At 48.7% G+C, this 72,089-nt stretch overlaps 1 protein-coding gene across 1 annotated transcript; it reads left to right on the top strand.

Moving 5' to 3' along the window:
• Positions 1-27,776: 27,776 nt before the first annotated feature.
• LOC137335361 (uncharacterized) lies at positions 27,777-55,217 on the top strand. Its single transcript, XM_068000694.1, has 4 exons — positions 27,777-28,317; positions 46,522-46,644; positions 52,043-52,183; positions 52,628-55,217. Exons 1-4 carry the CDS (start codon positions 27,777-27,779, stop codon positions 53,056-53,058), a joined length of 1,236 nt encoding a protein of 411 aa, XP_067856795.1. The 3' UTR covers positions 53,059-55,217.
• Positions 55,218-72,089: the final 16,872 nt, after the last annotated feature.

Genomic DNA, 72,089 nt, shown 5'->3' with positions numbered 1-72,089 from the left:
GTTATATTATAATTGGACTCTAACTGTTACTGATATAAACTGTAATTGGACTCAGACTGTCACTGTGTTATACTGTAATTGGACTCTGACTGTCACTGTGTTATACTGCAGTTGGATTCAGACTGTCACTGTATTATACTGTAATTGGACTCAGACTGTCACTGTGTTATACTGTAATTGGACTCTGACTGTCACTGTGTTATACTGCAGTTGGATTCAGACTGTCACTGTGTTATACTGCAGTTGGATTCAGACTGTCACTGTATTATACTGTAATTGGACTCAGACTGTCACTGTGTTATACTGTAATTGGACTCAGACTGTCACTGTGTTATACTGCAGTTGGATTCAGACTGTCACTGTGTTATACTGCAATTGGACTCAGACTGTCACTGTGTTATACTGCTATTGGACTCTGACTGTCACTGCGTTATACTGCAATTGGATTCTTACTGTCATTCTGTTATACTGTAATTGGACTCCAACTCTCACCTTATTATACTATAACTGTTCTCCGACTGATACATTATTATTCTGTAATTGGACTCTGACGTTCACTGTATCATTAAGTATTTGAACATTGACTGTCATTGTGTTATACTGTAATTGGACTCAGACTGTCATTGTGTTATACTGTAATTGCACTCAGACAGTCATTGTGTTATACTGTAATTGCACTCAGACAGTCATTGTGTTATACTGTAATTGCACTCAGACTGTCATTACGTTATACTGTAATTGCACTCAGACTGTCATTACGTTATACTGTAATTGCACTCAGACTGTCATTACGTTATACTGTAATTGCACTCAGACTGTCATTGTGTTATACTGTAATTGCACTCAGACAGTCATTGTGTTATACTGTAATTGCACTCAGACTGTCATTGCGTTATACTGTAATTGCACTCAGACTGTCATTGTGTTATACTGTAATTGCACTCAGACTGTCATTACGTTATACTGTAATTGCACTCAGACAGTCATTGTGTTATATTGTAATTGCACTCAGACTGTCATTGTGTTATACTGTAATTGCACTCAGACTGTCATTGTGTTATACTGTAATTGCACTCAGACTGTCATTGCGTTATACTGTAATTGCACTCAGACGGTCATTGTGTTATACTGTAATTGCACTCAGACTGTCATTGTGTTATACTGTAATTGCACTCAGACTGTCATTGTGTTATACTGTAATTGCACTCAGACTGTCATTGCGTTATACTGTAATTGCACTCAGACTGTCATTGCGTTATACTGTAACTGGTGTCCTTATGTCACTGTGTTATCCTGCAATTGGATTCTGACTGCCACGGCATTAAAATGTAATTGGACCCTGACTGTGACTGTATTATACTGTAATTGATTTCTATGATTCTATGATTGTATGTATTGGACTCTGACTATCACTGTATTATTCTGTAATTGGACTCTGACTGTCACTGTATTATACTGCAATCGGACTCCCACTGTCACAGTTTTATATAGTAATTTCACTCTGACTGTGACTGTGCTACACTGTAAATGAACTCTGACTGTCACTGTGTTATACTGTAATTGGACTCCGACTGTCACTGCGTTACATTTTAATTTGACTCCGACTGTCACTGTATTATACTATAATTTGACTCCGACTGTCACTGTCTCATACTGTAATTGGACTCTTACTGTCACTGTATTATTTTATAATTGTCTCCGATTGTCACTGTATTATATTGTAATTTGAATCCGAGTGTCACTGTATTATACTGTAATTTGACTCCGACTGTCAAAGTGTTATTCCGTAGTTTTACTCTGACTGTTACTACATTATAAAGTAATTGGACTCAGACTGTCACTGCGTTATACTGTTATTGGACTCTGACTGTTACTCTGCTATACTCTAATTGGACTGCGACTGTCACTGTGTTACACTGAAATAGGACTCTGACTGTCATGGTGTTATACTATAATTGGATTCTGACAGTTACTGTGTTATATGGAAATTGGACTCTGAATGAAGTGTGTTATACTGTAATTGGACTCTGACTGTTACTGAGTTAAACTGTAATTGGAATCTGACTGTCACGGAGTTATACTGTAATTGGACTCTGACAGTTACTGTGCTCTACTGTAAAGGGGCTCTGACTGTCACTGTATTTTATTCTAATTGGAATCTGACTGCCACTGAGTTACACTGTAATTGGACTCTGAATGTCACTGTGCTATATTGTAATTGAACTCTGACTGTCACTGTATTGTACTGTAATTTGACTCTGACCGTCTTTGTGTTAAACTATAATTGGACTCTGACTGTTACTGTGTTATATTGCAATTGAACTCTGACTGTCACTGTGTTATACAGTAATTTTATCCTGTCACTATTTTATACTGTAATTGTATTCTGAGTGCCACTGCGTTATACTCTAATTGGAGTCTGGCTGTCACTGTGTTATACTGTATTGGACTCTGACTGTCACTGTATTATGCTCTAATTCTATTCTGATTGTCACTGTGTTACACTGTAATTGGAGTCTGGCTGTCACTGTGTTATACTGTATTGGACTCTGACTGTCACTGTATTATGCTCTAATTCTATTCTGATTGTCACTGTGTTACACTGTAATTGGAGTCTGGCTGTCACTGTGTTATACTGTATTGGACTCTGACTGTCACTGTATTATACTGTGATTAGATTCTGACTAAGATACACAAGATACACAAAGCCAACACACCCGGACGTCCAATCGTATCAGGCAACGGAACCCTGTGTGAGAACCTCTCTGGATACGTCGAGGGCATCCTGAAACCCATCGTACAGGGAACCCCCAGCTTCTGTCGCGACACTACAGACTTCCTACAAAAACTCAGCACCCACGGACCAGTTGAACCAGGAACACTTCTCACCACGATGGACGTCTCGGCACTCTACACCAGTATCCCCCACGATGACGGCATCGCTGCAACAGCCTCAGTACTCAACACCAACAACAGCCAATCTCCAGACGCCATCCTACAACTCATCCGCTTCATCCTGGATCACAATGTCTTCACCTTCGATAACCAGTTCTTTACCCAAACACACGGAACAGCCATGGGGACCAAATTCGCACCCCAATACGCCAACATTTTCATGCACAAGTTCGAGCACGACTTCTTCACTGCACAGGACCTCCAACCAACGCTATACTCCAGATACATCGATGACATTTTCTTTCTATGGACCCACGGCGAAGAATCACTGAAGAGACTACACGATAACATCAACAAGTTCCATCCCACCATCAAACTCACCATGGACTACTCCTCAGAATCGGTTTCTTTCTTAGACACACGAATCTCCATCAAAGACGGGCACCTCAGCACCTCACTCTACCGCAAGCCCACGGACAACCTCACGATGCTGCACTTTTCCAGCTTCCACCCTAACCACGTCAAAGAGGCCATCCCCTATGGACAGGCCCTGCGAATACACAGGATCTGTTCAGATGAGGAGGAACGCAATGGACACCTACAGACGCTGAAAGACGCCCTCGTACGAACGGGATATGCGCTCGACTCATCGATCGACAGTTCTGACGGGCCACAGCGAAGAATCGCATAGACCTCCTCAGAAGACAAACACGGGACGCAACCAACAGAGTACCCTTCATCGTTCAGTACTTCCCCGGAGTGGAGAAACTACGCCATGTTCTCCGCAGCCTTCAACATGTCATCGACGACGACGAACACCTCGCTAAGGCCATCCCCACGCCTCCACTACTCGCCTTCAAACAGCCACCCAACCTCAAACAGACCATCGTTCGCAGCAAATTACCCAGCTTTCAGGAGAACAGCGTCCACGACACCACACAACCCTGCCACAGCAACCTCTGCAAGACATGCCAGATCATCGACACAGATACCACCATCACACGAGAGGACACCACCCACCAGGTACATGGTTCATACTCCTGTGACTCGGCCAACGTTGTCTACCTCATACGTTGCAGGAAAGGATGCCCCGGAGCATGGTACATCGGCGAGACCATGCAGACACTGCGACAACGGATGAACGGACACCGCGCAACAATCGCCAGACAGGAGGGTTCCCTCCCAGTCAGGGAACACTTTAGCAGTCAAGGACATTCAGCCACCAATCTTCGGGTAAGCGTTCTCCAAGGCGGCCTTCGAGACACACGACAACGCAAAATCGTCGAGCAGAAATTGATAGCCAAGTTCCGCACCCATGAGGACGGCCTCAACCGGGATCTTGGGTTCATGTCACGCTACACGTAACCCCACCAGCAGGGGAAAAAAAAGTTATCTGTTTTTAATACAGCTGGACATTCTCTCTCTCTCTCTCTCTGCCTTTCGGGTCTCTTTCTCTCTCTGGCTTTGTGGTCTGGCCCATTGTGTATTCAGAGCTGTTTTCCATTGCTGACCTGTCTGAACACCAACGACACCTTTGATTGGTGTGAGCGTGTCCCAGCCTAATATAAGATATGCGATTTGAGAACCTTTCACTCACTCACTCACCTGATGAAGGTGATAATCTCCGAAAGCTTGTGATTTTAAAATAAAATTGTTGGACTATAACCTGGTGTTGTAATATTCCTTACATAGATTCTGACTGCCACTGTAATATACTGTAATTGGAAACTGACTGTCGCTGTGCTATATGGTTATTGGACTTCGACTGTCACTGTATTGCGCTGAAATTGGACACTGACTGTCACTGTATTATACTGTAATTGGACTTTGACTGTGTCTCTTTTATACTGTAATTGGACTCTGACTGTCATTGTGTTGTACAGTTATTGGACTCTGATTGGTACTGTGTTACACTGTAATTGCACGCTGACTGTCATTGTATCTGACTGTGACTGTGTTATTCTGTAAATGGACTCCGACTGTGACTGTGTTACACTGTAATTGGACTCTGACTGTTACTGTTTTATACTGTAATGGTAATCCGACTGTTGCTGTATTATGCTGTAATTTTATTCTGACTGTCGCTGTAATACAATATAATTGGAGCCTGGTGGACACTATTATAATGTATTTGAACTCTGTGTTCTGTGCAATAGTGTAATTGGAATTTTACTGTTACTGTGTTATACTGTAATTGGACTCTGTGTTCTGTGATATACTGTAATTGGACTCTGACTGTTACTGCATTAAACTGTAATTGGAACCCAACTGTCACTGTATTATGCTGTAATTGGACTCTGACTGTCACTATATTATTTTATAATTGGTCTCCAATTGTCACTATTATACCATAATTTGAATCCGAATGTCACTGTGTCATACTGTAATTTGACCCCGACTGTTACTGCACTATAAAGTAATTGGATTCTGACTGTCACTGTGTTGTACTGTAATTGGACTCTGAAAATTACTGTGTTATACCGAAATTGGCCCCTAACTGTTACTGTGCTCTACTGTAATTGGCCTCTGACTGTCACTGTGATATACTTTGATTTGACTCTGCCTGTCACTGTGTTGTACTGTAATTGGACTCTCACTGTCACTATTATACTGTAATTGGACTTTGACTGTCACTGTATTATACTGTAATTGGACTCTCACTGTCACTATATTATACTGTAATTGTACTCTGACTGTCACTGTGCTATACAGTAATTTTATCCTGTCACTATTTTATACTGTGATTGTATTCTGTGTTATATTTTAATTGGGCTCTGACTATCACTGTATTATGCTATAATTCTATTCTCACTGTACTGTGTTACACTGTAATTGGAATCTGGCTGTCACTGTATTATACTGTAATTGGACTCCCACTGTCACTGTGTTATACTGTATTGACCTCTGACTGTCATGATATTATACTGTAATTAGATTCAGACTGCCACTGCAATATACTGTAATTGGACTCTGCCTGTCATTGTGTTATACTGCAATCTGACGCCCACTGTCACCGTATTATACAATAGTTTGACTCCGACTGTCACTGTGTTATACTGTAATTGGACTCTGACTGTTACTGTGTTATACTGTAATATTATTTTAAAATTGGTCTCTGATTGTCACTGTATTATACTGTACTATGACTCCAACTGTCAAAGTGTTATACTGTAATTGTACTCTGACTGTTACTGTATTAAACTGTAATTGGAACCTGACTGTCACTGTGTTAGATTGCAATTGGACTCTGTCAGTGTATTATTCTGTAAATGGACTCTGACTTACACTGTCTTATACAGTAATTGGATACTGACTGTCACTGTCTTATACGGTAATTGGACACTGACTGTCACTGTTTTATACTGTAATTGAACTTTGACTGTCACTGTACTTAATGTAATTTCACTCGGACTCTCATTGTGTTATACTATAATTGGATTCTGACAGTTCCTGACATAAACTTTAATTGGAATCTGACTGTCATGGAGTTATACTGAAATTGGCCCCTGACTGTTACTGTGCTTTACTGTAATGTGACTCTGACTTTCACTGTGTTATACTGTAATTGTACTGTGACTGTCACTGTATTTTATTGTAACTTGACTCTGACCATCATTGTGTTATACTATAATTGGACTCTGACTGTCACTGTATTGTACTGTAATTGAGCTGTGACTGTCACTGTGTTATACTGTAATTGAGCTGTGACTGTCACTGTGTTATACTGTAATTGAGCTGTGACTGTCACTGTGTTATACTGTAATTGGACTCTGACTGTCACTGTGTTATACTGGAATTGAGCTGTGACTGTCACTGTGTTATACTGTAATTGAGCTGTGACTGTCACTGTGTTATACTGTAATTGAGCTGTGACTGTCACTGTGTTATACTGTAATTGGACTCTGACTGTCACTGTGTTATACTGTAATTGAGCTGTGACTGTCACTGTGTTATACTGTAATTGAGCTGTGACTGTCACTGTGTTATACTGTAATTGAGCTGTGACTGTCACTGTGTTATACTGTAATTGGACTCTGACTGTCACTGTGTTATACTATAATTGGACTCTGACTGTCACTGTGTTATACTGTAATTGAGCTGTGACTGTCACTGTGTTATACTGTAATTGAGCTGTGACTGTCACTGTGTTATACTGTAATTGAGCTGTGACTGTCACTGTGTTATACTGTAATTGGACTCTGACTGTCACTGTGTTATACTGTAATTGAGCTGTGACTGTCACTGTGTTATACTGTAATTGAGCTGTGACTGTCACTGTGTTATACTGTAATTGAGCTGTGACTGTCACTGTGTTATACTGTAATTGAGCTGTGACTGTCACTGTGTTATACTGTAATTGAGCTGTGACTGTCACTGTGTTATACTGTAATTGAGCTGTGACTGTCACTGTGTTATACTGTAATTGAGCTGTGACTGTCACTGTGTTATACTGTAATTGAGCTGTGACTGTCACTGTGTTATACTGTAATTGAGCTGTGACTGTCACTGTGTTATACTGTAATTGAGCTGTGACTGTCACTGTGTTATACTGTAATTGAGCTGTGACTGTCACTGTGTTGTACTGTAATTGAGCTGTGACTGTCACTGTGTTATACTGTAATTGAGCTGTGACTGTCACTGTGTTGTACTGTAATTGAGCTGTGACTGTCACTGTGTTGTACTGTAATTGAGCTGTGACTGTCACTGTGTTATACTGTAATTGAGCTGTGACTGTCACTGTGTTATACTGTAATTGAGCTGTGACTGTCACTGTGTTGTACTGTAATTGAGCTGTGACTGTCACTGTGTTATACTGTAATTGAGCTGTGACTGTCACTGTGTTATACTGTAATTGAGCTGTGACTGTCACTGTGTTATACTGTAATTGAGCTGTGACTGTCACTTTATTATACTGCTTTTGGACTCTGACTGAGGGAAAGGGAAAGAGAGCGAGATGTCATTCCGGCGCTGGAACGGAAGATCGGGGGGGGGGGGGAGTGGAAAATCGGGGGGGGGGGAGTGGAAAATCGGGGGGGGGGGAGAGTGGAAGATCGGGGGGAGGGGGGAGTGGAAGATCGGGGGGAGGGGGGAGTGGAAGATCGGGGGGAGGGGGGAGTGGAAGATCGGGGGGAGGGGGAGTGGAAGATCGGGGGGGGGGAGTGGAAGATCGGGGGGAGGGGGGAGTGGAAGATCGGGGGGGGGGAGTGGAAGATCGGGGGGAGGGGGGAGTGGAAGATCGGGGGGAAGGAGAGTGGAAGATCGGGGGGGGGGAGTGGAAGATCGGGGGGAGGGGGGAGTGGAAGATCGGGGGGAGGGGGGAGTGGAAGATCGGGGGGGGGAGTGGAAGATCGGGGGGGGAGTGGGAGAGTGGAAGATCGGGGGGGGGGGGGAGTGGAAGATCGGGGGGGGGGAGTGGAAGATCGGGGGGGGGGGGGGGAGTGGAAGATCGGGGGGGGGGAGTGGAAGATCGGGGGGGGGGGGAGTGGAAGATCGGGGGGGGGAGTGGAAGATCGGGGGGAGGGGGGAGTGGAAGATCGGGGGGAGGGGGGAGTGGAAGATCGGGGGGAGGGGGGAGTGGAAGATCGGGGGGGGGAGTGGAAGATCGGGGGGAGGGGGGAGTGGAAGATCGGGGGGAGGGGGGAGTGGAAGATCGGGGGGGGGAGTGGAAGATCGGGGGGAGGGGGGAGTGGAAGATCGGGGGGAGGGGGGAGTGGAAGATCGGGGGGGGGAGTGGAAGATCGGGGGGAGGGGGGAGTGGAAGATCGGGGGGAGGGGGGAGTGGAAGATCGGGGGGGGGAGTGGAAGATCGGGGGGGAGTGGGAGAGTGGAAGATCGGGGGGGAGTGGGAGAGTGGAAGATCGGGGGGGAGTGGGAGAGTGGAAGATCGGGGGGGGGGGAGTGGAAGATCGGGGGGGGGGGGGGAGTGGAAGATCGGGGGGGGGGAGTGGAAGATCGGGGGGGGGGGGAGTGGAAGATCGGGGGGGGGGGAGTGGAAGATCGGGGGGAAGGAGAGTGGAAGATCGGGGGGGGGGGAGTGGAAGATCGGGGGGAAGGAGAGTGGAAGATCGGGGGGGGGGAGTGGAAGATCGGGGGGAAGGAGAGTGGAAGATCGGGGGGGGGGGAGTGGAAGATCGGGGGGGGGGAGTGGAAGATCGGGGGGGAGTGGGAGAGTGGAAGATCGGGGGGAGGGGGGAGTGGAAGATCGGGGGGGGGAGTGGAAGATCGGGGGGGCGAGTGGGAGAGTGGAAGATCGGGGGGGGGAGTGGAAGATCGGGGGGAGGGGGGAGTGGAAGATCGGGGGGAAGGAGAGTGGAAGATCGGGGGGGGGGAGTGGAAGATCGGGGGGAAGGAGAGTGGAAGATCGGGGGGGGGGGAGTGGAAGATCGGGGGGGGAGTGGAAGATCGGGGGGAGAGTGGAAGATCGGGGGGGAGTGGAAGATCGGGGGGGGAGAGTGGAAGATCGGGGGGAAGGAGAGTGGAAGATCGGGGGGGGAGAGTGGAAGATCGGGGGGGGAGTGGAAGATCGGGGGGGAGTGGAAGATCGGGGGGGGAGTGGAAGATCGGGGGGGGAGTGGAAGATCGGGGGGGAGTGGAAGATCGGGGGGGGAGTGGAAGATCGGGGGGGGAGTGGAACATCGGGGGGGAGTGGAAGATCGGGGGGGGAGTGGAAGATCGGGGGGGGAGTGGAAGATCGGGGGGGGGAGTGGAAGATCGGGGGAAGGGGGAGTGGAAGATCGGGGGGGGAGTGGAAGATCGGGGGGAAGGAGAGTGGAAGATCGGGGGGGGAGAGTGGAAGATCGGGGGAAGGGGGGAGTGGAAGATCGGGGGGGGAGTGGAAGATCGGGGGGAAGGAGAGTGGAAGATCGGGGGGGGGAGAGAGTGGAAGATCGGGGGGGGAGAGTGGAAGATCGGGGGGGGAGTGGAAGATCGGGGGGGGAGTGGAAGATCGGGGTGGGAGAGTGGAAGATCGGGGGGGGAGAGTGGAAGATCGGGGGGGGAGAGTGGAAGATCGGGGGGGGGAGAGAGTGGAAGATCGGGGGGGGAGAGTGGAAGATCGGGGGGGGAGAGTGGAAGATCGGGGGAAGGGGGAGAGTGGAAGATCGGGGGGAGTGGAAGATCGGGGGAAGGGGGAGAGTGGAAGATCGGGGGGGGAGTGGAAGATCGGGGGGGGGAGAGTGGAAGATCGGGGGAAGGGGGAGAGTGGAAGATCGGGGGGGAGAGTGGAAGATCGGGGGGGAGAGTGGAAGATCGGGGGAAGGGGGAGGGTTGAAGATCGGGGGGGAGAGTTGAAGATCGGGGGGGGAGAGTTGAAGATCGGGGGGGAGAGTTGAAGATCGGGGGGGGGAGTGGAAGATCAGGGGGGGAGAGTTGAAGATCGGGGACGAGTGGAAAATCGGGGGGGGGAGAGTTGAAGATCGGGGGGGAGAGTTGAAGATCGGGGGGGAGAGTTGAAGATCGGGGGGGAGAGTTGAAGATCGGGGGGGAGAGTTGAAGATCGGGGGGGAGAGTGGAAGATCGGGGGAAGGGGGAGGGTTGAAGATCGGGGGGGAGAGTTGAAGATCGGGGGGGGAGAGTTGAAGATCGGGGGGGAGAGTTGAAGATCGGGGGGGGGAGTGGAAGATCAGGGGGGGAGAGTTGAAGATCGGGGACGAGTGGAAAATCGGGGGGGGGGAGAGTTGAAGATCGGGGGGGAGAGTTGAAGATCGGGGGGGGGAGTTGAAGATCGGGGGGACGGGAGTGGAAGATCGGGGGGAGAGTGGAAGATCGGGGGGAGAGTGGAAGATCGGGGGGAGAGTGGAAGATCGGGGGGGGAGAGTGGAAGATCAGGGGGGGAGAGTGGAAGATCGGGGGGAAGTGGAAGATCAGGGGAGGAGAGTGGAAGAGGGGGGAGAGTGGAAGATCGGGGGGGAAAGGGGAAGATCGGGGATAGAGGGAAGATCGGGGGAGGGGAAGATCGGGGGGAGAGAGGGTAAGATCGGGAGGGAGAGGGAAGATCGGGGGGGGAGAGGGAAGATCGGGGGGGAGAAGGAAGATCGGGGTGTAGAGGGGAAGGTCAGGGGGTGGGGGAAGATCGGGGGGTAGGGGAAGATTGGGGGGAGTGGGGAAGATCGGGGAGGGAGAGGGGAAGATCGGGGGTAGGGGGAAGATTGGGGGTAGAGGGGAAGATCGGGGGGTAGAGAGGAAGATCGGGGGGAGTGGGGAAGATCGGGGGGAGAGGGGAAGATCGGGGGGGAGAGGGGAAGATCAGGGGTTAGGGGGGAAGATCGGGTGTAGAGGGGAAGATCGGGGGTAGAGGGGAAGATCGGGGGGGAGAGTGGAAGATCGGGGGGAGAGGGGAAGATCGGGGGGTAGAGAGGAAGATCGGGGGGAGTGGGGAAGATCAGGGGGGGAGAGGGGAAGATCGGGGGGGAGAGGGGAAGATCGGGGGGGAGAGGGGAAGATCAGGGGTTAGGGGGGAAGATCGGGGTAGAGGGCAAGATCGGGGGGTAGAGGGCAAGATCGGGGGGTAGAGGGGAAGATCGGGGGGGAGAGGGGAAGATCGGGGGGGAGAGGGGAAGATCAGGGGTTAGGGGGGAAGATCGGGGTAGAGGGCAAGATCGGGGGGTAGAGGGTGGAAGATCGGGGGGAGAGTGGAAGATCGGGGGGTAGAGGGGAAGATCGGGGGGTGAGTGGAAGGTTGGCGGGAGGAGGAAGATCGGGGGACTTCGGGGGTGTGAAAAAGGGGGGAGAGGTTGAAGCAGGGTGGAAAGGTAGGTTGACTTTGTGTTTTAACTTTCTTCAAGGGTTTTTATATGTAATTTACTTTGTTTCTTTTTGTCTGATCTAAAACACAAAGTCAAACAAAAAGGGAGCAGAGATATGGGCTTCACTGTGCAGTTATCTCTCGGGTCTGTTTTAACAAACTGCTGGAAAAGGAGGTGGGGTGGTGTTAGTAAAGGATGAAATCAGAGCAATAGTGAGAGAGGATATTGGTTCAGAAAATCAAGATGTAGAATCAGTCTGGGTGGAGTTAAGAAGCACCAAGGGGCAGAAATCACTGGTGGGAGTTGTCTATAGGCCTCCAAACAGTAGTGGTAATGTAGGGGATGGCACCAAACAGGAAATTGGAGATGCATGTAACAAGGGTACTACAGCAATCATGGGTGACTTTAATCGCATATAGACTGGCCAAACCAAATTGGCAATAATACTGTGGAGGATGAATTCCTGGAGTGTGTACGAGATGGTTTTTTAGACCAGTACGTTGAGGAGCCAACCAGGGAACAGGCTATCCTAGATTGGGTATTGTGCAATGAGAAGGGGTTAATTAATAATCTTGTTGTGCGGGGTCCTTTAGGGAAGAGTGACCATAACATGATAGAATTCTTCATTAAGATGGAAAGTGAAGTAGTCCAATCCAAAACTATAAATCTAAACAACGGAAACTATGAAGGTATGAGGAGTGAGTTGGCTATGATAGATTGGGAAGCTTCATTAAAAGGCATGATGGTGGATAGGCAACGACTGACATTTAAGGAACAAATGCATGAATTGCAATAATTATACATTCCTTTCTGGCGCAAAAACACAAAAGGAAAAGCGGCCCAACCATGGCTAACAAAAGAAATTAAGATCCAAAGAGGAGTCATATAAAGTTGCCAGAAAAATGAGCAAGCCTGAGGATTGGGAGCAGTTTAGAATTCAGCAAAAAAGGACCAAGTGATTGATTAAGAGGGAAAAATAGAGTATGAGAGTAAACTTGAAGTATGAGAGTAAACTTTGAGTATGAGAGTAAACTTAGAAGGAACATAAAAGTGTATGTAAAAAGAAAAAGATTAGTGAAGATAAATGCAGTTCCCTTACAATCAGAAACGGGAGAATTTATAATGGGGAACAAGGAAATGGCAGAGCAATTAAACAAATACTTTGGTTCTGTCTTCATGGAAGAGGACACAAATAACTTCCCAGAAATGCTAGGGAACCAAGGGACCAGTGAGAAGGAGGAATTAAAGGAAATTAGTATTAGTAAAAAAATAGTGCTGGAGAAATTAATGGGACTGAAAGCCGATAAATCCCCAGGGCCTGATAATCTGCATCCCAGAGTACTAAAAGAGGTAGCCATGGAAATAGTGGATGCATTAGTTATCATCTTCCAAAATTCTGTAGATTATGCAACAGTTCCTGCAGATTGGAGGGTGGCAAATGTAACCCCACTATTTAAAAAAGGAGAAAGAAAACAGGGAACTACAGACCGGTTAGCCTAACATCAGTAGTAGGGAAAATGCTAGAGTCTATTATAAAGGATGTGATAACAGGACACTTAGAAAATATCAACGGGATTAGACAAAGGCAACCTGGATTTATGAAAAGGAAATCATGTTTGACAAACCTACTGGAGTTTTTTGAGGATGTAACTGGTAGAATAGATAAGGGAGAACCAGTGGATGTGGTTCATTTGGATTTTCAGAAGGCCTTTGATCAAGTCCCACATAAGAGGTTAGTGTGCAAAATTAAAGCACATAGGATTGGTGGTAATATAGTGGCATGGATTGAAAATTGGTTAACAGACAGGAAACAGAGAGTAGGAATAAACGGGTCTTTTTCGGGGTGGCAGGCAGTGACTAGTGGGGTACCGCAGGGATCAGTGCTTGGGCCCCAGCTATTCACAATATATATCAATGATTTGGATAAGGGAACCAAATGTAATATTTCCAAGTTTGCTGACGACACAAAACTAGGTGGGATCGTGAGTTGTGAGGAGGATGTAAAGAGGCTTCAAGGAAATTTAGACAAGTTGAGTGAGTGGGCAAATACATGGCAGATGCAGAATTTTGTGGATAAATGTGAAGTTATTCACTTCGGAAGGAAAAACAGAAAGGCAGAGTATTATTTAAATGGTGATAGATTGGGAATATTGATTGTCAAAGGGACCTGGGTGGCCTTGTACACCAGTCACTGAAAGCAAACATGCAGGTGCAGCAAGCAGTTAAGAAGGCAAATGGTATGTTGGCCTTCATTGCAAGAGAATTTGAGTACAGGAGCAAGGATGTCTTACTGCAGTTATACAGGGCCTTGGTGAGACCACACCTGGAGTATTGTGTGCAGTTTTGATCTCCTTACCTGAGAAAGGATATACTTCCCATAGAGGGAGTGCAGCGAAGGTTCACCAGACTGATTCCTGGGATGGCAGGACTATCATATGAGGAGAGATTGGGTCGACTCGGCCTGTATTCACTCGAGTTTAAAAGAATGAGAGGGGATCTCATTGAAACATACAAAATTCTGACAGGGCTAGACAGACTGAATGCAGGGAGGATGTTTCCCCTGGCTGGGGGGTCCAGAACGAGGGGTCACAGTCTCAGGATACAGGGTAGGACATTTAGGACTGAGATGAGGAGAAATTTCTTCACTCAGAGGGTGGTGAACCTGTGGAATTCTCTACCACAGAAGGCAGTGGAGGCCAAGTCACTGAATATATTTAAGAAGGAGCTAGATAGATTTCTAGACACAAAAGGCATCAAGGGGTATGGGGAGAGAGTGGGAATATGGTATTGAGAGAGAGGATCAGCCATGATCATATTGAATGGCGGAGCAGGCTCGGAGGGCCGAATGGCCTACTCCTGCTCCTAGTTTCTATGTTCCTATGTCCATCTCATACAGGGGATTTGTTTACAACAATCTAATAACTGTCCTTGCACAATAGTGTTCATGGAGCCATTTAATCATTGACCCCTTTTAACTTTTATGTTAAATATAATGACCAATTTCCCTTTTGTTAGCCAGCTGCCAGGCCCCATCGCCACATCGTCTTCTCGATACGAGCAGGATCAAGAGGTACGAAGGCACTTGCTGTCGGACTGCGCATTGCTCAGGAGATGTATTCGGACATTTGTCCAGGTTAACCCTGAGGAGTGCTGACCATCCGACATTTATTAACCAACACAAACATCTGTTTATTCTCCTTCGCAAGGAAAAAGCACAATGGCTTGAACCATCCAATTCATTCAGGCCTGAGGCCTACAGTTTCCCCTCTTGCTGCCTTCATGACCGTAAATTGGCAGCACGAAGAAGATTCCGCTGTTGATTAGGGACAATGTAAGTGGTCATTCAAGCCGCCCATTTATGGCACATTGTACATTTAAACAAAGGTTCAATGTAACAAATTAGTATTATTTCTACTATCAAAAATCTCAAAACACAGAGCAAAACCTTACAATTGACTTCCATAAACCAAAAGGTCATCCCCAGGTCAACAAGGTTTCTCCAGTGTGTGACCTTAATGAGATGCCCTTTTTCCGGGTCAGTCACTCTTCCAATGTTCCTGATCCAACTGTCCCACCAGGTGGAGAGACTCGGAAATTCAGCATCTCTAGTCCGACATCATTCTCTACTTGGACATTGACCTCTCTGTTGGGGCCTAATGTACTTGACCATTTCTTGGTTATCTGGTTAAGCTGGATACAGAGGGTCGGTTTCTTGATAGATCATGTCAGGGCCAAGTTTTCAAATTGGTGGTTAGACAATAAGTCTTCTCATTCACCTGGGCACATTCACCATATCGTGTTGCATAGCAGCGAGTGTCAGGGATCCGTTCTTCAGTACATTCTCATCATGCACACCACATATTAGCTGTTTTGCTAGTAATATGTCATGTATGGTCACACAGGGGTATCGTATGACTGTACCAAGAGGTTGGGGAGATGGAGATGTTTAACCAGTTCATCCCCTCACATGATACCAACATTATGGGTGGAATAACTCCTCTCGTTCAAACACAGGGAGCGAGATGGTCATGTTGAGAAAGAAGCTATCATTTAAGTAATCTTTATCACATCTACCCTCCTTTCTGATATGTTCAAAACATGATTTTCCTTTCTCCTGGATGAGTCGTTACTACAGCCAAATTATACAGTGGCCCAGAAATTCGGGCCCACCCATTTTTGGGATCGCGGGGGACACAGGGTATATTCCCTTCACCAGAATGGTGAGGTCTGAGGCGCCCCAGATATTGGCTAGAGAAAAATCGGGCCGTTGCTAGTGTCGCAGAGGCCCTCAACTAAATGGGCCCAGGATCGGGTCAGGGACGGGGAGGGGGGGAGGGGCGAGGCTGGGGATCGGGGCCTAGGTCAAGGGTCCGGAGATTGGGAAAGGAGGTTGGGGGCGGGCAGCGATTGGGGGTCAGGAGTGGCAGCGATCGAGAGGAGGAGGATTGGGAGGAGCAGATGTGCTTACATCCAGGTAAGTTACTTATCTTCTTTGTTGCAGAGATCCCTAGAGCTGGTTTCTCTGAGTGCAGCCCACAAAGTTGGAGAGGGGACTTCAAGAAGGCATCAAGAAGGCTTCAGGCGTGGGTAAACAACGCCTCTTGTTTGCCCTGACACAATATGTTGGATGGCGCACTTCCTGCCCGCCATTTTGGGGACTTAGTAGGCCCCCATAGCGCCTGAAAAACAGGCACAACCCGGCCCAATTTCTAGGCCAGTGGCTCTACACTAGGATAATTCTCACACCTAAACTGTGATCCTTTCCTTAAGCCAGAAATGCACTTTCTTCCATCAATATTGCCCTGATTACATTCCAATTTATCCCATTCCGCGACTATAGTCTGGTAACACTTGAACGTGATGAGGACAGGGACTCTCTCACGTTCCTTGCCTATATAAACATCCTACAGACATGGGCTGAGTTAAATTACATAATATTTCCATATAATTTTGCCATCTCATCTGGGTTAGTGAGTCCCGGGGGAACTTTACTGCCCTACACACTGTCCTACGCACACAGCAGTTCCCATTTGCCCAATAATTATGTTGCCAGTTAGGCCACAAATCATTTCCCTCACCTTTTGGATCAAGGCGTCACTAACCTCTTTACCATATTGATCAAACCCTCTCTGAAATTACTGGCAATGTCATGCATATGATTGATGGTCAGTATTTCCCGAATTGTCACCTCTCAAATCCCGTCAGCATTTTTCTTCTTAAAAATTGCTTGATTTGCCTTCATCTGCTTGATATCGTATCTATTCCACAGAGCTGTTCCCATTCCCATTCCTCCCATTCTGCTCCCTGGGGTTCCCATGACATCTCTTCGAAGTCTCTGTTGTGAGGAGGTGGGGGGTGTGACCTGTGACCTGTGACCCTGCAAGGGATCTTGAGCATGTACTCTGCTAATAACTTTGCACATTCTTAGATACAGCAGTTTTCAAACAATATTCGTTGGAGTGAACGTCCCAGTCAGACGAATTGAATCTTATGGGAATGTACTACACGGGACATTGGCAACCAAACTGCTAGGGTTACTGATGTGATGATCCCACTGGGCAGTGGGTCTCTGTTAGATCACCGGTGATCAATATCATTACAATCAATGCGCTAAGGATTGTGGAGTTTGGCCTGTTCTGCAAAACAAGGCAACTTTGTCAGCTGTGGCTCAGTGGGTAGTACCCTCACCTCTGAGTCAGAAGATTGTGGGTTCAAGTCCCACTCCTGAAACATAATCCAGGCAGATACTTCAGTACAGCACTGAGGAAATATTGCACTGTCAGAGATGTTGTCTTTCGGATGAGACCTTAAACCCCATCTACCCTCTCAGGTGGATGTAAAAGGTTCCATGACACTATTTTGAAGAAGAGCATAGGAGTTCTCCCTGGTGTCCTGGCCAATATTTATCCCTCAGTCAACATCACTAAAACAGATTATCTGTTCATTATCACAGGTTATCTGCTCATTATCACATTGCTGTTTGTGGGATCTTGCTGTGTACAAATTGGCTGCCGTGTTTCCTATGTTACAACAATAACTACACGTCAAAAAGCACTTCATTGGCTGTAAAGCACTTTGAGATGTCCTGAGGTCATGAAAGGCATGATAGAAATGCAAGTTCATTCTTTCTATCAATATTTCTTAATTTTTTTGGGCAGCTTCGGCTGATTAGCAGGGACACAATATTAAATTGGAATGAACTCTTCAAAGGTAGAATTTCATTAATGTCCTGTATTTTAACTAGGTTTTTTAGATATCATCTGTATTCACGTTCTCCACTATTTAACACACCAACTCTGGTTACCTTAATTATACTCAATATTTTCTACTTATTCATTCTGATACAGTTTACATTGTTGATTCCCTGTTATGGGTGATGAACTCAGAAGTGCCAATTGTTGTGTGACAATCCCAGGGACAATCCGTGGGCCCAGGGAGTGTTCACACAATTTACAACCACTTTCCTGCAGTGGCCACCAAGAGAAAACCAGAATTCATAATTTAATAATTTGATGAGACACTCGGACTGTAAACTCAGGTTAGTTAGCATCAATTATTCCAATTCAGTTCAGGCCCACAGATGTAGGAAGCCAATATCTCAGATTAACAAATACATGTTTACCTATGTAGAGTAAAAAAGATTAACAAAAATTAAGACAGCATATACTAACAAATGTTCTTCAACATGCCTTGTAGATAAACTAAATCTAAAAGAAAGGCCTTTCATGACCTCAGGACGTCCCAAAGTGCTTTACAGCCAATGAAGTATTTTTGAAATGTAGTCACTGTTGTAATGTAGAAAATGCAGCAGCCAATTTGCGCACAGCAAGATCCCACAAACAGCAATGTGATAATGACCAGATAATCTGCTTTAGTGATGTTGGTTGAGGGATAAATATTGTCCAGGACACCAGGGAGAACTCCCCTGCTCTTCTTCAAATAATGGCCGTGGGGTCTTTTACACACCTGAGAGGGCAGACGGGGCCTCGGTTTAATGTCTCATCCGAAAGACGGCACCTGGGACAGTGCAGCACTCCCTCAGTACTGCACTGGAGTGTCAGCCTGGATTATGTGCTCAAGTCTATTGAATATAACTGAGGAAAAAAATAGCTCTTGCAGGAAAAATCAAAGATTGGAATATTTGTAACACTCTTAATGCTAATAAAGCTAAGGACTAAAAAGGGTTCACTTTACAGAGCAACTGTGAAAATGGCGGAGCCAGCCACAGCCTCAGAAACTGCAGTTTCACCCACATTTAAAGAGACAGTACACTAAAAATAAAAGGAATCCTGCAGCCTGTAACAGTAGAAAGGGGACATCTCCCTCCTCGCCTCCTTTACCTGTTTAAGATAACTCATCCTTTCTTTCTCATTTTGGTTTCATCTTTCAATCTCTGCTGTTTGCTGCACTCAGTCAGTATGATGGGATGGCTATCGGGTGATGGGGGGGGAGGGGGCTGGCTGGGGGGATCAGTAACACGGTACCAGGATAACTGAGATCAGGTCTCTCCGGAACTGTACCTGGATAGGTAAACGGATCCGGGGCTAGAGGAGGACCATCCTCCCCTATTAGGGCCCCCTAACATGAGATGCTTTGTCTGTCCGGACCTCCCAGCCAGAGTACCCTCGGTCCCCCAGGGCCAGGAGGTTCCCAACTGTCACCCTCATAATTGTGATACGGAGGGGAAAGATCAGCACTGTCACCCTAGGGAAGGACTCGGATTAGAGCCCAAGTGCATCATTGTAACATGTTCCCTGAACCTACGGACTTGTTCCCCCAAATCCTTACTGTTTACGGCAATTCCTGCGATCCACAGCTGTCCTTTTCTTCACTAGTGCTAACTGTTCTTGTAGAATATTCTACCTGCTCTTTACATCATCAGCTTTCCTCTCCCAATCACCTTTATCTACTTGCACATTTTTCAACTGTATCCGTGTCTCAGTTGTAGCACTCTCGCCTTGGAGTCCGAAGGTCGAGGATTTAAGTTCCATTTCGGCAATTTAAGCCCATAATCTAGGCTGAAACTCCAGTGTGGTACTGAGGGAGTGCTGCACTGTTGGAGGTGCCGTCTTTCAGATAAATGTTAAACCGAGGCCCCATCTGCCCTCTCAGGTGGGTGTAAAAGATCCCATGGCACTGTCTCTGCAAATTGGCTACTGCCTTTCCTACATTACAACAGTGACTACACTTCATTGGCTGTGCAGTGCTTTGGGATGCCCTGAGGTTGTGAAAGGTGCTATATAAATGCAAGTCTTTCTTTCACTATTTGTTCAAACAGTGAATGCACCTGGCCCTACGGGTCATGTTTATGTAATGTATCTAACACAAAGTCGGTTGCCCCATAGTCAGGAACATATTTCATGACGTTTTCCTATAATTTACCAGTAATCGATGTGCCTTTTCTTTTCTCTTTATGCCGGTGAGTTATATCAAAGTCTCACATTAGTGCTGGGTGCATTATATATAAAATTCTGACCTATCAACAGTCGGGTCCCTCACCTGCCTGTCTAAATTGAAAGAGAGAGTAAGGTCACGATCCTCGGTCTCTCTCTCAATAGGGGACTTGTTTACAACAATCTAGCAACTGTCCTTGCACGATAGTGGTCATGGAACGATTTAGGCATTGACCCCTTTTAGGTTTTATGTTAAATTTAATGACCAATTTCCCCTTTGTTAGCCAGCTACCAGACCCCATAACCACATCCTCTTCTCGATACAACAGGAGTCACAAGAAGACAATTGCTATCAGACTGCACAAGCAGACATTGCTCAAGAGATGTATTCGGACATGATCTCACTTGTCCAGGTTAACCCTGAGCGGTGCTGACCACCCGGCATTTATTAACCAGTACGCAACCTCCTTCACAAGGGGAAAGCACAGGGGATTGAAACATCCCATTCAACAGCATCTTGTCAGCCTGAGGCCTACACAGGGCGAGACTAAAACAAACTAATCTGTTGTCATCAAGTCCACTCTCTCCTTTGGAAGAGGGTGGGGCAGTTGGGACAACCTGATTGTCATCAATTACAATTCAGGGAATCTCCCATCTCAAGGCAAGTCTTTTCATACTGAATGGTGCCAGGTCACACATACTGACCCGTCACATCAATCTTCTGCTGACAGGAAACAATACTCTTAGAAAAGTAAAACTATTGTAGGCCAGAATAAATTAACATCATGTTGTCCTTCCCCCTTTCTTTCATCCATCTCTACTCCCAATTGCTGAACCCACTGCCCAGTCAAAAGTACCCACAACAGGGGCAAAGCTAAAGATGGTGATTTAAATCAATGCTGTGTAGAGCCCAGGATCTTCCTTTTTTAAGCCCATGCATTTCTTCTCAGCCAGTGTCTACTTGCTGACATTTGTGCTATCTTCTGGTAAAAGTATCACTGCTGGAAAGATGTCTATCAAATGGGCAATTCCAATTTAGTGTGAGAGTCTTGGAGCATTCCCTGACAGCAGAGTACCAGGGCATGGATAGGGTAACGATTAACAATAATTTTCCAATCCTCACTGGATACAGGCGTGGTGCCAGAGGATTGGAGGACTGCTAACGTTGTACTGTTGTTTAAAAAGGGAGAGAGGGGTAAACCGAGTAATTACAAGCCAGTCAGTCTAACCTCGGTGGTGGGCAAATTATTGGAATCCATTCTGAGGGACAACATAAACTGTCATTTAGAAAGGCACGGACTAATCAAGGACAGTCAGCATGGATTTGTTAAGGGAAGGTCGTGTCTGACTAACTTGATTGAATTTTTTGAGGAGGTGACAAGGAGGATCGAAGAGGGTAACGCGTTTGATGTAGTCTACATGGATTTTAGCAAGGCTTTTGACAAGGTCCCAAATGGCAAATTGGTCAAAAAAGTAAAGGCCCATGGGATCCAAGGGAAAGTGGCAAATTGGATCCAAAATTGGCTCAGTGACAGGAAGCAAAGGGTAATGGTCGAGGGATATTTTTGTGACTGGAAGGCTGTTTCCAGTGGGGTTCCACAGGGCTCAGTACTAGGTCTTTTGCTTTTTGTGGTATACATTAATGATTTGGACTTAAACGTAGGGGGCATGATTAAGAAATTTGCGGATGACATAAAGATAGGCCGTGTGGTTGATAGTGAGGAGGAAAGCTGTAGACTGCAGGAAGATATCAATGGACTGGTCAGGTGGGCAGAAAAGTGGCAAATGGAGTTCAATCCGGAGAAGTGTGAGGTGATGCATTTGGGGAGAGCAAACAAGGCAAGGGAATACACAATAAATGGGAGGATACTGAGAGGTATAGAGGAACAGAGGGACCTTGGAGTGCATGTCCACAGATCCTGAAGGTAGCAGGACAGGTAGATAAGATGGTTAAGAAGGCATATGGAATGCTTTCCTTTATTAGTCGAGGCATAGAATATAAAAGCAGGGAGGTTATGCTGGAACTGTATAAAACACTAATTAGGCCACAGCTTGAGTACTGCGCAGAGTTCTGGTCACCACAATACAGGAAGGATGTGATTGCACTAGAGAGGATTCAGAGGAGATTTTCGAGGATGTTGCCAGGACTGGAGAATTTTAGCTATGAGGAAAGATTGGATAGGCTGGGGTTGTTTTCCTTGGAACAGAGGAGGCTGAGGGGTGATTTGATTGAGGTGTACAAAATTATGAGGGGCCTAGATAGAGTGGATAGGAAGGACCTATTTCCCTTAGTGGAGGGGTCAATAACCAGGGGGCATAGATTTAAAGTGATTGGTAGAAGGATTAGAGCAGAAATGAGGAAATGTTTTTCACCCAGAGGGTGGTGGGGGTCTGGAACTCACTGCCTGAGAGGGTGGGAGAGGCAGAAACCCTCAACTCATTTAAAAAATACCTGGATGTGCACCTGAAGAGCCGTGACCTGCAGGGCTACGGACCAAATGCGGGAAAGTGGGATTAGGCTGGGTGGCTCGTTTCTCAGCCGGCGCTGCTGTCCCAACTGCCGAATGGCCTCCTCCTGTGCCGTAAATTTTCTATGATTCTATGATTTAACTTGGAGAGTTCACTTCCTTTCAGGGGGCGCCCAAACTTCTTTTGCCAGGGCTTTCTGACATCAGGGAGAGATTGCTGGCCCAACTCCACGGCTGCTGTTAGTGTTAAATTGCAAATATAAGTGTTCTGCCAGGAAAGGAAAGAATTTGCATTTATATAATGCCTTTCACAACCTCAGGATGTCCCAAAGCACTTTACAGCCAATGAAGTACTTTTGAAGTGTAGTCACTGTTGTAATGTAGGAAACGCGGCAGCCAATTTACACACAGCAAGATCCCACAAACAGCAATGTGATAAAGGCCAGATAATCTGTTTTAGTGATGTTGGCTGGAGGATAAATATTGGCCAGGACAGCGGAGAGAACTCCCCTATTCTTCTTCAAATAGTGCCTTGGGATCGTTTACGTCACCTGACAGGGCAGATGAGGTTTAATGTCTCATCCGAAAGACGGCACCTTCAACAGTGCTGCACTGAAGTGTGAGCCTAGATTATGTGCTCAAGTCTCTGGAGTGGGGCTTGAACCCATGACCTTCTGACCCAGAGGTGAGAGTGTCACAGCTCACAGGGAAGGCCTGCAGCAGCTTGTGAGGGATTCAGGCTGATCCATTTACCTCTGGGCCCTGAGTTCAAATCCAGCCCAGAGTGATGTGTTGAAAGTCTCTCCTGTCCGCCCACTGTAAGAGGTGGCAGGTGCTTAGTGTAAACCGGGCGGTAGCTGACTGGTCACCCGTTCTACACCTCTCCTGATTTTCCTTTCCATTGATCAATCCGATATTGGCCGTTTTACACTGTCGGTAAAAGTTAAAATGATCCCCATTCCGAGAGTCCACATGATGGCTCGTGTGGGGAATGGAGAAACATCACATTGGAGCAGTGGTAGCTTTACTCTCATGGGGAATTCACGTGGGCTGGGTGGGGGGTTGGGGGGTCTCCAGGGCAACCTTTGTAAATTTGGCGGAGGCCCCGGGTAAACCCCATCAACGGGATTTCTGCCGATCTTGCACCAAAGTTATGGTCACCGATCGGGAGATCCCTGGAGGTAATTCCTGGCGTCTGTTTCTAACCCGTGCTGTACCTGCCCTGGGAGTGTTTGATGGAACAGTGTAGAGGGAGCTTTACTCTGTATCTTTAATTTGTTCATGGGATGTGGGCATCGCTGGCGAGGCCAGCATTTATTGCCCATCCCTAATTGCCCTTGAGAAGGTGGTGGTGAGCCGCCTTCTTGAACCGCTGCAGTCCGTGTGGTGACGGTTCTCCCACAGTGCTGTTAGGAAGGGAGTTCCAGGATTTTGACCCAGCGACGATGAAGGAACGGCGATATATTTCCAGGATGTTGATGGTGGGGGATTCGGCGATGGTAATGCCGTTGAATGTCAAGGGGAGGTGCTTAGACTCTCTCTTGTTGGAGATGGTGTGTGACTTGGAGGGGAACGTGCAGGGGGTGTTGTTCCCATGTGCCTGCTGCTCTTGTCCTTCTAGGTGGTAGAGGTCGCGGGTTTGGGAGGTGCTGTCGAAGAAGCCTTGGCGAGTTGCTGCAGTGCATCCTGTGAATGGTACACACTGCAGCCACAGTGCGCCGGTGGTGAAGGGAGTGAATGTTAAGGGTGGTGGATGGGGTGCCAATCAAGCGGGCTGCTTTATCTTGGATGGTGTCGAGCTTCTTGAGTGTTGTTGGAGCTGCACTCATCCAAGCAAGTGGAGAGTATTCCATCACACTCCTGACTTGTGCCTTGTAGATGGTGGAAAGGCTTTGGGGAGTCAGGAGGTGAGTCACTCGCCGTAGATTACACAGCCTCTGACCTGCTCTCGTAGCCACAGTATTTATATGGCTGGTCCAGTTAAGTTTCTGGTCAATGGTGACCCCCAGGATGTTGATGGTGGGGGATTCAGCGATGGTAATGCCGTTGAATGTCAAGGGGAGGTGCTTAGACTCTCTCTTGTTGGAGATGGTCATTGCCTGGCACTTATCTGGCGCGAATGTTACTTACCACTTATGAGCCCAAGCCTGGATGTTGTCCAGGTCATTGCTGCATGCGGGCTCGGACTGCTTCATTATTTGAGGGGTTGCGAATGGAACTGAACACGGTGCAATCATCAGCGAACATCCCCATTTCTGACCTTATGATGGAGGGAAGGTCATTGATGAAGCAGCTGAAGATGGTTGGGCCAAGGACACTGCCCTGAGGAACTCCTGCAGCAATGTCCTGGGGCTGAGATGATTGGCCTCCAACAACCACTACCATCATCCTTTGTGCTAGGTATGACTCCAGCCACAAGAGAGTTTTCCCCCTGATTCCCATTGACTTCAATTTTACTAGGGCTCCTTGGTGCCATACTCGGTCAAATGCTGCCTTGATGTCAAGGGCAGTCACTCTCACCTCACCTCTGGAATTCAGCTCTTTTGTCCATGTTTGGACCAAGGCTGTAATGAGGTCTGGAGCCGAGTGGCCCTGGCGGAACCCAAACTGAGCATTGGTGAGCAGGTTATTGGTGAGTAAGTGCAGCTTGATAGCACTGTCGACGACACCTTCCATCACTTTGCTGATGATTGAGAGTAGACCGATGGGGTGGTAATTGGCCGGATTGGATTTGTCCTGCTTTTTGTGGTCAGGACATACCTGGGCAATTTTCCACATTATCGGGTCGATGCCAGTGTTGTAGCTGTACTGGAACAGCTTGGCTAGAGGCGCAGCTAGTTCTGGAGCATAAGACTTCAGCACTACAGCTGGGATGTTGTCGGGGCCCATAGCCTTTGCTGCATCCAGTGCACTCAGCCGTTTCTTGATATCACATGGAGTGAATCGAATTGGCTGAAGACTGGCTTCCGTGATGGTGGGGATATCGGGAGGAGGCTGAGATGGATCATCCACTCGGCACTTCTGGTTGCAAACGCTTCAGCCTTGTCTTTTGCACTCACGTGCTGGACTCCGCCATCATTGAGGATGTGGATGTTTGCAGAGCCTCCTCCTCCCGTTAGTTGTTTAATTGTCCACCACCATTTACGACTGGATGTGGCAGGACTGCAGAGCTTTGATCTGATCCGTTGGTTGTGGAATCGCTTAGCTCTGCCTATAGCATGTTGCTTCCGCTGTTTAGCATGCATGTAGTCCTGAGTTGTAGCTTCACCAGGTTGGCATCTCATTTTTAGGTACGCCTGGTGCTGCTCCTGGCATGCTCTTCCACACTCCTCACTGAACCAGGGTTGATCCCCTGGCTTGTTGGTAATGGTAGAGTGAGGAATATGCCGGGCCATGAGGTTACAGATTGTGCTGGAATACAAATCTGCTGTTGCTGATGGCCCACAGCGCCTCATGGATGCCCAGTTTTGAGCTGCTAGATCTGTTCTAATCTATCCCATTTAGCACGGTGGTAGTGCCACACAACACGTTGGATGGTGTCCTCAGTGCGAAGACGGGACTTTGTCTCCACAAGGACTGTGCGGTGGTCACTCCTCCCAATACTGTCATGGACAGATGCATTTGCGACAGGTAGATTGGTGAGGACGAGGTCAAGTAAGTTTTTCCCTCGTGTTGGTTCGCTCACCACCTACCGCAGGCCCAGTCTGGCAGCTATGTCCTTCAGGACTCGGCCAGCTCGGTCAGTAGTGGTGCTACAAAGACACTCTTGGTGATGGACAATGAAGTCCCCCACCCAGAGTATGTTTTGTGCCCTTGCTGCCCTCAGTGCTTCCTCCAAGTGGTGCTCAACATGGAGGAGGACTGATTCATCAGCTGAGGGAGGACGGTAGGTGGTAATCAGCAGGAGGTTTCCTTGCCCATGTTTGACCTGATGCCATGAGATTTCATGGGGTCCAGAGTCAATGTTGAGGACTCCCAGGGCCACTCCCTCCTGACTGTATATCACTGTACCGCCACCTCTGGTGGGTCTGTCCTGCCGGTGGGACAGGACATACCCAGGGATGGTGATGGCAGAGTCTGGGACGTTGGCTGTAAGGTATGATTCTGTGAGTATGGCTATGTCAGGCTGTTGCTTGACTAGTCTGTGGGACAGCTCTCCCAATTTTGGTACAAGTCCCCAGATGTTAGTAAGGAGGACTTTGCAGGATCGACTGGGCTTGGTTAGCCTTCGTCATGTCTGGTGCCTAGTGGTCCGTCTGGTTTTATTCTTATTATGACTTTTCGTAGCGAGATTTTACAACTGAGTGGCTTGCTAGGCCATTTCAGAGGGCAATTAAGAATCAACCGCATTGCTGTGGGTCTGGAGTCACATATCGGCCAGACCGGGTAAGGACGGCAGGTTTCCTTCCCTGAAGGGCATCAGTGAACCAGATGGGTTTTTACGACAATCCGGTAGTTTCATGGCCACCATTACTGATACTGGTATTTTAATTCCAGATTTTTATTTAATTAATTGAATTTAATTTACTCTGTATCGAACCCATGCTGTACCTGTCCTGGGAGTGTTTGATGGGACAGTATAGAGGGAGCTTTACTCTGTATCTATCCCGTGCTGTACCTGCCCTGGGAGTGTTTGATGGGACAGTATAGAGGGAGCTTTACTCTGTATCTAACCCGTGCTGTACCTGCCCTGGGAGTGTTTGATGGGACAGTGTAGAGGGAGCTTTACTCTGTATCTATCCCGTGCTGTACCTGCCCTGGGAGTGTTTGATGGGACAGTGGGTTACTGAAATGGAAGGGTTCCAATACTCTAGCACTAACACCCCTCAAATTGACAAGCAAAAAGTTAACAAAAAAAGGTTGAAAAATAAATAAATGTGGTGTGGTGTAACATGGCTGGGCCTTGGATTGTGACTTTCTGTCTGACTGGGTGTACCAGTGTCAGGGGGCTGTTACAGGATCACTAACACCTGTATGTTCACATTCTGCGGCTCCAGACTCCTCCCGAGTTACCAGAATCCCAGCGAAAGAATCTGCAGAGGAAATTGGGTTAAGCCCCAGCTCACACACTGCAGGGGAGATCAGAGAGGGGGAGGCGAGACCACTGCAATCCCTGAGCCCGGAGCTCCCTCACTCGGGTGGGTTCACAGCTCAGCTCCAGAGGGTTTCAACAGCCTGAAGTGCTGCTGAGAGCTGGGGGTTCAGTTAATGTGTGGGAGCGCTGGGGGCTGCGGGCAGCACCCCCTCTCCAGCGGGGCGGAGATGGTTGGAGCCACATGAGCTGTGGTGATGTTGGAGGCTGTGGTTTATGTTCTGCCGCGGTCAGTGTGGCCGGAGAGCCCGAGCGGTCAGTGTGGCCGGAGAGTCCGAGCGGTCAGTGCGGGGCCGGAGAGTCCGAGCGGTCAGTGTCGGTCAGTGTGGGGCCGGAGAGCCCGAGCGGTCAGTGTGGCCGGAGAGTCCGAGCGGTCAGTGCGGGGCCGGAGAGTCCGAGCGGTCAGTGTCGGTCAGTGCGGGGCCGGAGAGTCCGAGCGGTCAGTGTCGGTCAGTGTGGGGCCGGAGAGCCCGAGCGGTCAGTGTGGCCGGAGAGCCCGAGCGGTCAGTGCGGGGCCGGAGAGCCCGAGCGGTCAGTGTGGCCGGAGAGTCCGAGCGGTCAGTGCGGGGCCGGAGAGTCCGAGCGGTCAGTGTGGGGCCGGAGAGCCCGAGCGGTCAGTGCGGGGCCGGAGAGCCCGAGCGGTCAGTGCGGGGCCGGAGAGCCCGAGCGGTCAGTGCGGGGCCGGAGAGTCCGAGCGGTCAGTGCGGGGCCGGAGAGCCCGAGCGGTCAGTCCAGTCACAGTGTCCGCAGCTGAGCTGCCCGGGTCGGGAGATGCCGGTGACCACGGCCACCTGCTGAGCCCCTGTGGATTTGTCCAGTCCCTCACCCCCCAGTGGAGATGTCCGCTCCTGGGCCAACCGGCCAGAGGAAGCCCGGTGAGTAAGAACACCCACCCTTGAGTTTGTAGTTTGCAGGGTTCGAGCTGGAGGCTGCTCACTGGAATGGAATGTGGGAATAAAATTAGACTTAAAGCTCAGAACAGAGAGGCTGAGGCTGATTCAGTCATTAATCCCATCATTGGTCTGATGCATTTTAGACCAGAGACTGGAGCTGAGGCAGGGTATAAATTGGAGTGTGGAAATCAGGCTGTGTTCGAGTGTGAGAGGCAAACACTATCACACTGTGGCACGTATAGAATCAGTGATTCAAGCCTGACAACTAATCCCATGGATACAAGTTTTCCTGGACAAGGTTTGGTTCATGTGCTGTGTGTGACAGGGTATTACATAGATTAAGGACAATGCTGTATGAGGGAGTGCTTGGGTGTTACATAGATTAAGGACAGAGCTATTGTGGCTTTCAAAAGGGAATTGCATAAGTACTTGAAGGGAAAAGATTTGCAGGGCTACGGGGAAAGGGCGGGGAAGTGGGACTAGCTGGATTGCTCTTGCATAGATCCAGCAGGGACTCGACAGGCTGAATGGCCTCCTTCTGTGCTGTAACCTTTCTATGATAAGGACGGTGCCGTGTGTGACAGTGATTGGGGTTTACACGGGGTAAGGACGGAGCTGTGTGTGACAGGGATTGGGGTTTACACGGGGTAAGGACGGTGCTGTGTGTGACAGGGATTGGGGTTTACACGGGGTAAGGACGGTGCTGTGTGTGACAGTGATTGGGGTTTACACGGGGTAAGGACGGTGCTGTGTGTGACAGGGATTGGGGGTTACACGGGGTAAGGACGGTGCTGTGTGTGACAGGGATTGGGGTTTACACGGGGTAAGGACGGTGCTGTGTGTGACAGGGATTGGGGTTTACACGGGGTAAGGACGGAGCTGTGTGTGACAGTGATTGGGGTTTACACGGGGTAAGGACGGAGCTGTGTGTGACAGTGATTGGGGTTTACACGGGGTAAGGACGGAGCTGTGTGTGACAGTGATTGGGGTTTACACGGGGTAAGGACGGAGCTGTGTGTGACAGGGATTGGGGTTTACACGGGGTAAGGACGGAGCTGTGTGTGACAGGGATTGGGGTTTACACGGGGTAAGGACGGAGCTGTGTGTGACAGTGATTGGGGTTTACACGGGGTAAGGACGGTGCTTAGTGTGACAGGGATTGGGGTTTACACGGGGTAAGGACGGAGCTGTGTGTGACAGTGATTGGGGTTTACACGGGGTAAGGACGGAGCTGTGTGTGACAGGGATTGGGGTTTACACGGGGTAAGGACGGTGCTGTGTGTGACAGGGATTGGGGTTTACACGGGGTAAGGACGGTGCTTAGTGTGACAGGGATTGGGGTTTACACGGGGTAAGGACGGAGCTGTGTGTGACAGTGATTGGGGTTTACACGGGGTAAGGACGGTGCTTAGTGTGACAGGGATTGGGGTTTACACGGGGTAAGGACGGAGCTGTGTGTGACAGTGATTGGGGTTTACACGGGGTAAGGACGGAGCTGTGTGTGACAGTGATTGGGGTTTACACGGGGTAAGGACGGAGCTGTGTGTGACAGGGATTGGGGTTTACACGGGGTAAGGATGGTGCTTAGTGTGACAGGGATTGGGGTTTACACGGGGTAAGGACGGGGTCATATAATGTATGTGGCAGTAGTTGGGTTAGGTAGGATGGTGCCTGAATTGCAGTGATTGGCTGTTAGAAACATAGGAACAGGAGCTGGACATTCAGCCCCTTGAGCCTACATGCAGATTAAATGTTAACTCAGCTTTGGAACCTTCAATGGTGAGGCTCGTTTACACTGTGATATAATCATGTGCTCCGAAGATACACTTAATGAGCAATTGCAACCTGTGATTAAGGGGCAGAACAGTCTGCTTGGCCTCCGTTCCCATTAGTGATGCTTTACATGGGTGTTATGACATGGGACTGAAGGTGTTTTTAGTACAGGCAGTGCTCAGCTGCTGACAAGCTCTCCTACCTTGCTGCGATTATGCTGTAAGATCATAGGAACAGGAGGAAGCCATTCAGCAGCTCGAGCCTGTTCCGCCATTCCATTAGATCATGGCTGATCTGTATCTTAACTCCATTTCTCCGCCTTGGTTCTGTAACCCTTAATACCCTTGCCTAACAAAAATCTATCAGTCTCAGTCTTGAAATTTTCAATTGACCCCAAGCCTCAACAGCTTTTTAGGGAAGAGAATTCCCGATTTCCACTCCCCTTTGTGTGAAGAAGTGCTTCCTGACATCACCCCTGAATGGCCTGGCTCTAATTTTAAGGTTATGCCCCCTTGTTATGGACTCTCCCACCAGAGGAAATAGTTTCTCTCTCTCTACCTTATCAAATCCTTTAATCATCTTAAACACCTCAATTCGATCACCCCTTAATCTTCTATACTCAAGGGAATACAAGCCTAGTCTACGCAATCTGACTTCATAATTTAACCCTTTTAGACCCGGTATTATTCTGGTATCGGAGCAGGAGTAATGAAGACACTCTAATTAAATCCGGTTGCCCTCTGAGCCCAGGTGTAAAGTAGTCTACAAAGCTATTTGATTTATTGTTTGGCCCTCCCTCCTTTTAGTCAACGTTTGGTCCTCTGACAGGGAAGCAGTGACCTGCCTGTGCTGGGGAGAGCGGATTAATGCCCTCCTGGAACCTCAGACAGCCGCTTCTCCTCAGACTCTGGACCAGCACCGTGCACCACTGGCCCACCCAGTCCCAGTGATAGTCTTCGGACTGGTGTCACCTGAAGAACAGAAGGACCATTCTTGCTAGTCTTCAGAAAAGAAAAGTCTGCCATCTTGGAGTAGGCTGGCAGCTCGTGCTGGAAAGGGCAGAGTGGGCTCGTGTACACCCGAGGGACAGGGGCTGATATATTTTAGGTGGGGGGCTGGCCCCTGCTGGGGGAGAGGGATTGGCACAAGTGGAGAAAGTTAGCATTTAACATTTTGTACCAAATCTCCCATTCTTAGAGGCAGGCTCATTGCGATCTTGTGCTGTCTCACCTTGAGATCACTCTTCCATGCGTGTATTGAAAGCTCCAATAATTTCTAGCACATCTCTTGATAAGAATTGTCAGGCAACTGGGGTCGCGCCGGGTCTAGTAATGGCCCATTTCCCCACCCTCACATCCCCTCTAAAGTCTCCAATCCTGGGAATATCCGTGGACAGCCTCCCAGATCAGAAAGCCCATCTCATTTTTCAGCAATGGAGTGTAATTACATCAAGTTACATCGGAACTACAGAAAAGAAACAACAGGTCTGTGCTGGCATTTATACTCTGCCCAAGAGCCTCCTCCCTCCCTAATTCCTCTAACCCTGTCAGCATACCTCTAACCCTGTAAACATCCCCATCCTCAATGATGGCGGAGTCCAGCACATGAGTGCAAAAGACAAGGCTGAAGCGTTTGCAACCATCTTCAGCCAGAAGTGCCGAGTGGATGATCCATCTCAGCCTCCTCCCGATATCCCCACCATCACAGAAGCCAGTCTTCAGCCAATTCGATTCACTCCACGTGATATCAAGAAACGGCTGAGTGCACTGGATACAGCAAAGGCTATGGGCCCCGACAACATCCCAGCTGTAGTGCTGAAGACTTGTGCTCCAGAACTAGCAGCGCCTCTAGCCAAACTGTTCCAGTACAGCTACAACACTGGCATCGACCCGACAATATGGAAAATTGCCCAGGTATGTCCTGATCACAAAAAGCAGGACAAATCCAATCCGGACAATTACCACCCCATCAGTCTACTCTCAATCATCAGCAAAGTGATGGAAGGTGTCATTGACAGTGCTATCAAGCGGCACTTACTCACCAATAACCTGCTCGCCGATGCTCAGTTTGGGTTCCGCCAGGACCACTCGGCTCCAGACCTCATTACAGCCTTGGTCCAAACATGGACAAAAGAGCTTAATTCCAGAGGTGAGGTGAGAGTGACTGCCCTTGACATCAAGGCAGCATTTGACCGAGTATGGCACCAAGGAGCCCTAGTAAAATTGAATTCAATGGGAATCAGGGGCAAAACTCTGCAGTGGCTGGAGTCATACCTAGCACAAAGGCAGATGGTTGTGGTTGTTGGAGGCCAATCATCTCAGCCCCAGGGCATTGCTGCAGGAGTTCCTCAGAGTGTCCTAGGCCCAACCATCTTCAGCTGCTTCATCAATGACCTTCCCTCCATCATAAAGTCAGAAATGGGGATATTCGCTGATGACTGCATAGTGTTCAGTTCCATTCACAACCCCTCAAATAATGAAGCAGTCCGAGCCCGCATGCAGCAAGACCTGGACAACATCCAGGCTTGGGCTCATAAGTGGCAAGTAACATTTGCGCCAGATAAGTGCCAGGCAATGACCATCTCCAACAAGAGAGAGTCTAACCACCTCCTTTTGACATTCAAGGGCATTACCATCGCCGAATCCCCCACCATCAACATCCTGGTGGTCACCATTGACCAGAAACTTAACTGGACCAGCCATATAAATACTGTGGCTATGAGAGCAGGTCAGAGGCTGGGTATTCTGCGGCGAGTGACTCACCTCTTGACTCCCCAAAGCCTTTCCACCATCTACAAGGCACAAGTCAGGAGTGTGATGGAATACTCTCCACTTGCTTGGATGAGTGCAGCTCCAACAACTCTCAAGAAGCTCGACACCATCCAAGATAAAGCAGCCCGCTTGATTGGCACCCCATCCACCACCCTAAACATTCACTCCCTTCACCACCGGCGCACTGTGGCTGCAGTGTGCACCATCCACAGGATGCACTGCAGCAACTCGCCAAGGCTTCTTTGACAGCACCTCCCAAACCCGCGACCTCTACCACCTAGAAGGACAAGAGCAGCAGGCACATGGGAACAATACCACCTGCACGTTCCCCTCCAAGTCACACACCATCCAGACTTGGAAATATATCACCGTTCCTTCATCGTCGTTTGGTCAAAATCCTGGAACTCCCTTCCTAACAGCACTGTGGGAGAACCTTCACCACACGGACTGCAGCGGTTCAAGAAGGCGGCTCACCACCACCTTCTCAAGGGCAATTAGGGATGGGCAATAAATGCTGGCCTCGCCAGCGACGCCCACATCCCATGAACAAATTAAAAAAAATCTCTAACCCTGTCAGCTGTTTCGTGTTCCACACAGCTGGGATTAACTCCATTTTCAGATTCTGTATGAGCTCACAGCTCTTTCACTGTTTAAGAATCGGGATTAGCCATTTTCCTATAATTTGTGTTATGCAAAAATGGCATTAGTAAAGTCAGGAACAGCAGCCATTCTACTCGGCCATAAACTCTACTAAAAATAACTATTTCAGGAGAGAAAGGGATAAATAGTTATGGAAAAGGACAAGGAACAATCAAATGTGAAAATGCTTAACTGGAGGAGTGAAAATTTCAGTGAGTTCAAAAGGGATCTGGCCCAGGTGGACTAGAATCAGAAATTGGTGGCAGAACAATAATTGAACAATGGGAGGCCTTCAAGGAGGAGATAGTTCGGGTGCAGAGTAAACACATTCCCATGAGGGGGAAAGGAGGGGCATCCAAAGATAGAGCTCCCTGGATGATTAAAGATTTACAGATTAAAATGAAACAGAAAAAGGAGGCTTATGACAATTGTAAAGTTCATAATACAGTAGAGAACCAGGCTGAATACAGAAAGTACAGAGGAGATATAAAAAAGGGAATAAGAGGGACAAAGAGAGAGTGTGAGAATAGATTAGCGGCTAACAAAAGGGAACCCAAAAGTATTTTATAAACATATAAATAGTAAAAGGGCTGTCAAAGGAAGGGTGGAACTGATTAGGGACAAAAAAGGAAATCTTCATGTGGAGGCCTTTTTGTGGAGGCAGAGGGCATGGCTGAGGCCAGTCAGCCTAACATCGGTGGTAGGGAAACTTTTAGAGACAATAATCTGGGACAAAATTAATTGGCACTTGGAAAAGTCTGGACTAATAAATGAAAGTCAGCACGGATTTGTTAAAGGAAAATCATGTTTAACGGAGAGGGTTGATGAGGGTAGTGCGGTTGATGATGTGTATATGGACTTTCAAAAGGCATTTGATAAAATACTACATAATAGACTTGTTAGCAAAATTAAAGCCCATGGGATTGAAGGGACAGTGGCAGCGTGGATACAAAATTGGCTAAGGAACAGAAAGCAGAGAATAGTGGTGAACGGTTGTTTTTCAGACTGGAGGGAAGTATACAGTGGTGTTCCCCAGGGGTCAGTATTAGGACCACTGCTCTTTTTGATTTATATTAATGACATGGACTTGGGTATAGAGGGTATAATTTCAACATTTGCAGATGACACGAAACTCAGAAATGTAGTAAACAATGTGGAGGATAGTAACAGACTTCAGGAGGACAGAGACAGACTGGTGAAATGGGCAGCACATGGCAGATGAAATTTAAAAAAGAGAGGTGTGAAGTGATGCATTTTGGTAGGTAGAATGAGGAGAGGCAATATAAACTAAATGGTACAATTTTAATACAGGAACAGAGAGACCTGGGGGTGTATGTACACAAATCTTTTGAAGGTGGCAGGAAAAGTTGAGAAGGCTGTTAAAGAAACTTATGGGATTATGGGCTTTATTAATAGAGACAAAGAGTACAAAAGCAAGGAAGTCATATTAAACCTTTATAAAACACTGGTTAGGCCTCAGCTGGAGTATTGTGTTCAATTCTGGGCACCAGACTTTAGGAAGGATGTCAAGGCCTTAGACAGGTGCAGAAGAGATTTACTAGAATGTTATCAGGGAAGAGGGACTTCAGTTATGTGGAGAGACTGGAGAATCTGGGGTTGTTCTCCTTGGAACAGAGAAAGTTAAGGGGAGATTTGATAGAGGTGTTCAAAATCATGAATGATTTTGACAGAGTAAATGCAATCAGAGGCTCCTCTGCGCACACAATAAGGATTAACTTTATCATTCAACCCGATGCTTTTGCTTCCTGTTAAACAAATAAACTCTGAAATAAAATGTTCTTCTCGCGATGCAGTGGATGTTGCAGTCAATGGTCTCTGGGGGGGGGGAGGGGGGCTGTGTTTAGGTCTCTGGGGGGAGGGGGGCTGTGTTTAGGTCTCTGGGGGGGGGAGGGGGCTGTGTTTAGGTCTCTGGGGGGGGGAGGGGGGCTGTGTTTAGGTCTCTGGGGGGGAGGGGGGCTGTGTTTAGGTCTCTGGGGGGGAGGGGGGCTGTGTTTAGGTCTCTGGGGGGGGTGGGGGCTGTGTTTAGGTCTCTGGGGGGCTGTGTTTAGGTCTCTGGGGGGCTGTGTTTAGGTCTCTGGGGGGCTGTGTTTAGGTCTCTGGGGGGCTGTGTTTAGGTCTCTGGGGGGCTGTGTTTAGGTCTCTGGGGGGCTGTGTTTAGGTCTCTGCGGGGCTGTGTTTAGGTCTCTGGGGGGGGAGGGGGCTGTGTTTAGGTCTCTGGGGGGGGAGGGGGCTGTGTTTAGGTCTCTGGGGGGGGAGGGGGCTGTGTTTAGGTCTCTGGGGGGGAGGGGGCTGTGTTTAGGTCTCTGGGGGGGAGGGGGCTGTGTTTTGGTCTCTGGGGGGGAGGGGGGCTGTGTTTAGGTCTCTGGGGGGGAGGGGGGCTGTGTTTAGGTCTCTGGGGGGGGGAGGGGGGCTGTGTTTAGGTCTCTGGGGGGGGAGGGGGGCTGTGTTTAGGTCTCTGGGGGGGAGGGGGGCTGTGTTTAGGTCTCTGGGGGGGGAGGGGGCTGTGTTTAGGTCTCTGGGGGGGGGAGGGGGCTGTGTTTCGGTCTCTGGGGGGGGAGGGGGCTGTGTTTAGGTCTCTGTGGGGGAGGGGCGTACTATGATTAGCTCCACCAGTCTGGGTTACACTGTCCACTGTGGGGAGTAGTTTGGACTACTCCCCACATGATCAGAGTGTGACTCCTGGTGCTAACGTATTGAAGTATTCCCCTCCTCAACCGGCTGGTGAAATTGTTTAGTCAGTGATTTTGCTTAATAATTTGTAGGGGGACATTGAATGTAACACAGGAGGGTGACTGTCAGTAACTGAGAGAGTTCCTACCCCAGCATAACCCTCATCAACCACACACTTAATTCAGTCTCTAACTGGATGATGGTCGTGTTAATCAAACCCTAAACTCATTGTGAAACTAGGAGAGAATGGATCAGTGAGAAGGGCAGTGAGTTATGTCTCATCGATGGCTGCTCTCAGGTCACAGAGCTGCACAAAGACTCTCTTTGTGTATTGTCGACAAGGCCCTTATTGAAACGTGGGAACCTTCCTCCCTGTAATGTGCTGTGGAGAAACTTTGGTCCCCGGGCCTATCCACTATTGGTCATTGCACGTCTGTGACACACCTGCCAGTGTCCAACCTTTGATTGGATGGTCAGGCACAATTGGCTCAGATTGTGATCTTTGTTACATATGGACATCTCCTCTGATTGGTGTAGGCAGTGGTGGTGTTCGTGGCTCTGGATGTGCATGGATGGATGACTGGTTTATGAGGAATGTGTCTGTGCAATCATTCACTTATTCACTGCCTCAATTGCTGATCTGTAAAATATGTGTTCTAACAAGGTGAAGAATTTGTTTTTTCCCTCTAATTTTCCCCTTATTCTGAAGTCGATGATTTTTTTCAGTCAGTAGCCCTCTCAGGGAAATGGCAGTGGGCACTGGTCAGGTGGAGCATCTTTGGGGATGTGTCTGGGCCGCATTCCTGGGAACTTTGCCCAGAAGGAATCTTAAAGTTCCCTGGGAGCAAGTTGCTGGCGAGGCCGGCATTTATTGCCCATCCCTAATTACCCTTGAGAAGGTGGTGGTGAGCCGCCTTCTTGAACCGCTGCAGTCCGTGTGGTGACGGTTCTCCCACAGTGCTGTTAGGAAGGGAGTTCCAAGATTTTGACCCAGCGACGATGAAGGAACGGCGATATATTTCCAAGTCGGGATGGTGTGTGACTTGAAGGGGAATGTGCAGGTGGTGTTGTTCCCATGTGCCTGCTGCCCTTGTCCTTCTAGGTGGTAGAGGTCGCGGGTTTGGGAGGTGCTGTCGAAGAAGCCTTGGCGAGTTGCTGCAGTGCATCCTGTGGATGGTACACACTGCAGCCACAGTGCGCCGGTGGTGAAGGGAGTGAATGTTTAGGGTAGTGGATGGGGTGCCAATCAAGCGGGCTGCTTTGTCCTGGATGGTGTCGAGCTTCTTGAGTGTTGTTGGAGCTGCACTCATCCAGGCAAGTGGAGAGTATTCCATCACACTCCTGACTTGTGCCTTGTAGATGGTGGAAAGGCTTTTGAAACTAGCTAGTCTAACATATCTTCCTCAGAGGGTCCCCACTGACCCAACTCAACTCGACTTCAACTTGTTGAACAGCTTCGGACCATGAAATACTCCTCAAAACTGGTGCCAGGTTCTTGGATCTGAATAACTGTCAGGTACATAAAAATGTAACTGCGAGTGAGACGCCTAACTGAGCAAATCACTGTATGCATCTGTTTGGATGTAGCTTGTGGCTGAGTTAAAAGAACCTCTATTGAGCTAAACATAAAACAAAAATACTTAATTTCTGTCATAACATCACGACACCATGCAGGCACACTGGCCAAAATGTCACAGCCAATTGTTGGATGAGTACAATGATGGGCCCTCAAAATGCAGCCAGTTTATAGGAGGACCAGCACATTACAAAGGTGATCATGGGAGAGCAGCATTTACAACAAAAACCTGCATTTATATAGCGCCTTTAACATAGTAAAACGTCCCAAGGTGTTTCACAGGAATGTTATCAAACAAAATTTGACACAAGCCACATAGAGATATTAGGAGTGGTGACCAAAAGCTTGGTCAAAGAGGTCAGTTTTAAGGAGCAACTTAAAGGAGGAGAGAGAGGTAGAGAGGGGGAGAGGTTTAGGGAGGGAATTCCAGAGCTTTAGGGTCTAGGCAACTGAAGGCACGGCCACCAATGGTGGAGTGATTAAAATCAGGGATGCGCAAGAGGCCAGAATTGGAGGGGCGCAGAGATCTCGGAGGGTTGTAGGGCTAGACAAGGTTACAGAGATAGGGAGGGGCGAGGCCATGGAGAGATTTGAAAACAAAGATGAGAATTTTGATATCTGTCCAGGAATCTTGATTCCGCCATAAAAGTAGCTTCATAATCCGTTGAAGATTATGGAGGGGAATTGTAAAATTGCCTCAAACATGTTTTTCACCGTGTTGAAAAGTTCAAATATCAGCAGACACAAGTTAAAAATTAGAAAATTAAGAGTGAGAAGGGAAGTCAGAGTGTACTTTTGCACCCAGAGTGTCAGGTTGTGAAATAAGTTACCAGGCAAGGACATTGAAGCAGACAACAGGTTGAAGAGATATTAAGCTGTTTTTACATTCCTGTAGTGGCCTGCTCCCAACTCGTAGGTCTCACTCAGTCAGTAGCAACATCAACATAACTTGTCAGATTTGCTGAGGTCAGCAGGCAGGAACAACCAGTTATTCCTGGCCTGGCCAATCCAACAAGTTCACTTTGGTGTTGCTGCTGACTGCATGAGTCCTGAAGGGCAGGAGGCAGAGGCACTTAGTCCAATATAAAAACAGCTATCAAAGAGTCTCTGGAGAGAAAAACTGAGGATAGGGTGAGAAGGGCAAAATTAAGTACTTTTGAAATGTGGTCACTGTTGTAATGAAGGATACATGGTGGACAATTTGCACAGCAAGATCCCACTAACAGCAATGAGATAATGACCAGATAACCTGTCTTTAGTGATTTTGGTTGAGGGATAAATATTGGCCCAGGACACCAGGGAGAACATTGAATAGTGCCATGGGATCTTTTACATCCACACGAGAGTGTAAACGGGGCCTCGGTTTAACATTTCATCTGAGAGACAGCACCTCCGACAGTGCAGCACTCCCTCAGTATTGCACTGGTGTGTCAGGCTGGATTTTGTGCTCAAGTCTCTGGAGCAGGATGTGAACCTACGACCCACTGACCCAAAGGCAGAAGTGCTACCTACTGAGCCACAGCTGACCACTGTCTGATAGATGGTTCGTGACTGTCCTGATCTGGTGTTGAATCGTTTCCCCTAGCATAGGCTGGTAAATGTGCTGAGTTTCTCCAGGGAGGGTGTTACTGTGCTTGCTTGCATTATGTCACAAAATAGCATTGGACTGGTCCTGTGTCAAAATCACTAATCTTTAGGAACTTTAAAAAGCGTACAAAAATACCGAATGATGTCCAGATAGTTGACACAGCCATGAACAGAACACTCGATTCACGTGCAGAGGGACCAAATCAAACTCCAGTGTTTCTGTGAGAGACCAGCGGCAGACTTCAAACCCTATACAGGAGAGGGAGGCAGACCATGCACCACGTAACACGGAGGAGTGTGAGTCAGCTCAGCCCTCTCACCGACTGCTCTTCCTGCTCCTGTTTGGCACTGCCCCCGTGTTCTGTACAATCCCAGACAGCGCAGCGCAGTAAACAATGAGCGCAGTAAACAATGAGCTCAACAACATTTCGTGCTGCTGAAATCAGGGAGTATGTAAAGTACAGGAGGATGGAGGCCAGGCTCCACGGATAGCCCATAGCAGGAGGACGGAGGCTAGGCCCCAGGGACAGCCCGTAGCAGGAGGGTTCCATTCTCTCTGTAGCACCTACAGCTGCTATCAGTACAGTCTGCTTAGCCCCTAACGTTGACTTGTAGATCAGGGTGGCTATTTTACTGTGACTGAATAAATCAAATTCATTTTTGTTACGTAGAATTCCAGGATTCTTACCAGTGTTTTGTGGATTATATTCCACAATTCTATCCATTAATAATAAAGATTTATGGTGACTGAATGTTTATACCCTATGGGGTTTTTCCAGAACCAGTGTTTTGGTGACTATATTCTGCAATTATGTCCATCTTTCCATCAAAAGTGTAAATCAGTGGCCTTGGTCTTGGACTAGTTACTGAGCTCGGCAACCAAAGCTGACCATGCCTGTGATTCCAGCTCCAACTCAGCCCAGTCCTGAAGCAAACCAGTAACGTGAGCTGGGTTATTGCTGTGCTGATGTGCGGCATCTGTTATACATCGACTCTCGAGACACCACAACACGCTACAATACCAACACACAACATGCCAGCACACAACATGCCAGCACCACACGCTACAATACCAACACACAACATACCAACACCACACCCATACAACACGCTTCAATACCAGCACACAACATGCCAGCACACAACATGCCAGCACCACACGCTACAATACCAACACACAACATACCAACACCACACGCTACAATACCAACACACAGCATACCAACACCACATCCACACAACACGCTACAATACCAACACACCCATACAACACGCTACAATACCAACACACAACATATCAACACCACATCCACACAACACGCTACAATACCAACACACCCATACAACACGCTACAATACCAACACACCCATACAACACGCTACAATACCAACACACAACACACCAGCACTCAGTCAATGCACCACTTCTGGGTTTAGAGAGCCACTGGAGGATCAGGGTCTTCTCCGATGCTCGAAGTCCTGGCTAGTGTAAGGGGACCTAACCCCTGGTTGATCCTGTCATACCACCAACATAAATGCGTATTAGAAACCAGCTCTTCTGTGTCCATTTCTGTTTTGAGGATGGGGTTGATGCTGAATATTTGAACTGAGCCATCTCTCTACATAGTGGAGAGATCAGGAGGATTGTCAGCCCTTATCATGTGAGACAAGCAGCTCTTCGGGGCACAAGTCTCAGAATTTCTATAAAGAACAAGCTCCGTCTCTGTGCATTTCTGTTCCTCAACCACAGCCTGAGGGGCACCTCTACATCATGAGATTCCTACAAGTCCAACAATTATTCACCAACCGTCTGCATTCCTCTCTACTCCTTGGAAGTCAGTCCATTTTTATTTTCTTCTGTGTGGGAGAGTGACATTTGTATTTGTCAAGGTGAGGGATGTCAGTGTTAGGGAACAGCATCCATTTCAACCACCCAGTATCAGTGTCAAGCACTGCTAGGTAAGGAACCAGGTAATGAGATGTCGAATAAAGCTCTCTGAACTGCGCACCTCAGAAAGGGCACCCCTGAATTTTGATATTTTTCCATTTCCTATACCTGCACCCCCCGCACCTACACCACCCCCCCACCCCCCCGAGGGCCCCTGAGTGGCAGTTAGTGCCAAAATAGGGACTGGATTGAGCCAGTCCAAATTAATGTTTTTTCCTTAGGAGCCTTACAGCCAGCAGTTAATGGAATTTGAACCCTAGTCCCAGATGTAAATGGTCATTGTCTAACCCCCTGCACCACCCAGTTTCCCAATTCTATTATTATTTGTAGCCAGCAGTTCTGGGAGTAAGATTCCACCAACCCTGCCCTCATACATTTGTAACTCTCAATATTTCCCAGCTGCCACAGAACTAATATTTCCTGGGGTTTTCTAATAGTTCCCACTTCAAGGAGCACAAAATTCACAAAAACAATCTAACATCATATAATGTCTCAAGTCTCTCAGAAACATCTGGAAGTACTTCATCTACAGCAGTTCAAATCCAGCTCGGACTCACTCCACTGTCCGCTGGTTGTAAAATAGGCAAACTGGGTAACCAATTTGCACAGCAAGATCCAAACAAGCAGCAATGAGATAAGTGACCAGTTAATCTATTTTTGGTGGTGTTAGTTGAGGGGAGAATGTTGGCCGGAACACCTGGAGGACCCCCTGCTCTTCTTCCAGTGGATCCATGAGTTCTTTTATGTACACCTGAACTAGCAGAACAGACAGGACCTTGTTTTAACATTTCATCTAAAAGATAGCAGCACTGACGATGCAGTCATGCCTTGGAGGGTCAGCATAGTTTATGTGGTCGAGCCCTAGAGTGGGCTGAACCCAGAACTCTCATGACTCAGAGCTGACTGTTCAAAACAAAATCATAGAAGAATAGTTTCCCACCTCTTAATTCAGTGTACCGAATGAAATCAATCGTGTTACAGTGAAATCAACAACCAATTAGAGTAGAGAACGGTAATTACCCAGGTGGTGGCTCACTAGAGTGGTGGATCGCTCCACGGTACACGGAGGGCGCCCGCTCCTCGGTACGCGCAGGGCGCCCGCTCCACGGTACGCGCAGGGCGCCCGCTCCACGGTACGCGCAGGGCGCCCGCTCCACGGTACACGCAGGGCGCCCGCTCCACGGTACGCGCAGGGCGCCCGCTCCTCGGTACGCGCAGGGCGCCCGCTCCACGGTACGCGCAGGGCGCCCGCTCCACGGTACGCGCAGGGCGCCCGCTCCTCGGTACGCGCAGGGCGCCCGCTCCACGGTACGCGCAGGGCGCCCGCTCCACGGTACGCGCAGGGCGCCCGCTCCTCGGTACACGCAGGGCGCCCGCTCCTCGGTACACGCAGGGCGCCCGCTCCACGGTACACGCAGGGCGCCCGCTCCACGGTACACGCAGGGCGCCCGCTCCTCGGTACACGGAGGGCGCCCGCTCCTCGGTACACGGAGGGCGCCCGCTCCTCGGTACACGGAGGGCGCCCGCTCCACGGTACACGCAGGGCGCCCGCTCCACAGTACCCTGACTGCTCAGCACTGTACCCCATCAGCGCTGAGCCTTCTCTCAGGTTCTACATCTCAGTCTCTCTGTTTGATTTGGGCCACTTTCAATCAAAAGGCCTGTTCTGATTCCATGCCTTCCAACAAGTACCGTTTTTTTTGTCCGTTCAGTTCACTGGGCATGGTTCTCTGTCGTGTTAATCACCTCAAACCAGAAAGACCCCATTAGGGTAGCTCCTTCCAGAGACCATGGAATCTGCTTCATCAGGGACTACCCTATCCCTCCAATCTCCTAAACAAAGTCGTGTATAAACACTCCATTATCTTCAAGCAAAACTCCAGAATGTTAATCCATCCCCAAGCCGCCATGATTCAAGTCTTCTAAATAACATTCCTCCTATCCCCTGATAGGGAGCACAAGGAGGTCACCGGAGATAATCGGTCTGTATGTCGTCCCACTGTGAGTGCCTACTACTACAACAGCAACAACTTGCATTTATATAGCACCTTTAACATATAAAACATCCCAATGCACATCCCAAACAAAATTTGACACCGAGCCACATGGAGATATTAGGAGTGGTGACCAAAAGCTTGGTCAAAGAGGTAGGTTTTAAGGAGCATCTTAAAGGAGGAGAGAGAGGTAGAGAGGCGGAGAGGTTTTGGGAGGGAATTCCAGAGCTAAGGGCCTAGGCAGCTGAAGGCACGGCCGCCAATGGTGGAGTGATTAAAATCGGGGAAGGGCAAGAGGCCAGAATTGGAGGAGTGCAGAAATCTCAGAGGGTTGTAGGGCTGGAGGAGGTTACAGAGATAGACACTGCACTAGATACAGTGAACTCAGCTTGTTTTCATAATTTATTGGTGCCCTGGCAGATCTCATGGAGCAACTGTACAAGTGGTTTGTTCATTTAAATCCACGTCTGCTCGTTCTGTGCACAGTTTACATCAGACAGCCGCATGCACCCACATCATCTGACCAACCTCCTGGAGTATTTTAAGGAAGTGGTATTCCAAGTGGACTCTGGAACATCCTGTGACATGGTTTGAGACTTCCAAAAGGCATTTGACAAAGTTTGGTACGAAAGACTCCTACTTAAAGTGAGGGGCAGGAAGCAGCAGGTGTTTGTTGGAGGAGACATGGGATGTAGCACAGAGTACCTCAGGGTTTGGTGCTTTTAAATTATATTAACAACTTGGATTCAGAAGCTCAATTCAAACTGGTCAATTTCACAGACAATAACAAAATAGGAGGGGAAGTTGAATCTAACAAGACAACATCTCCCAAGGCGGTTAATGGAGATAAGATTCAGATCAGCCATGATCGAATTGAATGGTGGAACAGGCTCGAGGGGCTGAATGGCCTCCTTTTCCTATGTCCTTAACTCAGAAACTACAAAATAAACTGGGCAAAATATGTAAGTAGCAGATCAAAGGCAGATGAAATTTAATACAAACACGTATAGAGTAAGGCACATAAAAACATGGGAGCCTGAGGTCCCCATGGAAGTGGAAAGAGATCGAGGACTTTTAGCAGACTCGGCACTCAACTCGTTCAATCCCTAAGCAGCTGCAAGCAAAGCCAATCGAATGTTAAAGCATATAAAGTGCAAGGAAGACATGGCCATGCTGAAACTGCTCAGTACTGCATCCAGTTCTGGTCACCGAGACACAAGGGGAACATTCCTGGAGGCAGGACAGGGAAGAGCAATGTGACTGATCCCCAATGTCAGAGGGACTGAGTTATGAAGAAACTTGGGCTTATCAGCCTTCACATTTGGCAATCGACAGATTACTTTACAGAGGCTCTTACGATACTGAAGAGATACTAAGTACAGGAGAGAGCAATCCTGAGCACACCTCAAGTTAAACCAAGGGGTCAGAGGTTCAAACCAACAAAAGGAAAATTTAGAACTGATGTCAGGAAGTTCTTCACAAACAGAGTGATCAATAAGTGGAAAAGATTTCCAGATAGGGAATTGGAGGTGAAAACCCTGGATTCATTTAAGAAACAACTGGATGCTGTGATGGGAGGGGAACTGTAGTATCTTTCAGGATGGATGAGTTAAAATGGATGAATGGCCTTCGTTGTCCATGTATATCTTGTGATTTCTGCCTCTCCGCATTTTACTGACTTGGATCGAGTTCCCTCATCTTTTTGCAATGAAAACAAAATTGGTTCTGAGAGTCTCTCCCAACTTAACTGCCCTGACCCCTTCTGTGGCATATCACCCTCTATTATCCCCCCCACCCACCCCTCAATTTCCTCCTCTCCTGAAGATGCTGATTCTTCCTGGGGTGTGGGTTTATAGACATCAGGCACCCTCCTGTGCCACAACCCAGGTGGCCAATCTTTATGTGTGAACGCAGTCAGCGAGTGTTAGCAGGGTATCTGACCATAGGGAGCACGGAAGCTGAGCCCAGTCTTGTCCTCAATTGATGGGTACTTCCCAGCAGGAGTTACTAGATAGTGAACAAGAGTGGGAACCTGGGTGATTGCCCATGGCCAATTTCAGCACTCCAGTTACTGCTAGTCTAAGATTGCCAAGCTCAGCGTGATCTGGAATCAAGCCAAGCACTTTCCCGTCTGTGTAAGGTCCCCTTGGATCAGGTGGAGAGAGGACTCCTCCAACTGAATTCAAACAGTTTGTTGATAAAAGACCAACAGACAGCCTGAAAACCATAAATGCGCTGATGTAGTATTTTTAGACATGAGCATCCTGATGTTTGAGTGTCTCATTTACTTCACTAGATAAATCAGTCTACTCGAGACAGGGCTGAGATGTGCTCAATCCCTGCCATCACAATGCTGCACCTTCCATCGTACCAGCATCACAAGCAGGCTGCTCGAGCAGCCATCAAAAACTGTTCGTACAAACTGGCTCCAGTCCCAGATGATATTTTTATGGGAATTAAAGGTTATGGAATCTGAGTCTGGCCCATGCTTACGTTACAGATTACAACAGGCATTTGCCAACTCAATCACACCCATTCATGACTTACCACCCAAATAATGGCTATTAACTCATTTCTGCTCTGGACCAATAACATTCACCCATTCTTTCCCACTCCCTCAACATTAACTCACTCCCTCCCCTCTCCCTGAATATTATCCCACTTGCCGACCATTAATCCATTCTTTCCCACTCCCTCAACATTAGCTCACTCCCTCCCCTCTCCCTGAATATTATCCCACTTGCCGACCATTAACACATTCTCTCCCATTCCCTAAACATTAACTCAGCTCACTAACCTTTAAATAAAATGTTTGTTTGTCATGACCAGCATTGTATCCCAGGTGGCACAGGATAAACCACTTGCTTAGGTCCGTCTCCGTGTCACCTTATTTATATTACAACATGATCACCAGAGTTGGACGTCCCTAATCTCTCTCCAGGTGGACATTCACTGCCATACAGTGATGCGGGTTGCTCACAGCCCTGGGCTGCAAGGTCATTGTTCTATACACGGTGCTGATGTGTGTTGTGTGACCGTGACACTTGTGTTTTCCAGCCGAGGCAGATCACACTCCGCAGATGAAGTTCAGAGACAGGCAGCGGTTTTTTGAAGATGTGTTCCAGCCAGATGCAGATTTCTACCTCACCGCCGCACACCTACAAATCGAGCACCAGAGACGTAAGTAGAGTTCAGTCCCTGAACAGCTCTGCCCTTGAACCTGGTGTTAGAAAAATAACAGCGGGTGTGGAGGAAGAGTCCTAGGGGTTCAGATTCCTAATTCCCAAAGCATAAGTGCAGGTAAAGAAAGAACTTCCATTTCTAAAGCGCCTTTCATGACCTCAGGACGTCCCAAAGCGCTTTACAGCCAATGTAGTACTTATTGAGGTGTAGTTACTATTGCAATGTAGGAAACACGGCGATTTGTGCACAGCAAGATCCCACAAACAGCAATGTGATAATGATCAAATAATCTGTTTTAGTTGTTGGTTGAGGGATAAAGATTGGCCAGGACACCGGGGAGAACTCCCCTGCTCTTTTTCAGGTACTGTCTCATCCGAAAGATGGCACTCCCTCAGTACCACATTGGAGCGTCAGCCTGGATTTTGTGCTTAAAGTCTCTGAAGTGGGACTCGAACCCATGACCTTTTGACTCAGAGGCGAGAGTGTTAACAACTGAACCATGCTGACAGGTAGATAAAAGCATAAAAAAGGCCAATAGCATTTCGGGCTTTATAAATCAGGGCAGAGAATACAAGTGTAAAGAGGTAAAAATAAATTTGTACAAGGCAATGGTAAGCTGCACTGACACTTGTGAGTGCTCCACTATAAATAGGGCATTAAAGCTATAAAGAGTGGACAGGATGAAGGCAGGATTGAGAAACTACTACAAGGCGAGACTTGAGATATTAGGGCTGTTCCCACTAGTGCGCAGAAGGCTAAGGGGAGGTTTAATCGGTTTGTAAAATTATAAAGGGTTTGACAAAGTGAATAGGGAAGGACTGTTTCCTCCAGTTTCGGAGTCAGTGATGAGGGAGGGTCATCAATTTAAAATTGTCACTGAAAGAGTGAAGATAAATCTCTTTGTGCAGAGGGGTGTTGGAGAATGGAATGCTTTGCCACAGGGAGTGGTTGAACCAAGGTCTATTGAAAAGTAGATAAACATTTGAAGCAGATGAAGATACAGGGCTATGGGGAGGGAGCAGGGCAGTGGCAGTGCTTCAGAAAGAGCTGGGAGAATAATGGGCTGAATGGCCTTTTGATCGAATCTTATAGCACAGGAGGAGGCCGTTTGGCCCATCGTGCCTGAGCCGGCTCTTTGAAAGAGCTACCAATTAGTTCCGCTCCTCTGCTCTTTCCCCGGAGCCCTGCAAGCTTTTCCTTTTCAAGTATTTATTTACTGTTGAACCTGCAGCCACACTTTCTCTGGGCAATGGAAATCCATAAATTCTCACTGCATTTCTGCAGTGAAATGTATTTTTCTTAAACCACTGATCTTTCAGCACGATTAACTCTGTGTGAACGTTCTGACAGTGAGGACTGTGCTGACCAAAGGTGTAAGGCAATTACAGAAATGGCAATACTGCACATCACGCAGAAGATTTATTTTGGCGAGGGAGGGTGTGGGGACATTCTCACCAAAAAATATTGACTATTTTACACTTCACTTGGTCTATTTTCCAGAATTTTGCAGTGGACCTTTTATATAAATATATATTATATTCTGAATATTGTAATGAGTGTATAAATATATATATATATTTTAATGAATATATAATTGTGAAAACACATCATGCAATTAAAACACACAAAACAGATTCCCCTGATGACTTCCAACAATAACAACTTGCATTCATATAGCGCCTTTAACATGGTAAAACATCCCAAGGCGCTTCACAGGAGTGTTATTGAACAAAATTTGATACCGAGCCAAAGAAGGAGATATTAGGACTGGAAGAGGTAGGTTCTGAGGAGCGTCTTAAAGAAGGAGAGAGAGGTAGAGAGGGGGAGAGGTTTGGGGAGGGAATTCCGGAGCTTAGGGCCCAGGCAGCTGAAGGCACGGCCGCCAATGGTGGACGAAGAGAGTGGGGGATGCGCAAGAGGCCAGATGGTTGTAAGGCTGGAGGAGGTTCCAGAGATATGGAGGGGCGAGGCCATGGATGGATTTAAACACATTAGTGAGAATTTTAAAATTGAGGCATTCCCTAACCAGGAGCCAATGTAGGTCAGCGAACACAAGGGTGATGGGTGAATGGGATTTGGTGCGAGCTAGGATATGGATGCAGAATTTTGGATGAGTTCAAGTTTATGGAGGGTGGAAGAAGGGAAGCCGGCCAGGAGAGCATTGGAATAGTTCAATGGAGATGAAAATTGGGAGAGGTGTACAACACGCGACTGAGTCCATATCGCCCAAATTCAAAACCACCCCCAGTGAGTTTCTCCTGTGAGCAACTGAGTGATGCAGACTAACCAGCCAGCAACAGTCTAACCAGCCAGCAACAGTCTAACCAGCCAGCAACAGACTAACCAGCCAGCAACAGTCTAACCAGCCAGCAACAGTCTAACCAGCCAGCAACAGACTAACCAGCCAGCAACAGTCTAACCAGCCAGCAACAGTCTAACCAGCCAGCAACAGACTAACCAGCCAGCAACAGACTAACCAGCCAGCAACAGACTAACCAGCCAGCAACAGACTAACCAAAAGCCACTCAGCCAATAGTAGCCAGCCCTAGAAGGTCCCTGTAGCCTGTGACCAGAAGGCAGCCAATCACCCATCAGCACCCAAGTCCTAGGAGGCAGCGAGCCACCACCTGCATGTGGTGAGGCTCTGGTTCCCCGGGTTGTGGGATCAGCAACAGTGGAATCAGGAGCTCCAGCAGGACAGGAATCGTCAGTTTCAGGGGTAGGGGGAGTGACCGCAGGAAAACCAAGAGCAGCAGGAGAGGAATTGGCAGCAAGAGAGCCCACAGGATCTGCAGGCGGGAGCGAGGGAGAGCCGGGCCTGGAGCGAGGGAGAGCCGGGCCTGGAGCGAGGGAGAGCCGGGCCGGGAGCGAGGGAGAGCCGGGCCTGGAGCGGGGGAGAGCCGGGCCTGGAGCGGGGGAGAGCCGGGCAGGGAGCGAGGGAGAGCCGGGCCGGGAGCGGGGGAGAGCCGGGCCGGGAGCGGGGGAGAGCCGGGCCTGGAGCGAGGGAGAGCCGGGCCGGGAGCGAGGGAGAGCCGGGCCGGGAGCGAGGGAGAGCCGGGCCGGGAGCGAGGGAGAGCCGGGCCGGGAGCGGGGGAGAGCCGGGCCGGGAGCGAGGGAGAGCCGGGCCGGGAGCGAGGGAGAGCCGGGCCTGGAGCGAGGGAGAGCCGGGCCGGGAGCGAGGGAGAGCCGGGCCGGGAGCGAGGGAGAGCCGGGCCTGGAGCGAGGGAGAGCCGGGCCGGGAGCGAGGGAGAGCCGGGCCGGGAGCGAGGGAGAGCCGGGCCGGGAGCGGGGGAGAGCCGGGCCGGGACCGAGGGAGAGCCGGGCCGGGAGCGAGGGAGAGCCGGGCCTGGAGCGAGGGAGAGCCGGGCCTGGAGCGAGGGAGAGCCGGGCCTGGAGCGAGGGAGAGCCGGGCCGGGAGCGAGGGAGAGCCGGGCCGGGAGCGGGGGAGAGCCGGGCCGGGAGCGAGGGAGAGCCAGACCAGGAGTGAGGGAGAGTCAGCACCTGCTGTCCAAGAAAATAAGAGCGGTGGTTATGATCTGCACTTGTTATACTCAGTGTTAAGGACGGAAGGCTGTAAAGTGCCAAGTAGAAAGATGAGGTGCTGTTCCTCTAGCTTCCATTGAGCTTCATTGGGACAGTGTAGGAGGCCGAAGACAGAGAGGTCAGAGTGGGAGTGGGACAGAGAATTAAAATGGCAAGTGACCGGAAACTCAGGGTCACTCTTGCAGACTGAATGGAGGAGTTGAGCAAAGTGATCTGCGTTTGGTCTCCCCAATGTCGAGGAGACCGCATTGTGAGCAGCGGATGCAGCATCGTAAATTGAAAGAAGTGGCTTCTGCCCTCTGCTGGTGGCTGCCCTCTGTTGGTCAATCATTCTTTCACCTGGAAGGAGTGTTTGGGGCCCTGGCCGGTGGGAAGGGAGGAGGTGAAAGGGCAGGTGTTGCATCTCCTGCGATCGAACGGGACGGTGCCGGGGGGAGGAGAGCGGGTGTTGGGGGTGATGGAAGAATGGACCAGAGTGTCGCAGGGGGAACGGTCCCTTCGAAATGCTGAAAGGGGAGGGGAGGGGAAGATGTGAATTTGTGGTGGCGGAAATGACGGAGGATGATCCATTGAATGTAGAGGCTGGTGGGGTGGAAGGTGAGGACAAGGGGGACCCTATCTTGGTCCAGGGAGGGAGGGGAAGTGCGGGAAATAGGACAGATACGGTCGAGGAACCTGTCAGCTACAGTGGGAGGGAATCCTTGGTTGAGGTAAATGGAAGACATATCGGAAGCACTGATGCGGAAGGTGGCATCGTCAGAACAGATGCGACGGAGAGGGAGAAACCAGGAGAATGGAATAGAGTCCTTACAGGAAGCAGGGTGGGAGGAAGTGTAATCAAGGTAGCTGTGGGAGTCGGTGGGCTTATAGTAGGAATTGGTTCACAGCCTATCGCCAGAAATAGAGATCGAGGAGTCGAGGAAGGGACGGGAAGAGTCGGAGATGGACCATGTGAAGGTGAGGGAAGGGTGGAAATTGGAAACAAAATTGATGAACGACAAGTAGCTAGATGACAATGCAGCAGTGGGATTAGCTGTTGCACTATTTCTAGTTTAGTTTGAGACCTTCAATGAAATGCTCCACACACCTTAATCCCCCTGAGGTCAGGTCTTATTTTTAATATGTTACATAATAATACAAGTCATATACTAAATGAGTGCAAAATATTCATATAAAAGATTCTACAAAAGAATACTTATTGTAATATTTTGAGTTTGCTTTTACTGATGCATTTAAAGAGACAAATAGCCTTCACAGCTCCACTTGGTCTACAGGGCATGGCCAGAGCTCCAAGTATGCACAAGGTTTCTTTATCCTGTTCTGTCTGAGGTGAATAGTTCATTAAAGTTTGTTTATCTTAAAAGGGATAATTAGTGCCTGTCTGAGGTGACCACAAGTTGGTAGATGAATGGACACAACACTCTAACACAAAGTCCACCAATATCAAACAGGCACGCAGATAAAACAAAGCAAGATTCTAAATGTAGTTACTTTTATGACAACTATTTCATATTAAATCTGATCTTTTAACAGTGGGAAAGTCATGGAAATCAGGAGTACAAGAGGGGCTTGAGGTCAGTCAGCTTTAATTGTAAAGTTCTTAATTAAGATGCAAATCTCTCAAGGCCATTTGGGTGAGATGTCAGAGAGCTGATGGCACCCATGAAACTGCATCTTAGCCAGAGCCTTCAGGGGAGGAGAGGAGAAATGGGGCAAGAAGAGTCTAAGGCTATTCAAAAGCAAGTAGTGAGAACGTGACAGAGACAGAGAGTGAAGTCATGGCTCTGGGCAGGGACATGGGTAGATGGAAATCTCCATAATCCATGGCTGATGGCTTTTCTGTCTCCCACAGCACCAATTGGGAGTGTCTCCTCCATGGAAGTCAATGTGGACTTGCTGGAGCAGGTGGACCTCATGGACATGTCAGACCAAGAGGCCCTGGATGTGTTCCTCAACTCCAGTATGGATGGATGTGAGGCATCAACACTGCCAGGTAAGCAGAACGCAGGGCATAGCAGCTAAAAATTGGGTTTACTCCATGCCACACCAGTGTTACAGTTCAGGGCACCTCAGGAATACTGTGCAAACATACATGGAACATATGACTGTCTGCATGAGCTAGGCAGGAATCCCAATGTTTCAGCATTCAAGGCAGGTGGGAGTCCTAACATGACATTCCGGGCAATGTGAGAGAGACTGCAGTCCTCCACCATACAGGGATTATGGAGAGATTGTGGTTTGATCTGTGCACTGGGAACAGTTACTCAGGGCCTAATCTGTGTTAGAAGCAGCTTTGTCCAGTGGCTGTTAATCCCAGCATTGTAGATATTGACCACTTTGGCTAGAGAAAGCAAATGGAAAGTGTCCTAGTCTTTATTTTTTTGAATATTTCTTAATCCTTCTGGTTCCTGAACTAACTTGTTTCATTTCTTCACAGAGGAGCAGTTTTACAATAGTGAGATTACTCTGAAGGTTCCACATTCTGCAGAAATGAAGTCCAGGATGTCATCCACGTCCTCCAGCTCCACGGACCCCAACTCCATGTCCTCCAACTCCATGTCCTCCAACTCCACGTCCTCCAACTCCACGGACCCCAACTCCACGGACCCCAACTCCACGGACCCCAACTCCATGGACCCCAACTCCACGTCCTCCAACTCCACGTCCTCCAACTCCACGGACCCCAACTCCACGTCCTCCAACTCCATGGACCCCAACTCCACGTCCTCCAACAGTCTGGAGTTGAGTGTTGGGTCCGAGACCCCGCTCGTCCAGTCTGATGAGGAGGATGTCCAAGTGGACAATGCACTACTTACACCAAGCAAAGACAAGGAGGCCACTGTGAAACAATCAGAAAATGAAAGCTAACACTGTGCACTAGACATAGAATAGTTCTTATAAAACAAATGTGTTCATATGAATGGGGTTGGAGCAGGTGGGAGTAGAGACAAGTGGAGCACTGTGGATAATTTACAGGCCATTGTATCACAAATTGATAGAAGATGCATCCAATTACACACAGACACCCGGTCACACAGGGATCCAATCACACACAGGGATCCAATCACACACAGGGATCCAATCACACACAGGGATCCAATCACACACAAGGATCCAATCACACACAGGGATCCAATCACACACAGGGATCCAATCACACACAGGGAGTCCCAGTCACACACAGGGATCCAATCACACACAGGGAGTCCCAGTCACACACAGGGAGTCCCAGTCACACAGGAAGTCCCAGTCACACACAGGGAGTCTCAGTCACACACAGGGAGTCCCAGTCACACACAGGAAGTCCCAGTCACACAGGAAGTCTCAGTCACACACAGGGAGTCCCAGTCACACACAGGGAGTCCCAGTCACACACAGGGAGTCCCAGTCACACACAGGGAGTCCCAGTCACACACAGGGAGTCCCAGTCACACAGGAAGTCCCAGTCACACACAGGGAGTCTCAGTCACACACAGGGAGTCCCAGTCACACACAGGAAGTCCCAGTCACACAGGAAGTCTCAGTCACACACAGGGAGTCCCAGTCACACACAGGGAGTCCCAGTCACACACAGGGAGTCCCAGTCACACACAGGGAGTCCCAGTCACACACAGGAAGTCCCAGTCACACAGGAAGTCTCAGTCACACACAGGGAGTCCCAGTCACACACAGGGAGTCCCAGTCACACAGGGAGTCCCAGTCACACACAGGGAGTCCCAGTCACACACAGGGAGTCCCAGTCACACACAGGAAGTCTCAGTCACACACAGGGAGTCCCAGTCACACACAGGGAGTCCCAGTCACACAGGGAGTCCCAGTCACACACAGGGAGTCCCAGTCACACACAGGGAGTCCCAGTCACACACAGGGAGTCCCAGTCACACAGGGAGTCCCAGTCACACACAGGGAGTCCCAGTCACACACAGGGAGTCCCAGTCACACACAGGGAGTCCCAGTCACACAGGGAGTCCCAGTCACACACAGGGAGTCCCAGTCACACACAGGGAGTCCCAGTCACACAGGGAGTCCCAGTCACACACAGGGAGTCCCAGTCACACACAGGGAGTCCCAGTCACACACAGGGAGTCCCAGTCACACAGGAAGTCTCAGTCACACACAGGGAGTCCCAGTCACACAGGAAGTCCCAGTCACACACAGGAAGTCTCAGTCACACACAGGGAGTCCCAGTCACACAGGAAGTCTCAGTCACACACAGGGAGTCCCAGTCACACAGGAAGTCACAGTCACACACAGGGAGTCTCAGTCACACACAGGGAGTCCCAGTCACACACAGGGAGTCCCAGTCACACACAGGAAGTCCCAGTCACACACAGGAAGTCCCAGTCACACACAGGGAGTCCCAGTCACACACAGGGAGTCCCAGTCACACACAGGGAGTCCCAGTCACACACAGGGAGTCCCAGTCACACACAGGGAGTCCCAGTCACACACAGGGAGTCCCAGTCACACACAGGGAGTCCCAGTCACACATGAACCCAGTGCAACAGAGTCCCAATAAACACACAGTCAGATCCAACAATATTGTATACCTGTCACATATGGAAAATACACAGACTCAGTCACATATGTAGCCAGTATCATGGATGTAATTATAAACATGTAGACACAGATAGACGCAGTCGTGCATGGAACCAATGGCACATGGACTAAAGACATAAGGAGCCAATCATACACGTGCCAATATTATAGGGTGTCAATTACCCATTGGACCAATCACATATGGACTATTGACACACACCAATCATACACACGGCAACGCCACACACTGCTTATCAGAGACAGGCTAATGGATAGTTGCTATAGCAACAGCGCACTGTCAGCTTTCTAACACACAATATTGAACGAATCCTTTAGCATCAAGAAGTGATGTCTGAAAACGTGGCCTCAGGGAAAGGAGGTGTGATTTACTAAAGCTAACCATCATCACAAACAGGGCACAGAGTGCCAGAAGCTGTTATGGAGATTGCTTTCATTTTTTTCTTAATAAACTTATTGATAGCCAATCATTCACTGAACTCCTCTGTGGTTGGGCAGAAATGTCCTTTCTGTACCTCAGTACTTAGAAGGCAGAGTTATTCTGTGGATAGAAATTAAAGTGACCAAACTGCAAGATTACACAGAGCATTGTCAAAATGTATCCAGGCAAAGTGTTCAGTATGGTGAAGGGTTCAAATAGCAGGAGCACAAGTTAAAAATGAGCATGTTTGGAGTAAAGAGGTACAACCTCCAGGATCTATTAATATCGGTCAGTCTCTCTCTCTCTCTTGCATCTGGGGTCCCTTCCTTGGGGTTCCCTGATTTAGGTTCCTGTCACAGACTTGTGCCCATAATCCAGGCTGACAGTGCAGTACCCAGGGAGTGCCGCACTGTCAGTGGTACTGTCTTTTGGATGAGACGTTAAACCCTCTCGGGTGAATGTAAAAGATCCCACAGCACTATTCAAAGAGATGTGGGGGAGTTCTCCCTGGTGACCAGGCCAATATTTATCCCTCAACCAACATCACTAAAAAACAGATGAACTAGTCACTATTTCATTGCTGTTTGTGGGATCTTGTTGTGCATGAATTGGTGGCGCGTTTCCTACATTACAACAGTGACTATACTTCAAAAGAACTTCATTGGCTATAAAGCACTCTGGGACATCCTGAGGTTGTGAAAGGAACTGTATAAATGAAAGTTCTTTCTTCTCTCTGTCGGAAGGTCTCTTTCTCACCCTTGCTTTGGTACTTGGCCTTAACATCCCCAATCTGCCCTGCTGAACTTTTTGTGCTTTCCAAAGATACAAGCCACCACTGGCTCCAGCCTTCTCAACGGATTCCCGCCCACCAGTTTTCCCCTCTTACTGGGTGTTCCCGTACAAACAATATGTGCTCCCACCAATTGGCCACTTAGGCTGCTGCAAAATGGTATCAGGCAGAACCTTATCATCCAAATGGAATTTTTACCAGAGAAGGCCTTTGAAAGACACTTAGAGATATGGGGAGAAGGTGAATCAATTTACTTATGAAAGGTATGTTAGTCTTTTGCCTGAAATTTCTTTTGTTCTTCGGGTACAGACGACTTTCAGCCAAATCCAATCAAGCAACAACTTGCTTTTATATAACACTTTTAATGTAGTAAAACGTCCCAAGGCGTTTCACAGCAGCGAAATCAAACAAAATTTGATACTAAGCTACATAAAGAGATATTAGGACAGGTGACCAAAAGCTTGGTCAAAGAGGTAGGTTTTAAGGAGCATCTTAAAAGGGGAGAGAGAGGTCGAGAGGTTTAGGGAGGGAATTCCAGAGCTTAGGGTCAAGGGAGCTGAAGGCATGGCCGCCAATGGAGGAGCGATTAAAATCAGGGATGCACAAGATGCACAAACATTGGCTAAAAGCTCAGTAGAGGCAAAGACCAACTAAATTTAAATTAAACAATATAGAAAGCCTCTCAGACTATCGCATCCAATTCAACAAAGAATAAAGGACTCACTTTGAGAGATCTCACTCGGATGGCCTAGTAGTACCTGCTCTGTGTGAGGTGGAACTGAGCTATACTGACCAGCATCCCAGGTTCTATCACCAGTTTGTGCTGAGCTGAAGAAGGTGCAACAAATAGTCTAAGCGTCTCTTGATTTGGGTGGGAACGACCAGCCAAAGGTTTCGATCCTGATTACCGTCCAGTTACCCCTGCTGGAAAGTGTGGAACAGACGAGCTGTGATGAATGGCCAGCTGACAACCAAGAGTCTGGGATCACACATTAGGAAAAGTCCCTTGTGTGAAGGACAGGAAGGCTGTCAGGGTCAAAGGCACTGCACCTTCGGAGAGGAGGGGGGGAGATAAACAAGGAACTAAGGATCATCTCGGCACTGAACTGGCCCCACCCTCTCCTGAGGACTGCTCAGAAGTCAAGGGTAAAGAGGTAAACCTTTCCTGTTAATGCTCTGGTGCTGACAGGGCAGACACAGAAGCTGCTCTTACACCACTGCCTTCACCACCTGATCAGGGTGAACAGAGCGGAACACAAACTTATTCCACGCCCACTCCACAACTTTTAGTATCAGTGACCCCACATCAAGCAGGTAAGCAGCTCTCTCCTAACTTGGTCTTCTCACGAGAGCTCTGGTTGACTGTTTCCTGCACCTATTTCCTGGACTCAGTGTTCCTCTGCCTTGTTGCTACCACTATTTGTCTTTGTTTCCCTGCTTTATTTTTGGACCTGGTTATTGTTTTTGGACCCCAAGGTGCTGCTGCCGTATTTTTGTCTTTTAGGAGCTGAGGCGTACCCTCTAGACCAGAATGTGGATGCTAGTTTAGGTGCCCAGTCGTGTGCCCTACAGCCATCCTGCATCTTAAGGATGGTGGAGATGGCAGTGCTTTATCATTTTAACCCCACTAAAAGAAAGAACGAACTTGCATTTATATAGCGCCTCTCACGACCTCGGGTCGTCCCAAAGCACCTCACAGGCAATTAAATACTTTTGAAGTGTAGTCACTGCTGTAATGTAGGAAACGCTGCAGCCAATTTGCACACAGCAAGATCCCACAAACAGCAATGAAATCAATGACCAGATCATTTTTTTTTTGAGTTGGTTGAGTGATAAATATTGGCCGGAACACCGGGGAGAATTCCCCTACTATTCTTCGAATAGTGCCATGGGATCTTTCACATCCACCTGAGAGGGCAGATGGGGCCTCGGTTTAACGTCTCATCCGAAAGACAGCATCTCTGAAAGTGCAGCACTCCCTCACTACTGCCCCTCCCCCAGTACTGACCCTCCGACAGTGCAGCACTCCCTCACTACTGCCCCTCCGACTGTGCAGCACTCCCCCAGTACTGACCCTCCGACAGTGCAGCACTCCCTCATTACTGACCCTCCGACAGTGCAGCACTCCCTCACTACTGCCCCTCCAACAGTGCAGCACTCCCCCAGTACTGACCCTCCGACAGTGCAGCACTCCCTCAGTACTGTCCCTCCGACAGTGCAGCACTCCCTCACTACTGCCCCTCCGACTGTGCAGCACTCCCCCAGTACTGACCCTCCGACAGTGCAGCACTCCCTCAGTACTGCTTTGTGCTCAAGTCTCTGGAGTGGGACTTGAACCCCAGGATTGCCAACTCTGGTTGGGTGTATCCCTGGAGGTCTCATCACACCGAACCATCCCTCCCCACATTGGTCCATCCGCCTTCTCCCACCAATTGGAAAGGGAACAGACTCTTTGGGCTCGATTTTCAAAGGCGGTGGGATGGCAGCAGTGGGAGGGGGGGTCATTAGGCACGCAGGTAACCCGACTAATAAAATCCAACCATTTCCCATGCGATCGCAATTCAATTGGTGGCACTTACCATGGCTTCCGGGTTTGCCGTCTGAAAGCTGCGCAGCGGGCGGGCCGCACACCCTCATGACATGCTGTCAGCTGGAGGAGCCCTATTTAAAGGGGCAGTCCTCCAAAGGCTTTTGCTGGAGCAAAAGCCCAGAAATCACAATGGAGCAGCCCAGGGGAAAGGCTGCTCCTAGACTCAATGATGCCTCACTCCAGGTGCTACTGGATGGGGTGAGGAGGAGGAGGAGGGATATATTCTACCCGGTGGACGGGAGGAAGTGCCCTGCCTCTGCTACCAGGAACGCCTGGCTCGAGGTGGCAGAGGAGGTCACCAGCAGCAACAACATCTCCCGCACCTGGATCCAGAGCAGGAAGCGCTTCAATGACCTAACCAGGTCAGCAAAGTGAGTACACTGACTCATTCTCCTACACTCCGTCTTCCACATCACCGCCCCCACCCCCCAAATCATTCTGCACTGCCAACACTGCTCTATCACATCACTCCTCACACCCACTCAAAGCTCATCCTCAACTTCCCTGCACTTCCTCACCTCCCCATTACTCACCCCACCACTACCACTCAACCCAATCCTCATCCAATGTCATGGCTCTGATTCATTCTCACCCTCTGATGCATCTCTTTCACGGTCAGCCTCATCCAAACCAATGCATTCAGCGGTTGGCCACGTCACCATCCCTCACTCACACCTCTCTACTTTCTCCCCTTATACGAGAAGGGCAGGACTGGAGGGGGGCCACAACAAATAGTGGTCCTCACAGACACGGAGCAGGAGGCGCTGTAGATCAGTCACTTCCTCGAGTGCCTGTCTGTCGGGGACGCCGAGACTGGCACCCCACAAACACCTGGTGACAGAACTTTAACATTCAGCACTCACAATATGAATTGATGTTAACAATGATTGCCATGTTGACCACCTCAATATGCTCATTGCAGCATGACACATCTGTGATGATGCTTAATATTGCCTTCTGTTCTCTTACAGGCCAGTCAACGACCGCAGTGACGGCAGAGGGCGATTCCTCGGAGGACCTGCCGGCCTCTGAGGGGGCACCGTCACATCTGAGCGAGCCATCCATCAGCACAGATACTCACACCTCGGTGGGTCCTAGTAGTCAGTTAGTTGGGTTCGCACCTGGTGAGTCACCACACACAAGTGAGCATGAGCAGACACTGGTGTCAGGGGTAGCTGTGGAGAGTCCGCGTCGGTGGGAGCACTCTTCTCCAGGCTCTGCTCAGCTGGACACAGATGCTGAACCCTGGGGGCCATCCTTTAAAAGGAGAATGATCGAGGGGCAGCAGCACATTTGCGAGGTGCTGGAACAGATGCCACGCGCACTCTCCACAATAGTCATAGAGTCATAGAGTTATACAGCACGGATAGAGGCCCTTCGGCCCATCGTGTCCGTGCCGGCCATCAGCCCTGTTTACTCTAATCCCATATTCCAGCATTTGGTCCGTAGCCTTGTATGCTATGGCATTTCAAGTGCTCATCCAAATGCTTCTTGAATGTTGTGAGGGTTCCTGCCTCCACAACCCTTTCAGGCAGTGAGTTCCAGACTCCAACCACCCTCTGGGTGAAAAAGTTCTTTCTCAAATCCCCTCTAAACCTCCCGCCTTTTACCTTGAATCTATGTCCCCTTGTTATAGAACCCTCAACGAAGGGAAAAAGCTCCTTAGTATCCATCCTGTCTGTGCCCCTCATAATTTTGTACACCTCAATCATGTCCCCCCTCAGCCTCCTCTGCTCCAAGGAAAACAAACCCAATCTTCCCAGTCTCTCTTCATAGCTGAAGCACGCCAGCCCTGGTAACATCCTGGTGAATCTCCTCTGCACCCTCTCCAAAGCGATCACATCCTTCCTGTAGTGTGGCGACCAGAACTGCACACAGTACTCCAGCTGTGGCCTAACCAGTGTTTTATACAGCTCCATCATAACCTCCTTGCTCTTATATTCTATGCCTCGGCTAATAAAGGCAAGTATCCCATATGCCTTCTTTACCACCTTATCTACCTGTTCCGCCGCCTTCAGGGATCTGTGAACTTGCACACCAAGATCCCTCTGACCCTCTGTCTTGCCTAGGGTCCTCCCATTCATTGTGTATTCCCTTGCCTTGTTAGTCCCTCCAAAGTGCATCACCTCGCACTTTTCCGGGTTAAATTCCATTTGCCACTGTTCCGCCCATCTGACCAACCCATCTATATCGTCCTGCAGACTGAGGCTATCCTCCTCGCTATTTACCACCCTACCAATTTTTGTATCATCAGCGAACTTACTGATCATACCTTTTACATTCATATCCAAGTCATTAATGTAGACCACAAACAGCAAGGGACCCAGCACCGATCCCTGTGGTACCCCACTGGCCACAGGCTTCCAGTCACAAAAACAACCTTCGACCATCACCCTCTGCCTTCTGCCACTAAGCCAGTTTTGTATCCAAAGTGCCAAGGCACCCTGGATTCCATGGGCTCGTACCTTCTTGACCAGTCTCCTGTGGGGGACTTTATCGAAGGCCTTACTGAAATCCATGTATACCACATCCACTGCGTTACCCTCATCCACATGCCTAGTCACCCCCTCAAAAAATTCAATCAAATTAGTCAGACATGATCTTCCCTTGACAAAGCCATGTTGACTATCCCTGATTAATCCTTGCTTCTCCAAGTGGAGACTAATTTTGTCCTTCAGAATTTTTTCCAATAATTTTCCTACCACTGATGTTAGGCTCACTGGCCTGTAGTTCCCCGGTTTTTCCCTACTCCCCTTCTTGAATAATGGTATTACATTAGCGGTTCTCCAGTCCTCTGGCACATCCCCTGTGGCCAGAGAGGTTCTGAATATATGTGTCAGAGCCCCCGCAATCTCCTCCTTTGCCTCACACAGTAGCCTGGGATACATTTCGTCCGGGCCTGGGGATTTATCCATTTTTAGGCCTGCTAAAACCGCCAATACCTCCTCCCGCTCGATGTTAATATGTTCGAGTATATCACAGTCCCCCTGCCGTATTTCTATGTCTACATCGTCCTTCTCCATAGTGAAAACAGATGCAAAAAATTCATTTAGAACCCCTCCTACATCTGCCGGCTCCACACACAGATTGCCATTTTTGTCCCTAATGGGCCCTATTTTTTCCCTAGTTATCCTCTTACCCTTAATATACTTACAAAACATCTTAGGATTTTCCTTTATTTTGCTCGCCAGTGTTATTTCATGGCCCCTCCTTGATCTCCTAATTTCTTTTTTAAGTATCCCCCTGCACTTTTTGTACTCCTCTAGGGCTTCCTCCGTCTTTAGCCTTTTGTATCTGCCAAAAGCCCTCCTTTTTTTCCTAATCCATTCTCGTATATCCCCTGACATCCAAGGTTCCCTGGAGTTCTTGGAACCACCCTTGACCTTTACGGGAACATGTTGCCATTGTATGGTCTCAATCTCCCTTCTGAAAGACTCCCATTGCTCCGATGCGGATTTTCCTACAAGCAGCTGATCCCAGTCCATTTTGGCCAGATCCTGCCTTATCCTATTAAAATCGGCCTTCCCCCAATTTAGAACCTTTATTTCCGGCCCCTCCCTGTCCTTTTCCATGACCACCTTAAATCTCACCGAATTATGGTCACTCTCACCAAAGTGCTCACCTACTAGCATTTCTTCCACTTGGCCGGCCACATTCCCTAGAATTAGGTCCAGTACCGCCCCCTCTCTTGTAGGACTTTCTACATGCTGGCTCAAAAAGCTCTCCTGGATGCACGTTAAGAATTTTGTACCCTCTAAGCCTTTTACACTCTGAGTATCCCAGTTAATATTGGGGAAGTTGAAATCCCCCACTATTATTACCCTATTATTTGCACAATTTTCTGAGATTTGCCTACATATCTGTTCCTCTATCTCCCCCTGACTGTTTGGGGCCTATAGTACACTCCCATCAAAGTGCTTGCCCCCTTTTTGTTTTTAAGCTCCACCCATATGGCCTCATTTGAGGAACCTGCTAATATATCATCCCTCCTCATGGCAGTAATTGATTCTTTAATTAATATTGCGACCCTCCCTCCTCTTCTACCTCCCCCTCTGTCTCACCTGAAGATTCTGTACCCCGGAATATTGAGCTGCCAGTCTTGCCCCTCCCTCAACCATGTCTCTGTGACAGCAACAATATCATACTCCCATGTGTTTATCAACACCTTCAGTTCATCCACCTTATTCGCAAGACTCCTTGCATTAAAATAGATGCCATCCAGCCTTGCCCTCACATATTTGCCCTGTCTTCCAAGCTGACTTGTTTTTTTCTCTATATTTGGCTGCACATCACCCCCTATTGTAGCTCCACTCTGTATCCCATCCCCCTGCCAAAATAGTGCAGAGGATGGAGGAGTCCAACTCCTGCATTAGTGGAATGGCAGCACAGGTAAGTGCGAGAATGTCTGCGATGGAGGGAAGGCTAGCCTCCATTGAGCTTCAAGTACGGCTCACCAATGAGTCCATTCAGACCCCAACAACGGCCCTTCGGACTCACAGTGAGCAACGTTCTGCCGCCTTAAAAAGGCGGAAAGATACACTAGCACTGGCCTTACAGGGCTTCACACATGTCCTCCAAACTGTTGGCCAGCAGAGTGGTAGAAGTGATGTGGCCCTGACCCAGGGGATAGATGAGGGCGAAAGGGAACATGGAAGTGGGGACGCCACTCAAAGCGCTCCCACGTCTCAACCGTTGCCCCCCTCTCAACTAGTACCCACAATGCTGCTTCCTCTCCAGGTGGCCGAGTCTGCCCCTGCACAGGTGCAGGTGGAGCAGTCTTTGGAGGGACCCTCACGGGCACCAAAACCCAGAGGCCATAGGCCCAAAGCATCTAATCGGTCAGGGCATGAACAAGAGCAACCTGCCACTACCTCTGCTGCAGCCACAGGGGAGGCACCACGTAGGAGTAGGAGGAAGAGAAAGGCGAAGGTTTTGTGATCACAAACGGTTTGCACAAGGGTGTCTGACAGACTGTCATGTTTTACATTTATATTTGTTTTTTGTTATATTCACATTAAATGTTATCATTCTCACCACCACTGCCATGTCTTGGCCATTCTTGACTGCATTCTGTAATAAGTCCCTTTCATGAGGTTCACCATGAACGCCCACACTTGATGCCACCCATTGGGTCACCCTACAGTGGGTGTATGTGTAGGGAGGGGTGGGGGGCTGGTGTGGGTGCTGCTCTATCCGGTGGTGTGAGGACTGGACTCTTCACACTGTCTGATGTTAGGAGAACCGTTCACATCTCAGTGACTCCCTGGCCTCACGAGCAGCCAGGTGAGCCGCTGCTCTGCCCATGGGTTGCTCCTCCTCCGCCTCCTCCTCCTCCTTCTCCTCCTCCTCAATGTGGGTGGCAGATGTGGATGGGGCCTCCTCAAGCTGCACCCCTCTCTGTTGTGCCATGTTGTGCAGGGCACAACACACGACTATAATGCGTCCCACTCTGCCTCCTGCGACGTCGCTCTCTCTGTTGTTACCCTCTGTGCTGTTGTGCAGGTCCCTGTGGTGCAGCACTGTGTTGTGGAGCTCCACGTGGCGGAGGTGGACACCGTGCCTGGCGAGGCTGGTGATGTTGCTCGTTCTCAGATGTTGTGGTGATGCAGCCATGGAGCCCCCCATCCTGACAGTGTGAGTTTGAAAAGTTGGTAAATATGTGTCAACAGAAGAATTCTGAGTGAGAACTAAGAATTTTCAGTGTAAACACAAAGACCTCCCAGCTAAAAGACCAGAATGCCCTCCTGCAATAACTCACCTTTTACCCCCATCTGTCAAACAGGGATTTCAATGTCCAACTGGCAGCCGGCTGAAACCCGTCTCCTAAAACATGGAATGTTTCCCACAGGACGGGAGACACACTGAGGCTGAATTAAAATCGGTCCCCTGCCTCAATCAGCGTGAAATTAACAAGTTCAAATAATTGCTGGTGGAATTTCCGCATTCGGGAGGCCTGCACACACTGACACGTCTGTGGGGAACCTGGAAGTCTGCGGGTTGGGGCCAGATCCTCACCCGCTCAGGATTTCCCCAATTTTCACAGCTCCCCCTGCCCACAGAGCACCCGCAATTTCCTTTGAAAATTGGGGCCTTTGTTACTGAACAGTAGAAACTCCCCCACCCTGTGATCGGAACTGGAAAGAAAGACAGACTTGCATTTATATAGCATCTTTCACGACCTCAGGACATTCCAAAGCGCTTTACAGCCAATGAACTACTTTTGAAGTGTAATGTAGGAAACGTGGCAGACAATTTGCGCACAGCAAGATCCCACAAACAGCAATATGATAATGACCAGATAATCTGTTTATTTAGTGATGTTGGTTGAGGGCACCGGGGAGAATGGGGAAATTAAAAAGGCTAATGGATTGTTGGCCTTTATCTCAAGGAGAGTGGAATACAAAGGGGTGGAAGTTATGTTACAGTTATATAAAGCTCGGGTTAGACCCCATCTGGAGACTGTGTTCAGTTCTGGGCACCGCATCTCAGGAAGGATATACTGGCTTTGGAGGGGGTGCAGAGCAGATTCACCAGAATGATCCCGGGGCTAAAAGGGTTAAATTATGAGGACAGCTGCATAGACTAGGCTTGTATTCCCTTGAGTATAGAAGATTAAGGGGTGATCGAATTGAGGTGTTTAAGATGATTAAAGGATTTGATAGGGTAGATAGAGAGAAACTATTTCCTCTGGTGGGAAAGTCCATAACAAGGGGGCATAACCTTAAAATTAGAGCTAGGCCGTTCAGGGGTGATGGCAGGAAGCACTTCCTCACACAAAGGGGAGTGGAAATCTGGAACTCTCTCCCCCAAAAAGCTGTTGAGGGTCAATTGAAACTTTCAAGACTGAGATTGATAGATTTTTGTTAGGCAAGGTCGGATGGAGTTAAGATACAGATCAGCCATGATCTAATTGAATGGTGGAACAGGCTCGAGGGACTGAATGGCCTCCTCCTGTTCCTATATTTCTATGAGAACTCCTCTGCTCTTCTTCGAAATAGTGCCATGGGATCTTTTATGCCTACCTGAGAGGGCAGACGGGGCCTCGGTTTAACGTCTCATCCGAAAGATGGCACCTCCGACAGTATAGCACTCCCTCAGTACTGCACTGGTGTGTCAGCCTGGATTATTTGCTCAAGTCTCTGGAGTGGGACTTGATCCCATGACCTCCTGACTTGGAGCGAGAGTGATACCCACTGCTGACACCTAATTGTGTCTTCCACGGGAGCTACTCCAATTTGCAGAAGTCAGACCAATAACACATCAGCGAGATAAGGCCAGACACTTTATTTTACAAACAGCAAGTGAGCGTACAGACGTAACAGTTATAATCAAATCTCACTTTAATACAACCAACTCCAGCTTCCTCCTTGTGAACAAAAAAAAAATCACAAAAATCCACTTCCTCCTATATATGAAATTAGTGGCTGTCTTCTGTCTGGGGATTGGCCAGTAGAGCTGCCAATTAAACTGCCTCCTAGGAACTGTGTCCTGCTATTCTCAAAATAAACGAGACAATCGTGACATGAGCCTGGAATGAGACAAATTGGCTCTTGTTCTCGAAGTGATATGTGAGCAGTAACATTCCACAGACTGGTTGGTCGAGCTTTAATAAACACCCCCGATCCTCTGACCGCTGTGAGAATTGTAATCCCTTAAGAGTTGGATTAATTTAAAGGTAACATTTAAAAAAAATAAATCATCCCATGATCCTTCTGTGGCACAGGATCCTAAATGCTGAACAGTGATGGGGAGTGGGGGTGGGGGGGCGATGGAGGAGGGCTCTGATGGAGCAAGGCAGCTGCCACATATACCACAAGAGAGATTCCTTTTAAGGTTAATTATAAAAGAAGGAAAATGGGGAAAGCTCCAAAGATGAAGGAACCAGCCCTTCCCAATTGTTTCAACTAGAACTTTACCCCATATCCAGGCCGAGGTGACTGATGTTGGACAAGGCACAGACTCAGGGAGTGGAAGAGCGATCATTGACCGGGCAAAGGGTCATTAAGAATTCTTTGAATTATAAATGTATGCAAAGCTTTGAAGCACAAGATGAGTTCAACACTGAATCTTCTTATGAAGGAAGGACTTCAGCATCTACACTGTACAACACATGGGGGGGTCTCAACAGCAGTAGCCAACAGTAACAACTTAAAGACAAAGGGTTGAAGCTCCTCATCAAAAGAGAAATGGTCTCACCTCCCAGTGCATGGAATGTCTGAAGGCAGGGCTCTGAGAGGCACGGAGAAACATTGAGAGATTCTGAGAGATGCGAAAAGACTCTTAGAGAACCTGGGAGACGCTGAAAGACCCCAAGAGACACTGAGGGACAATGAGAAACTCTGAGATACCCTGAGAGACTCTGAGAAACCCTGAGAGACTCTGAGAGACCCTGAGACACTGAGAGACCATGAGAGACACTGTGAAAGACTGAGAAACACTGAGAGACTCTGAGAGACACTGAGAGACTCTGAGAGACACTGAGAGACTCTGAGACACTGAGAGACCATGAGAGACACTGTGAAAGACTGAGAAACACTGAGAGACTCTGAGACACTGAGAGACACTGTGAAAGACTGAGAAACACTGAGAGACTCTGAGACACACTGAGAGACACTGTGAAAGACTGAGAAACACTGAGAGACTCTGAGATGCGAAAAGACTCTTAGAGAACCTGGGAGACGCTGAAAGACCCCAAGAGACACTGAGGGACAATGAGAAACTCTGAGAGACCCTGAGAGACTCTGAGAGACACTGTGAAAGACTGAGAGACACTGAGAGAGACACGGGGAGACCATGAGAGACACTGAGAAACACTGAGAGACTCTGAGAGACACTGAAAGACACTGTGAAAGACTGAGAGACACTGAGAGAGACACGGGGAGACCATGAGAGACACTGTGAAAGACTGAGAAACACTGAGAGACTCTGAGAGACACTGAGAGACTTGGAGAGGCCCTGAGAGACACTCAGAGGCCCTGGAAGCAACTGAGAGACACTGAGAAAAACTGAGAGACTCTGAGAAACACTGAGAGACACTGACAGAATCTGAAAGGCACTGACAGACTCTGACAGATCCTGAGAGACTGTGAGGGAGCCTGAGAAACATATAAAATTCTGACAGGGTTAGACAGACTGGATGCAGGGAGGATGTTTCCCCTGGCTGGGGGGTCCAGAACGAGGGGTCACAGTCTCAGGATACGGGGTAGGACATTTAGGACTGAGATGAGGAGAAATTTCTTCACTCAGAGGGTGGTGATCCTGTGGAATTCTCTACCACAGGAGGCTGTGGAGGCCAAGTCACTGAATATATTTAAGAAGGAGCTAGATAGATTTCTAGACACAAAAAGCATCAAAGGGTTTGGGGAGGGAGCGGGAATATGGCATTGAGATAGAGGATCAGCCATGATCATATTGAATAGTGGCGCAGGCTCGAAGGGCTGGATGGCCTATTCCTGCTCCTATTTTCTATGTTTCTATGAGAGATACTGAGAGACCCTGAGAGACTGTGAGAGTCCCTAAGAGACCACGAGAAACACTGAGAGGTCCTGAGAGACCCTGGAAGCAACTGAGAGATTCTGAGGGACCCTGACAGACTCAGAGATACTGAGAGACCTTCAGAGACACTGAGAAACACTGAGCGACTCAGAGACCCTGAGAGACACTGAGAGACCCTGAGAGTCACCGAGAGACCCTCAGAGATACTGAGAGACACTGAGTACACTGAGAGACACTGAGTGACTCTGGGAGTCACTGACAGACCCCGAGAGACACTGAGAGAATCTGACAGACCCTGAGAAACACTGAGAGACTCTGTGAGACTCTGGGAGACACTGAGAGTCCATGAGAGATACTGAGAGACTCTGAGAGACCATGAGAAACACTGAGAGAATCAGAGAGACAATGAGAGACCATGAGAGATTCTGAGAGACCATGAGAAACACTGAGAGATACTGAGAGACCCTGAGAGATACTTTGAAACAGAGAGACGCTGAGAGACACTGAGAAATCCTGAGAGACTATGAAAGAACCTGAGAGACCGAGAGACCCTGAGAAAACGTGAGAGAGCCTGAGAGATACTAAAAAAACTCAGATCCTGAGAGAGACTGAGAGATGCTGAGAGACACTGAGAAATACCGGGAGAATCTGAGAGACCCTGAGAGACCCTAAGAGATCCTGAGAAACACTGAAAGACCCTGAGAGACACTGAGAAACACTGAGAGACCCTGAGAGATTCTAAGAGACTCTAAGAGACCATGAGAGACCCTGAGAGACTCGAAGAGACTCTAAGAGACTCTGAGTGACCATGAGGGACCCTGAGAAACCGTGAGAGAGCCTGAGAGATACTAAAAAATTCTGAGAGACCCTGAGAAACACTGAGAGACCATGGGAGACACTGAGTGACTCTGAGAGACACTGATAGACCCTGAGAGACACGGAGAGACCATGAGAGATACTGAGAGACATTGAGAGATACTGAGAAACACTGACAGACCCTGGGAGAGACCATGAGAGACACTGAGAGACACTGGGAGATCCGGAGAGACACTGAGAAAACTGAGAGACACTGACAGACCCTGACAGACCCTGAGACGATGAGGGAGCCTGAGAAACATATAAAATTTTGACAGGGCTAGACAAACTGGATGCAGGGAGGATGTTTCCCCTGGGGGGTCCAGAACAAGGGGTCAGGATACAGGGTAGGACATTTAGGACTGAGATGAGGAGAAATTTCTTCACTCAGAGGGTGGTGAACCTGTGGAATTCTCTACCACAGAAGGCTGTGGAGGCCAAGTCACTGAATATATTCAAGAAGGAGCTAGATAGATTTTTAGACACAAAAGGCATCGAGGGGTATGGGGAGAGAGCGGGAATATGGTATTGAGATAGAGGATCAGCCATGATCATATTGAATGGCGTAGCAGGCTCGAAGGGCCAAATGGCCTACTCCTGCTCCTATTTTCTATGTTTCCACGAGAGATACTGAGAGACCATGAGAAACACTGAGAGGCCCTGAGAGACCCTGGGAGAACCTGAGAAACACTGAGACACCTTGAGAGTTACTGAGAGACACTGAGAGACCCTGAGAGACCCTGGAAGCACCTGAGAGACCCTGAGAGATACTGAGAGACTCAGAGATACTGAGAGACTCTGAGAGAGACTGAGAAACACTGAGAGACCCTGAGAAACACTAAGAGACCCTGAGAAATACCGAGAGACCCTCAGAGATACTGAGAGACCCTCAGAGATACTGAGAGACCCTGAGAGGCACTGACAGACTCTGACAGACCTTGAGAGACCCTGAGAAATACTGAGAGACTCTGTGAGACACTGAGAGAATCTGAGAGACATTGAGAGACCATGAGAGATACTGAGAGACTCTGAGAGACACAGAGAGAATCTGTGAGATACTGAGAGACCCTGGGAGATACTGAAAGACACTGAGAGACGCTGAGAGGCAGTGAGGGACCCTGAGAAACACTAACAAACACTGAGAGACCCTGAGAGACCTTTAAAGTCAATGAGAGACCCTGAGAAACACTGAGAGACCTTGAGAGATCCTGAGAGACATTGACAGACCCTGAAAGGCACTGAGAGACCCTCAGAGAAACTGAGAGACACTCATATACCCTGATAGACACTGAGAGACCCTGAGAGGCACTGACAGACCCTGAGAGACCATGAGAGATACTGAGGGACCCTGAGAGACACTGAGAAACGCTGAGAGTCACTGAGAGACACTGAGAGACCCTGAGAGACCCTGAGATACCCTGGGAGATACTGAGAGACTCTGTGAGATACGGAGAGACTCTGAGAGACCCTGAGAAACACTGAGGGACCCTGAGAGAGACTGCGAGATACGGAGAGACACTTTTTTTTTTATTCGTTCATGGAATGCGGGCGTCGCTGGCGAGGCCAGCATTTATTGTCCATCCCTAATTGCCCTTGAGAAGGTGGTGGTGAGCCGCCTTCTTGAACCGCTGCAGTCCATGTGGTGACGGTTCTCCCACAGTGCTGTTAGGAAGGGAGTTCCAAGATTTTGACCCAGCGATGATAAAGGAACGGCGATATATTTCCAAGTCAGAATGGTGTGTGACTTGGAGGGGAACGTGCAGGTGGTGTTGTTCCCATGTGCCTGCTGCCCTTGTCATTCCAGGTGGTAGAAGTCGTGGGTTTGGGAGGTGCTATTGAAGAAGGGGATCAACCCTGGTTCAGTGAGGAGTGTGGAAGAGCATGCCAGGAGGAGCACCAGGCGTACCTAAAAATGAGGTGCCAACCTGGTGAACCACAGCTCAGGACTACATGCATGCTAAACAGCGGAAGCAACATGCACTGCAGCAACTCGCCAAGGCTTCTTCGACAGCACCTCCCAAACCCGCGACCTCTACCACCTAGAAGGACAAGAGCAGCAGGCGCATGGGAACAACCCCACCTGCACGTTCCCCTCCAAGTCACACAACATCCCGACTTGGAAATATATCGCCGTTCCTTCATTGTCGCTGGGTCAAAATCCTGGAACTCCCTTCCTAACAGCACTGTGGGAGAACCGTCACCACATGGACTGCAGCGGTTCAAGAAGGCGGCTCACCACCACCTTCTCGAGGGCAATTAGGGATGGGCAATAAATGCTGGCCTCGCCAGCGACGCCCACATCCCGTGAACGAATAAAAAAAAAGCCTTGGCGAGTTGCTGCAGTGTATCCTGTGGATGGTACACACTGCAGCCACAGTGTGCCGGTGGTGAAGGGAGTGAATGTTTAGGGTGGTAGATGGGGTGCCAATCAAGCGGGCTGCTTTGTCCTGGATGGTCTCAAGCTTCTTGAGTGTTGTTGGAGCTGCACTCATCCAAGCAAGTGGAGAATATTCCATCACACTCCTGACTTGTGCCTTGTAGATGGTGGAAAGGCTTTGGGGAGTCAGGAGGTGAGTCACTCACCGCAGAATACCCAGCCTCTGACCTGCTCTTGTAGCCACAGTATTTATATGGCTGGTCCAGTTAAGTTTCTGGTCAATGGTGACCCCCAGGATGTTGATGGTGGGGGATTCGGCGATGGTAATGCCGTTGAATGTCATGGGGAGGTGGTTAGACTCTCGTTGGAGATGGTCATTGCCTGGCACTTGTCTGGCGGGAATTTTACTTGCCACTTATGAGCCCAAGCCTGGATGTTGTTCAGGTCTTGCTGCATGTGGGCCAGGACGGCTTCGTTATCTGAGGGGTTGCGAATGGAACTGAACACTGTGCAATCATCAGCGAACATCCCCATTTCTGACCTTATGATGGAGGGAAGGTCATTGATGAAGCAGCTGAAGATGGTTGGGCCGAGGACACTGCCCCGAGGAACTCCTGCAGCAATGTCCTGGGGCTGAGATGATTGGCCTCCAACAACCACTACCATCTTCCTTTGTGCTAGGCATGACTCCAGCCACAAGAGAGTTTTCCCCCTGATTCCCATTGACTTCAATTTTACTAGGGCTCCTTGGTGCCACACTCGGTCAAATGCTGCCTTGATGTCAAGGGCAGTCACTCTCATCTCACCTCTGGAA

Source organism: Heptranchias perlo, chromosome 19, assembly GCF_035084215.1.
Source record: "Heptranchias perlo isolate sHepPer1 chromosome 19, sHepPer1.hap1, whole genome shotgun sequence".
In the NCBI taxonomy this organism is placed as follows: Eukaryota; Metazoa; Chordata; class Chondrichthyes; order Hexanchiformes; family Hexanchidae; genus Heptranchias; species Heptranchias perlo.
Note: the sequence above shows the minus strand (reverse complement) of the source record. Positions and strands in the feature narration are given on the sequence as shown.

Excerpts from the sequence above, each read along its gene's own strand:
- LOC137335361 (XM_068000694.1), top strand. The coding sequence starts at position 27,777 with ATGAGCTGTGGTGATGTTGGAGGCTGTGGTTTATGTTCTGCCGCGGTC. Across the intron at positions 28,318-46,521 it reads GGGGCCGGAGAGCCCGAGCG|CCGAGGCAGATCACACTCCG; the intron begins GTCAGTCCAGTC and ends TGTGTTTTCCAG. Across the intron at positions 52,184-52,627 it reads TGAGGCATCAACACTGCCAG|AGGAGCAGTTTTACAATAGT; the intron begins GTAAGCAGAACG and ends ATTTCTTCACAG.